This window comes from Biomphalaria glabrata, chromosome 1, assembly GCF_947242115.1.
Source record: "Biomphalaria glabrata chromosome 1, xgBioGlab47.1, whole genome shotgun sequence".
NCBI lineage: Eukaryota > Metazoa > Mollusca > Gastropoda > Planorbidae > Biomphalaria > Biomphalaria glabrata.
The window spans coordinates 3000507-3072595 of record NC_074711.1 but is presented as its reverse complement, the minus strand read 5'-3'; the positions used below and the strand labels follow the sequence as shown (position 1 = coordinate 3072595).

The window sequence follows — 72089 nt, the reverse complement described above, 5'->3', positions numbered from 1 at the left end:
CCTATTATATATTTTATTGCAAGTTTGTAGTTCTATTTGAACTCTGCAATTGTACATTTCATAGACCCCAAGAATTCCAATTGATCCTACTTAGGATAATTATGTCTTCAAGCTGAAAAAAATTTCTTCAAAATTTTTTTTCAAAAGGGGGGTGATAGGTAATGTCACCACCTCAAAGTTGGTGCCATAGAGTAGAAACCCTAATTCTGTATTGTGTATGTTAATTCCATATTGTGAATCTTATTCACAACCCATGTAGCACTAAGGTGAACACTTTTGACCTTAGGTGAACCAGAGAGTTAAAGGCAGTCAGTCCACATAGAGATCTTGTAGCAAGCACTTGTATTGAGTCACTTAAGATATAAGCAGTAGAGTTAGATGTTTAAAGTAGTTGGTTATAGAATAAGTACTAAGTTGTGATATTCGTATATTACTGTTGGATTAATACTGACCATTCCTGGGTCGAACTGTATGGTGTATTCACTATGTGGTGTTATATTAAACTTATTGTGTCTGCTACACCCAGCGTCATTTCATTATTCAGTGATTTGTAACAAGAACCCAATGTCACCACCACGCCTACATTGATAACCACAGCCACATTCATAATATCTAAAACAACACGGTGACATTTTGTATCTGTAGTATGTTGTTTTGTATCTGTAGTATGTTGTTTTGTATCCTGTAGTATGTTGTTTTGTATCCTGTAGTATGTTGTTTTGTATCCTGTAGTATGTTGTTTTGTATCTGTAGTATGTTGTTTTGTATCTGTAGTATGTTGTTTTGTATCTGTAGTATGCTGTTTTGTATCCTGTAGTATGTTGTTTTGTATCCTGTAGTATGTTGTTTTGTATCCTGTAGTATGTTGTTTTGTATCCTGTAGTATGTTGTTTTGTATCCTGTAGTATGTTGTTTTGTATCTGTAGTATGTTGTTTTGTATCTGTAGTATGCTGTTTTGTATCTGTAGTATGTTGTTTTGTATCTGTAGTATGTTGTTTTGTATCTGTAGTATGTTGTTTTGTATCTGTAGTATGTTGTTTTGTATCTGTAGTATGTTGTTTTGTATCTGTAGTATGTTGTTTTGTATCCTGTAGTATGTTGTTTTGTATCTGTAGTATGTTGTTTTGTATCCTGTAGTATGTTGTTTTGTATCCTGTAGTATGTTGTTTTGTATCTGTAGTATGTTGTTTTGTATCCTGTAGTATGTTGTTTTGTATCCTGTAGTATGTTGTTTTGTATCCTGTAGTATGTTGTTTTGTATCCTGTAGTATGTTGTTTTGTATCTGTAGTATGTTGTTTTGTATCTGTAGTATGTTGTTTTGTATCTGTAGTATGTTGTTTTGTATCTGTAGTATTTTGTTCTGTATCTGTAGTATGCTGTTTTGTATCTGTAGTATGTTGTATCGGTATGACGATAGTTCCAGTTATGTTTATAAGTCAAATAAATTTTGCGAACCCCCGCATCGTTGTATACCCCACACAGCTGCCGTCCAGTGGGTAAAACTTGTATAACCCGCGGGATATATGTGCGCAAATACGGTAATTATAAACTGTTTTATTTAACCAGAATAGTATGCGTCACTCAAGCTAGTCTACTATTCATATGATTTATTTAAGTGATTTATGTCTTTTACGACATTCTCACTTACCCTATAAGATTTTTTCTATTCGGTTGGGCTATGTGATATTAAGCTCTAAGGCAGCGGTTCTCAACCTTTTATGCTCGGCGACCCCTTTTTACAATCCCCCATTCTGCCGTAACCCCCCCCCCCACACACACACACACATACAGCAATAGAAGAGTAGACAATAACAATCCATATTTTCGATGGTCTTAGGCGACCCCTGGCTAATCGTCAATCGACCCCCAAGGGGGTCGCGAACCACAGGTTGAGAACCCCTGCTCTAAGGGGATTGTATCCAAGCGTGTATTTATGCCGTGTGTTTCTATAGAGGCACCTCCAACCTGCAAAATGATACACTGAGAGACCAAAAGTCTGAGCATCACACCTCTGATAAAACATAGTGACATGTTGCACGAGGCAAAGTCGTCAACCCTGGACTAATTGTTTCATTAACTTCTATACTGGGATTTCACATATCCAGTTGTCTATCCTTCAAATTTTTACATGGTAATGCCCCTTTAATAGCACATAGCCAAAAATAGAATATTTCTCTTAATGAATTCAAAGTGTTTTCTCTCTTGCTCCAAGAATACTCGACAAGTCGGAAGAAACTGAAACAAGGGACGTTATCCAACTTAACTTAGCAAGTCTATACAACCATCAAACCAAACAAGCCACATGAACATTATAACAAAATACAACTAAAACAAATCAAAATAAAACAACAAGCAACAGCCAAACAAACATAGTAACAAACGAACCGATAGAACGAACCAGACAAAAAAAAAACAAAACAAAAAAAACAGAAACAAGCCGAACCGATCGAATCAACCAACGAAGAAATCATATAAACTACCAGATCAAACAATTCAAAAGAATGCACCAGACCATTGACGTAATAGACTAGTAGACCAAAATAATGAAACAATCCTAAAAAACCAAATAAACTATTCGAAAAATAATCTTACAAACCATAAACCCGAACAAAAAAAAAAAACAACTTTCAATCAATCTGCTCTAGAGAGCTTGGCCTTCCATAACCTATCAGGTCTGTGCGTATGTGTACAAAGAAGTTAGAATGCGTGTATATGTCTGTGGTGTTTGTGTGTGTGTGTGTTATTTGCTAAATGCGTTTGTGTACTGTCTATCAGTGTGTCAATGTATGTAATAGTACTTCGCCATCTGACGCCATCACATTTCTATTCATTGTAGTATATTAGTATAGACACAGCACATCAGTTCTAAGCTAATGTCGAATTGTTTAGTTCTCTCTGGGTCTGATTCTCTCTCGTTCTGTAGGCACGCTGTTATTTAGACACTCACATGTCTGGACCAGTCGTGAAAGGGAGAAAAGGGAAGGGGGGGTATATTCGTGAATGTTGACATGATCGTTTTTTAAATGCATACAAAAAAAAATTTCACTTAAGGCTCAAGAGTCCTCAAGAGGACTAATTCAACTCATACCGCCACATCTGTGAAGTACGATTTCTTTCCCTTCTTTACCAAGCAAAATAATTAATTATCAATAGTAAATTACCTAATTGGTTTTTATTTTTTTGTGTTTTCATTTAAAAATAGTAATTGTGCAAAATTTTAACTTAAATCCGAGATTTGGACGTGGGAGAAATAACGTGTATAAACTTTTTACCATACAGACAGAGTGAGTTGATATAAGATTTGTAAATACTTAGAATCACTCAGACTTAATATTGAACTTTTAACGCCTGCATATATATTTACAATGGAGCCCACCAAAGTATTCACAAGTAGGACAGGACTGATAGTAATGGTACACCGTAGCATTCACTGATAGAATCTTACCAATTCAAATGAGCTGTTAAAATTGGGCCGCGTTCAGAAAGTTCTATTTAACTCATCAATAACTCTTGACAAATTTCACAGCCTTCCTGTCTTCATTATAATTCCCACAAGAAGGTGTCTTTTTTTTTTTTATTCCGCCTTTTTTTAAAATGATAAATTGTCCGATGATTACGCATTGTATGCTCACGTGCAACCCTACCCCCCCCCCTTTTTCCATCTCAAGACATGATGTCAAACGCAGTGGTTCCCAAACCTTTTCCTTAACGGAACACTTCGCACATTCCGAGTATTCAGCGGAACACTTTGCTTGTTTATTTTGGTAAGATTGATTCACGTGGTGGCCTACTAGTTAATTATTCCAGTAGTTCGTGGAACACCAATTCAGGACTCGCGGATAACACTAGGGCCCCGCGGAACATAGTTTGGGAAACACTGGTCTAACTTATCGCTAGATAATTCTGTCGTTTGGACATCCAGGAATTAAATTTATGTCTGAGTGTGTCCGCATAGAAATGAATTAAGACACTTCATACGTCAAAAGTAGAACGGCCACATGGGGATAATGATACCTCAACTGGTTTGGAGGCAGGGGCGGACTGGCTAATAGGGCCGGTACAAAATGGGCCCGGGGGTCTTGTCGCGACCAAAGAAATTTTTTTTCAGTGCAGACAACTTTATTGTCTCCCACCCTGCGACTCGGTCTTCTTGATGGTCCCGGGTTCAAACCCTGCCCGCTGCCAACCCCCGTCATCCTGCGGGAGGCTTGGACTAGGAAGTAGATAATCTTCAACTCCGAAAAAAACATCAGAAACATGTCAAATATTTTACAAACAAACAACTTTTTCACCCCCCCCCCACACACACAAATTATCAGAACCTCTGAAATCCCAGCTTAAGTAGGTCACACTGACATCTGGTCTGACCATCACGTAAGTCCCTCCCTGCCCCTGCTCTTCTCCACCCTCATTTGAAAGATGGTATCAAAAACATTCTCGGCTATCCCTGATTCTCCCCCAAGCGTTGGTCAAACCTGACTGACCAGTACATTGCAAAAGTACTTCCCCCCCCCCCCCCCGCTCTTCCAGCTGGCCTTGTTGTGAGTTTATAAGCCTGCTAGCTTTCCTTTATCTACGCAGTCTGCTACTTTCTACTCCAGCCACAGGGTCTCCTCAAGAGTTTTAAGAGCATTCTGTTCTTCACAGGTCTTTAAAAGCTCGCATAATAAAATAAAAAGGGTGGGGGTGGGGGTGCCACACAGTTTCATTGTGACGCGAGAATCTTCCAAGACTGGCTTATTAAGGAAAACCTTAGTGTTGGAGCTTTCCCCATTTCCCGTATTAGCCGAGTTATCTTTTCCTTCTGGGGCTTCGTTCTTTCTTCTTATAGACTTAGTTATGTCCCCTAGAGGATTTCTGGATGTCCGGGTTATTCACTTAGTATTTTTTTTTTTTAGATACAGACTCGTTGTTGTTTATGTTTGTCCGCCTCTCTTGCTGAAAGTGGAGGTGGTCGTCTAGGAATCCCCATTTCAAAAAACTACTTAGACAAACATAATGTCCATGCTGTATACCAACGTGGCTTTAGGAAATATAGCTCATGTGAAACACAACTAATAGGACTAATTGATGACTTTTCAAAAGGTTTAGATAATAGTGAGCAAATAGATGCTATCTTATTAGACTTTAGTCTTAGGTCCACTACTATTTTTAATTTACATAAACGATTTACCACATTGCATTAGTTCAGGAACAAAAGTCAGATCATTTGCAGACGATTTGATAATATATAGAACAACAAAAAAAAAAAAAAAAAAAAAAACACAAGATACAGAAATTTTACAAAGAGAATTAGATGAATTACAGAAATGGGAATCAAATTGGAAGCATGTCTTTCCACCCAGAAAAATGTCAGTTGTTAAGAGTAACAAAAAAACTAAAACAAATTCCACTTATCTTATTCATGGTAAACAGATAATACAGACTAAAAACTAAAGTAGCAATTATATAAAACACTAATCTTCAAAACCAAAACCTAATAAAATACTCGGAAAGACACAAAGATAAAGCCACATTCCTCGTTCCATATGCTAGGACAAAATTGTACAAATGTTCGTCTTCCTTAGTGCTTTTCTATATAAAAACTTATCACCACTGATTAATTAATATAGCAATAGCAATTATACATAAAACACTGAACCATAACCTTCAAATACAAAAACAAAATTTAATAAAATACTCTGAAAGACACAAAGATAAAGGCACATTCCTCGTCCCATATGCTAGGACAAATTTGTACAAATGCTCCTTCTTCCCTAGTGCTATTAGAGCATGGAATGGGTTGCCTGAGCTAGCCAGGAAAACCAGTGACTTGGCAGAATTTAAGTCATTGGTTAATATGCATGACTAAATGCATGACGCGTAGGACGTAATCATCTTCTTTTTTGAAGTAACGTCTGTATTATATAAGATAAGGTAGATTAATTTGTACACTTTTATATTGGTTTATGTACTGTCTTCGTCAATACCCATTCAGAAGCAGTTTCATGTAAGACAAAATGACCATATTAGACACAATGGTAACCAGTCTGATCACTTGCCAGTAGAAAACGGCGTGAAGCAGGGATGTGTACTTGCTCCTACTCTATTAGCTATCTTCTTTGTCGTAATGCTGGGTCATCTAAGAAAGCGATTGCACGAAGGCATCTACGCCAGGTTTCGTTCAGACGGAATGTGTTCAATCTTCAACGTCTACTGTCCCATACAAAAATTAAAGAAATGGTCATAACAGAGATTTAATTGTATAGCATCCATCATCGCTCTCACTATCTCACGTTCTCTCTCTCTCTCTTTAGTCTCTCTCTCTCTCTCTCTCTCTCTCTCTCTCAATCTTACCCTTTCTCTCTTTCTGTAACTCGTTTTTCCTTTCAATCAACACTCTCTCCATCTCTCTATAACAAATCACAAACACTGCCCCCCCTTTATCAATCATTGCAGAGTAAAAAAAAAATGCTTTGATGTTCTTTTGTTGACAATCCCTGACGACAATCACACGATCTGTCACGTCAATCATAAGTAATGACCCCCTCCACCCTCCCCACCCCACACTTCCCTCCTCCCCACTGTGAGCTCTGATGTGTTGGATTTCCTCTGTCCCCCCCCCCCCCGTCACTTCCCAAACCACGCAACTTCCCACCGATGACAAGAGGCCGGGCTTGTAGCAATAAATGACCCAATATATTGACACATTTTTTTCCCCTTTCCAACAATGTTACGTAACAAACAAGGGGAGATAAATGTAATATAATGTGCATCTATTTCTTGTTTGCCCCTACTTGTAGGTCATGTCACTGTGACATTCATTTCAAGTGCCGCCAATTTAGTTCTTTTCAATTAAGCAACAATTCCGGCCTAGTTCATTAGCACAAAATTTAAAAAGAAAAAAAAAAAGCTTCATTTTAACTAATTGGAATCAATGAATGAAACAATAAAATTGTATAAGAGTTTGATTTATTTAGCTACACTCTTAATTGTAACCTCTCCTTCGTCTTCATTATCTAGACACGTGGAGCTAAACTTTTATTCCAATCCATATTTTTTGTTGTCAGTCGTGACATTTGATTGGTTGTTTTATGATGGTTTTTTTTTTTTGGTTTTAAATTAAAATTTGTTTAAGCCGCGCCAAGCCGATATTGACCATCTAGCTCAGGGGTTCTCAACCTGTGGGTCGCGACCCCCTTGGGGGGGGGTCGATTGACGTCTTGCCAGGGGTCGCCGAAGACCGTCAAAAATAAGGATTGTTATTGTATATTCTTCTATTGCTGTGTGTGTGTGGGGGGGTCGCGGCAGAGTGGTATATTGTAAAACGGGGTCTCCGAGCTTAAAAGGTTGAGAACCGCTGATTATTTATTCTAGCTGAAGTACTCAGTTGATATTTATTTGGCTTCCGTCTTGAAGTCGAATAGACGTGAGTTTAGGCGTCTGCTTCTTTTTTTTTTCAGTCTAGTCGCTAATAATAATAATAACAATCATCATAATAATAAAAATCTATCTGTTTGTGTCTATCTATCTATCTATCTATCTATCTATCTATCTATCTATCTATCTATCTATCTATCTATCTATCTATCTATCTATCTAATATCTATCTATCGATCTAATATCTATCTATCTATCTATCTATCGATCTAATATCTATCTATCTATCTATCTATCTATCTATCTATCTATCGATCTAATATCATTCTATCTATCTATCTATCTATCTATCGATCGATCTAATATCTATCTATCTATCTAATATCTATCTATCGATCTAATATCTATCTATCTATCTATCGATCTAATATCTATCTATCTATTTATCTATCTATCTATCTATCTATCTAATATCTATCTATTTATCTAATATCCATCCATCTATCTATCTATCTATCTATCTATCTATCTATCTATCTATCTATCTATCTATCTATCTATCTATCTATCTATCTATCTATCTATCTATCGATCTATCTATCGATCTAATATCTTTATCTATCTATCTATCTATCTATCTATCTATCTATCTATCTATCTATCTATCTATCTATCTATCTATCTATCTATCTATCTATATATCTATCTATCTTTTATTATCATTACATTCATTTGTCTGTGTATGTATGGACTTTTCAGGTCAGGACTGCAGGCACCACAATACCATAGTGTATTTGAACAGAAGATTCTTGTTAATCACTAGGTTTTGAAGAAAGATTTTACAATAAAGTAGCATTGTTTTGTTCCCACTAATGGCCATTACTGACCAACTATTGGAGTGTCTCAGATCTCTATAATCCGCTGACCAGCGGTCAGCCGTCAACGGGGTGTAAGCATGGGAAAATTGAATCACACTACCGTGCTCAAATAAATGACCGAGCCAATAGATGACCTCATGAGATAGGACCTCCTTGGCCGGAGTGCCCCAAAAATAGCCTCCCAAATAGTTGGGCCGATAAGTGAATGGCTCTCACCCGAAGTCCAGCAAATGGCCATTACCGTGTTCTCTCCCTTAACTGCCCCATCTGCTTCAAGTATTGATTATAGATCCATTTATTGTTGGAGCCGGGAAAAGAATAAGCTAGGTGGAGTAGGGACTCGAGGATAGAGAACAAAAATATGGCCGACTTTCATGCTCTTCGACACGGAATGACGTCATCGAAAAGCGCGTTCGTGTCTTATGTAAGAAACTCACGATAAAGTGTGTCTGTGTTTTAGTGCGTGTGGAACAATGAAGTCATACGGAATGTGTAAATGGGTATGCATCCGGTTCAACTAGCAGCCAATCAGGGGATTGGAAAAAGAACATAGCAGGAGAGCTCTAGTTTTTTTTTGCTTACGGTCTTTGAAATGACTTTTTCTTGAAGCAATAAAATCTAGTACAACATCGTGTGACACATAAAATGAGTCCATTTCTTATTACTTAACTTACTTAATCCTGTGTACTCCCAGGGGGAGCATAGGGCCGCAACCACACCTCTCCACCGAACTCAAGTTCTGAGCAGCTTTCTTCATCTGCTCCCATGTCATTCCAGTACCCTCAGCTTCACGGATGACTGACCTCTTCCAGGTTTGCTTGGGTCTGCCCACTTTCCTCTTTCCTTGTGGGTTCCAGTCAAGTGCCTGCCTTGCAACATTGGTAGCTGGTTTTCGCAGGATGTGTCCTATCCAGCTCCATTTTCGTTTTGTGATGTCTTGGGCTATGGGCTTTTGTCTAGTTCTCTCCCACAAATCGATAGTAGTTATCTTTCTGGACACCAAAGATGCCTATGCCGGATATTAGGAATTAGGTGGCCATTTCTTATACAAACTGTTTTATTATTAGATGCTAGATCTACAACACAATGACAGATAACTCTTTTATTATATTGGGTTCACGGTTTTGTTTAAATGTATACATAATTTCAAGTGTATCAATGATAGTTTCAGAATCCAAGGCTTCTTTACATACATTTTTGACTTGATCCTTCTTCTTATCTTTTAAGTTGACGTCCCTTATTAAGATAATTACGCCCTGCGCATAAAGTGTATTTTAATTACAGACTTAAACTTAACTATGCCATTGGATTTTCTGACTGATTCAGGCAACCCGCTCCATATCTAATGGAAAGAAGGAGCATCTCTACAAATTTTACCTAGCATACAGAATAAGGAATGTGACTTTAACCTTATATTATGGTTTTTGTTTTGTTTTAGCTCCTTGTTTATTCTTCTTGATGTAGTTTGTTTAATTTGCATTTTTTTGGTTGTTAAAAATTATTTTGTTAATACAAATTTTAAGCTATTACCCTCCCCAAGTTCCCATGGCAAGATCAAATTTAATTAACTCATTTTTTTTATAGTTTTTGAAAAATTACGCTGTGAAATTGTGTTGAACAACCGCCTTTCAAACTTCCTATGGCATAAACAAATGTTATTAACCTATTTTGTTTTCATGCCGCACTTATCAACACAATCAAATTTTGATCCATATTTTCCTAAAACTTTCCCATCCACAATTCATCCATCTCTCAGTCTAGACTTCCGGTCTAGATAGACGGCAGACGTAAGAAGGATCCATCTTTAATTGCAATAATGTTGGTGCTTTTTTTGAAACAGTTTTTCTTGTTTTGTTTTTTTCTGAACTAGGTTTTAAAACTGCCTTAATTCTGTTATTTTCAAAATATTATCCCCCTCCCCCCCCCACCGACTTATTGAATTACTATCTCTATGTATTTAATGTATACTAGTGTACGCTATGAATAGTCTTCATCTCCTTCTAGATCTTCACTAAGTATTTATTTTATTCACTGAAGGTAAACAATAAAGCTTTTCTTGGAATTGAGTTAATGGTCTAGTGGGTGAACTGGGTTCCACACCCTTCTGAGACTACTGACTGAACCACTCTGGTTGACATTTGACCTAAAGAGAGGTTTTGGTCTGCTGAATTCCACTTTCCACTATAAAAATTCATAGTGCAGGCTGGTTACCTTACAGTGCTTCACAAACGCACGAAAGTCCATTCCCCCCTCCCCCGAGCAAAATGGTGAAAATGGGCCCCCGTAGGACAACGGCTTTGTCTGCATGACTACTAGAAAAATATGCAGGTCACAACTGGGTTTACGTATTATGTGAAACACTGCACTCATTCTGAATCGAAGACTTTGCTGTTATTATTATGAATGTTCGTTATAAAATGTTCTCTTACTATTTTTTATATTGTGAAATATCAATTGCCAAGCAGTGTGCGCGCCTGTGTTTGTGGCAAAGAACGATTCTGTTGTAATCTTTGAGAACATTTGGAGAACATGAGAGGACTAAAAGGGGTGAACGGCTGATTGCATAATCTTTCTGTAGTGTGTACAATTGTACATGGCACTGTACCACGTGTCATTATATGACAAAAACAGGTTTTAAAATGAGTTGAACTCATTTGTTTAAATAGTTTGACATCTTATTATTTCCACTTGTTTCTACATACATCTACAGTGAAATTGAAAAATGTTTATCCCTGTCTATAAAGGTCAACTTTGTTTGTCAACGAATTTTTTTTTTCTGAGCTTTTTTCCAGATTTGTCTAAAGATCATATTATTCACCAACAAGGGTTAATTAGCTCTCTTGAGTTGCTATTCAACGAAACTCCCATCAACAAAAATATCAACTATCAGATTCACAGACTAGCTTTTCAATGTTAACTTGGAAGAAGAAGTATATCCACATTAAAATTCACATTCGGGCATGACCTTTAGAGAGAAATGTCAAATGTATCTATGTTGGATTTTAAAGTATAGTATATAGTTTCTTTTATAGAGATATCATGAATCTTAAAACAATAATACCAAAACAGTTACATTTTCTCGGTCGGAAATTCAATCAGTTTCAAAAGAAAGGGAAACTATAAATTCGTTTGAGTTAAAGTAGGGAGCAGACTTTGGAATTATTTTAGTAGCCTCCCTTGTTTTAGTATTCTGCAGTATTGATGTATTATTGTGTAGTTATTCAAATAAAAGAGATAGAAAGCGCCCCCCCCCCCACACACACAGACCTCTTCAGGAACAATACATCTTGAAGTTTACAAAAATAATTAGAACAATAAATATGCAGATTGTTTTGCTAGGTTGCTAATGCAGTATAAGTATGATTATTGTTGTTAATGTTGTTATTTGGTGAAGGATTAATATTTTAGTTTTGCTGAATGAGTAATATTTCAGTCATTGAATAATTAATATTTCAGTTGCTGAAAGATTAATATTTCAGTTGCGAAATGAATAATATTTCAGTCATTGAATGATTAATATTTCAGTTGTTGAATGATTCATATTTCAGTTGCTGAATGATTATTACAATAGTAATAAGCTATTGATCTCCACTGCCCACAGGTTGCGACGTCCTAGGTCAGTGTTGAGGACTTCTATCTCGAATGGTCTCGGTGAGGCCACCATTGACTCTGGTTAATGAGAGATTCATACACTATTTTAAAATATCTATTCAACAAACCAAAATATTTGCGGTCGAAAAAAACAACAACAACCCTAAATGTTATTTCACACAAACTCAAGAGAAAAAGAAACATTGTAAAAAGAAAAGCCATTACATGTTTTTATCTAGAACACAAAGATAAAGACACATTCCTCGTCCCATATGCTAGGACAAATTTGTACAAATTCTCCTTCTTCCCTAGTGCTATTAGAGCATGGAATGGGTTGCCTGAGCTAGCCAGGAAAACCAGTGACTTGGCAGAATTTAAGTCATTGGTTAATATGCATGACTAAATGCATGACGCGTAGGACGTAATCATCTTCTTTTTTGAAGTAACGTCTGTATTATATAAGATAAGATAGAACTACATTTTTTTGCAAGTTTTCAGACTGTCGGCGGGAGGTCTCGAACCCGGGACCGTGGTGAAGACAGTCCAGAGTGTCTACCACATAACAAGACATCCATCCATCATCGATGGCTAGTTGATCTAAAAAAATCTAATACAATCTAATATTTATTTTTTTTACTTTTAACTGAATGTCTTAGCTATCCGCGACCAGCCTTTAATAACTCAATTCAGTGGCTGAATGAATTCTTTCATCAATTTATTGTGTCGAGGAAAATAAAAAAAAGGCGGGAAATTTCATTGAATTCTTGACGTACGTTCTCGGTCACGATTCCCGCCTCTTCAAGTTCTTGAACAAAAGACGTAATCAAGCTTGCGGCTGACACCACGTGACCACCCAGTGACGTCAGTGACCTGTAACAAAGACGTATTGCTCCCCAGCAGTTCAATTTGAAGTCATTACACTCCACGGGCAAGTCAACGTATCGATGTGGAAATATGCAGAGACTACTAAACTAAAAAAAAAATAAAAAAAAAAAATAATAGGGCCTATTATTCGATGTGCAGGCAATATACTAGTATGCAATACTCCGGCAGAGTGGAAAAGTGATAGACTTCCGAACCGAGAACTCTCGGGTTCAAATCTCGGTGAAGATTAGGATTTTTTAAATTTTGTGATGTTTCTGACGCCAATGTATCTACCAAACTTCACAAGGTACCTAACATTAGTTAGAAAAGGAAAATTACAAGCGCTTGGTCGTTGTGCTGGCCACAAGACCCCCCCCCCCACTAAACAGACGGCCATTGAAACAGATGACCTCACCATTATCTGCCCTATAGATCGCTTCTTTACTTTATTTTTTACAAAATATATCAACTCACTCTCTCTGCCTGGTAAAAGTTTTAATTCTCCCACACCCATTCTCGGATCAAGTTGAAACTTTGCACAATTATTCATTTACGTAGATAATACATGAATTCAAAAAAAAAACGACAACAACAACTAATTAGTCAATTAATTAATGGTTATAATTTTTTAAAGTACAAATGCTTCCCTAGTGCTATTAGAGCATGGAATGGGTTGCCTGAGCTAGCCAGGAAAACCAGTGACTTGGCAGAATTTAAGTCATTGGTTAATATGCATGACTGAATGCATGACGCGTAGGACGTAATCATCTTCTTTTTTGAAGTAACGTCTGTATTATATAAGATAAGAAGATAAGAGTGGTTGCTTCATGGCTGCTACAACGTATTCATTGAAGGGCGTCACTAAAATTGGAAATGAAACTAAAGAACTTGATATATTTTTTATGATCATAAGCATAGAACTATTTGTCACAATGTCTGTATAAGACATATTCAGTAAGTCCTACCCACGTGACCATCGATTACGCTATCATTGGCTAGACTGTTTTCAATAAGTGTGATATATTCCCTCCCGAGTTAAGCAAGAGAAAAAAAACAAAAGATTTTCTCCATGCCATATTCTCTTCTCGTTGGGATCTGGGGAAATGGGTAATTCAAAGAAACATTAACAATCTTGATGGGGAAACTATAGAATTGAGGCGTCTGGATCAGCGAGAAAAAAATAAGAAATAATCTGATCTAAAACTCTCGGAACAGTGACATCTTATTCCATTAGATCTGGAGCAACTTTTTGTTTGCCTCGGTAAGTGGAAATAAAATCTGAGCACGATGATTATTAGAGTTACGGATAAAGGTGAAACGTAAATTCGAAGGGACTTAACTCCAAGGTAGTTTCGCCGGAAGTTAGATCTAGAACTTTATTATTAAATCGGAGGAAAAGTCTTAGTCGTTTTGGTTTAGAACCGCTCCCGCAGGACGTATATTGATAATGACGGGGGTTTCAACGGTTCAAACCCTGGACCACCATGACGTCAGCCTGTATGGCTGCCTGGTCGTGTTGTATACGCTCTAGTTTGTCGCTCTGTGGTCCCAGGCTCCACGTCCTACGGGAGGCTTTGGGATGGGATGTAAATATCTTGAAATCTAAAGGCACATTCGAAACATGTACAAACATTTAACAAACATACGCATACCGAACAAGCAGACAACAACAAGACTTTCTGAACTTTGAACTCTCAGATTTTTTAATTTTTAATCAGTAACCGTACCCCACCCCACCCTCTTTCCACCCCATACACTCAACTTAACCTTGAGCGCTATCGAGTGTAGCCATTGAAAAAATAAAGTTCTTATCTTATCTTATAAATTACAGACGTTACTTCAAAAAAAGAATATGATTACGTCCTACGCGTGTTCTTAGGTCAATGTAGTCATGCATTTTAACCAATGACTTAAATTCTGCCAAGTCACTGGTTTTCCTGGCTGGCTCAAGCAACCCATTCCATGCTCTAATAGCACTAGGGAAGAAGGAGCATTTGTACAAATGCTTTTTTTTCTTTTTCTTTTTGTTCCCAAATATCGCCACCACATTGCTTCATATCGTTTTCACTTTTTCTATTTCGCTGCATTTTTTCGCTTCCGGAACATAAACGGGACCTTAAAAAGCAAAGCGTAGACAAAGGGCAGAGTACTGTGATGACTTATTTTGTGTGTCGAAATCACCATCATGTTGACTTTAGTGGGGTACACACTTCCGGTTGTAACAGTAAGGGCTGCATCTAGGATCACATAACTTATAGTAAAAGAAATGTATAGATGATTTTTTTTCGAAGATGGCTTAGTATTAATTTAAAACAAAAAAGGTTTTGTATTGCGATATTACTGATGACAACTTGCATGATAGTGCTGATGATTATAGGATAGTGTTGGTAATAGTATTGATACTAATATTAATGATAGTGTCGATGATAGTCTTGATAAAAATAGGATGAAGAATTTAATGACGGATTTAATGACAGTGCTGATGATAGTGTTAATGTTGGTGTTGATGATACTATTGATGATAATGTTGATCCGTCATATCTATGGTTGTGTTGATGTCAATGTTTATCATGGTGTTGATAATAATGTCGATGATGGTGTTGATGACAGTCTTGTTGATTATGTCGATGATAACGTTGATAATAGTATTGATGATAATATTAATGATGGTGTTGATGCTAAAGTTGATGATAACGTTGATCGTCATATCGATGGTAGTGTTGATGTCAATGCTTATCATGGTGTTGATAATAGTGTCGATGATGGTGTTGATGATACTGTCGATGATGGTGTTGATAACAGTGTCGATGATGATGTTGATGATAGTCTTGTTGATTATGTCGATGATAACGTTGATAATAGTATTGATGATAATATTAACGATGGTGTTGATGCTAAAGTTGATGATAATGTTGATCATAGTTTCTGAAAGAAAACGTATCTATTGTACCCTTGAAATCTTACAAAACACAATCCAAGACCAGATCTAGACAGACTTTCGAAAACATCGCGCTATTCAACACGTGGGCCAGAGAGACGCCAACATTGTGCTCTTCACAGTGGCCACGCGCAGGGATACATCTTATTTACTTGCTGGGCTAATGCGCTTATCACAATCAATAGCGTTTGCCTGTTTACCGCCTCCACCTCCGCACTTCTATACAGAAGCATGGGGCCAGGCTGGGGGGGGGGGCTATGTTAACTTTTTTTTTTTTTTTTGCTTTTAAATAAACTTTCCGAGATAAGAAATAAATTGATTTCTTTCCCCAAACAGATCAAACAAAGCAGAGGGAGGTCAGGGGTCAAAGGGTTAGGGGTAGATCAGTAAGGTCGAACGTGTTTACTTACTGGTTTATGGCGTGCGTCTGACGTCACGTTGCTGTTTTCACATTGCTGTGCCCGTGACGCAGTATACCACGTGACCTTACATTGAAGAGTTTCCTACTTGGAGGCTAATCTATAAATAGCAAGCCTTTTGGTGTTTCCGCTGTACAGAAGACGGAAGTATGGATTCGTTTTTTAAATAAAACACAATTTTTTTTTTTTTGCACTTTTTAGACCTGTAGAATCAAACTTCTAAGAATTTCTATGCGTAGCACAAAAGTATTTTTACAAAGCTTATATCAACTCACTCTGTCTGTCTGTCTGGTTAAAAATGTGTACACGTTATTTCTCCCACACCCATTCTCAGTTGAAACTTCGCACAATTAATTCTGACATTCTTAGGCGATTGCTGGATAAAGCCCTCAGTGATCTGCTGGATAGAGTCCCTGCGCCACGCGATTTTTTTTTTAGCATTTGCCATTCTTGCACTACCTCGAATATCTTATTATCAGCCCTTCTTTGGAAAAATACTGTGCATTGTAGACACCAGGAGAATGAATTTCAGAGGTTCGGAAAAAAAACACCCCCAGCGCCCCAAAGACTTTTTAAAATTTAAGAAACACTGCTCTAAAACTATGACAAATATGTAGATCTAGTGTAATGTCTAGAAAATAAATAAATACACAGACTAAGAAGAGAAAAGACATTTAAACACTAAAAAATGGTGCTTGCCAAACTGAATGCCACATGCTACTGGCCTTGCTCTATGCCAGGTAGTAGCAGGCAAGTCAAGTCAATTCTGTTTACAGCAGATGTCAACTATGGCCACCGTTATTGTGTGTGCGCGGATTTTTTCACTTAGCCACCTGCATAACACAGCCATGGACATGTAAATATTTGAAAGTGTCGCAGAGGGTCTCAAATTCATATCCTCGTTCCAATGAGAGTGTCTCACTTTTAGAGTGCTCTTTTGAAGTAATTTGATGTCTGGAAGCAAGTCTTACTGGGGGTTTAGGCCAGGACGTAATGGTCTTCAGTTTTAAAGGAAATCCTATACATATATATATATGGCTCCTTTTTGTCTCGAAAGGCAATGGATGCGTCCAGATGAGTCACTGGTTTTGGTTTAGTCTTGAGACGGGGCAGAATTTGGTGTGGCTAATCAAGCCAATTCTAGAGCGGCAGACTTTGCCACAATTCATACATGTGTATGCCTCTGATTCAGGGCTAGCGGACAGGGCAGTTTTTTTCCCCCTCTTCATTGAGGCCGCTTGAATTTTTTGTTCTCAGCGAGGGTTGTCCCAGCACGCACAGTCTGTCTCCATGCACTCCGGTCTTTGGCTATGTTTTCCCACATACTTTCGTTGATGCCTTGTGGCTCTCATGCCTCGCTAGCAGACATCTCTGTAGGTTAGTCTTGGGCGGCCCTTGGGTCTGACTCCCTCCACATGCTCAGTATATAAGATATCTTTCGGGATTCTACCATCTGGCATGCGGGTGACAAGTCCGAGCCAGCGTAGTCTTTTTTTTTTGTCAGAATTCCTGCTACGTTTAAAACAAACAATAAAAATGCAAAAATTAATAAAAAAAAAAAGGGAACCAACCTGAATTCGAACTTGTGAGCTAAAGCCTTCTTAGGCTCCTCAAGCCAATGCGGTAACCACTCTGCAAGCGAAGAGTCTATGAACATGGAAGATTGCAGAGTTATCTCTTGTTTCAATTCTATGTTTGTGTTTACTAAGTCTGAGATGGCAGCCCTGTATAAAGGGGACTAATTCAGCGTATACCACCACTTCAGTCAAGTATTATTTCTTTCCCTTGTTTGATTTTATATGGCTCCTTTTGTCTCGAAAGGCAATGGATGCGCCCAAGTGAGTCACTGGTTTTGGCTTAATCTTGAGACGTGGCAGAATCTGGTGTGGCTAATCAAGCCAATTCTAGAACGGCAGACTTTGCCACAATTCGTACATGTGTATGCCTCTGATTTAGGGCTAGCAGACAGGGCAGCTTTCTTTTTTTCCCTCTTGATTAAAGCCGCTTCAATTCTTTTGTTCTCAGCAAGGGTTGTCCCAGCACGCACAGTCTGTCTCCATGCACTCCGGTCTTTCGCTATGTTTTCCCACATACTTTCACTGATGCCTGAGGCTCTCATGTCTCGCTTGCAGACATCTCTATATGTTAGTCTTGGGCGGCCCTTGGGTCTGACTCCTTCCACAAGCTCAGCATATAAGATATCTTTCGGGATTCTACCATCTGGCATGCGGGTGACATGTCCGAGCCAGCGTAATCTTCTTTGTGTCAGGAGAGCATACATGCTGTTCATATTGGCCAATCTCAAAACTTCCTGATTGGAGACATGGTCCCTCCAAGAGATGCCCATTAAGCGTCTCAGGCAGCGCAAGTGGAAACTATTCAATCTGTGCTCTTGGTACATGTATGTTGACCAGCTTGATTTTAGCTTTGTTTTAAAAAAACAACTACAAAGCTTATCTAAGGGAAAGAACTCCACATTTACATCTATTTATCTCAATAATGCAAAAGTTATTTCCATTATTCTTCATCAAACAACATAAGTAATTATCAATAATTAATTGACTAATTGGTTAATTTTGCGATTGATTCCTGCTTTGATAGGCAGTTTACAGCACTCACTGCTACAATCTGGCAGAGCCTGCTACGCCTCTGATCACAAATTGTATTGGCAGTTCCCTGGGATACATCAGCTGTTGGAGAGGGGGGGAACTGCTGATGCCCAGGCATTCCTCTTATTTCATAGCACTTCGAGACTGAAGGAGATCGTATGTACAGTTTTGTATATATCTTATTGTCTTGTCGGTCATCGTTTGACCATCGAATGATCATCCCTTAGCCATCCTAATATAATAGTCTGGTCTTCTGATAATACATTTTTTAATCTGGAAAATATGGAATCTTGTGGAAACACACGAGCTCTAAACGCCCCATCTCCCCTCATCATAAAGCTAAGCGCCTTCAGAATCCCCCAGAATTTTCTCGCACCATTTCTCCCAAGCAAAGATCGATCTGCTTGTAATAATAAATCGATACCCTTCTTTTAAAGCCTCTTTCGGCTATCTAAGGGCTAACAGCGTCATGAGATTAAAGTTTAAGTCAAATGAAACGAAACGATGGACCATTAAGAATAAACAATAGCCCTTATGTAGAATGATAGTTACCTTTTCAGATCTTGCGATCTGTTGGGCTGATGATGGTAAAGGTCATCTTGGTTACGAGGGTGTCATGTGGCCAGCACAACAGCCAAGCGCCTTTACTTTCCCCTTGACTAATGTCAAGTACTCGTTAGAATTGGGTGGGCTCTGGGGCGTACTAAGAATCCCGAAATTCAAACTACCTCTAGGTTAAAAAGTTAAGCTCTTTATCACTCAGCCACCAGGGCCCTTGTTAAAAAATAACACATTATATATATATATATATATATATATATAGTAAGCAGATTCGAGCCCTAGACCATTTGGCTCGGAAGCCAAGCAGATTAGCACTCAGCCACCAGGCCCCTTGTTAAAAAATAACACATTATATATATATATATATATAGTAAGCAGATTCGAGCCCTACATCTTTTGGCTCGGAAGCCAAGCAGTTTAGCACTCAGCCGCCAGGCCCCAAGTTAAAAAATAACACATTATATATATACATAGTACTGAGATTCGAGCCCTAGACCTTTTGGTTCGGAAGCCAAGCAGTTTAGCACTCAGCCACCAGGGTCCCTGTTAAACAAATAGTACATTCCATATAAAGTCGTATTTCTCTCTTTGTCTCTCACTTATCTCTTCTCTCTTTTTTAGTTTAATCTCTCACTCATCTTAATTCTTTCCTTTTGGAATCACTTCTGTTTCTTCTCTCGACTCATTATCTTATTCTTATCATCTCTGAAATGGAAATACAAACAAAACAAAACAAAAAAAAAACAACTAACAAAAAAAAACTGAAAATATTTTTTGTTCAAATCGAAAACGAAGTCACTCTTGCTGATATTACATTTTATTTTCTAATTTTTTTTTTTTTGGAGTTTTTTTTTTTTTTTTTAGCATTACACATCGTTTTAATTTCCGTTAACTTAATTCAGTTTCCCTTAACGACAGCTACAGTCTTTAAAGCAAATTAACATGACTGTAACTTAAAACTTTAAAATAAGTCAAAATTTGTTTGCATGATAGGCCTACCTTTTTGCTTAGAAACGCGTAGTAATTTTGGTGGGCGTAGATCTAGTTCTGTCACGTGGTATTGGCGACAGAAGTGCGTCGCACTAAAAAAAAATACGTCAGAATCCTAGCAGTCCCCATTGCCCTGGGGCTAAGAGTCCATAAATCAGCAGCTACCAGAACCATGGAGAGGACCCTCCTAGAATCAGAGCTTCTCTATGAATGATGCTTCCTTTGGGATCGAGGCTAGATTGAGTTATCTTTTTTTCCCCACTGTCCGGTGATACAATGATTGATATAAAATGAAATAAGGACGTTGCGTTCGGTCAGTCTACTGGGATCTGCAGTGTCCGGCAATCTTTATGGCCACTCCCCCTCCCTTTTTTTTTTTTTTACTTTGGCTGGACTATATTTCTATATTGCAGTTGATACCAGACACCATGCCTAAACTGATGACCAAAAGTCGGGTGAAAAATGTATTTTTCCTAAAGCTTAAATCAACTCACTCAATTATTTCTACCATTTCCAGATCTCGAGCTGAGTTGAAACTTTGCATATTTATTCATTGTTGTAGAGTTTTGTTTCTAATATACGTATGTGTACTCTCCTGAGCAATGCCAATTCACGGACAACACATGATTATTTCTTCTCATTTAACATAATACAGGCTCAGTTCTGACAAATGAAATATCCAGTATCAATTAAAATATAACAGCTCAATATCCTTTAGACTGAATAATGACTACACAGAAAATAATAAAAAAGTTCAACTCTATCTATAACCACAAGTCCAACTGTCCTGGACTAGGAACAAAATTACATTGCTTTATTTTGAGTTACATTTCGTTTAAAAAAAAAAAACATCTCATGAAATAAAACAATTAAAAACAAAAACAGTTTTGAAGTCAACAACCTGAATTGTCCCCCTTCTCCTCTGCAGTTAACAGGAGGCCCAGGCTGGCCAGAACTCAGTCCTGACAATTGTCGATGACAACACAAGAAGCAATTAAAGACAAGACGATATCGTTTGCTAAAGTTTTAAATACAAACAATACACTATAAAAAGTTTGTACTTTTATAAGGACTTGTAAAGCTCAGTAACACAAGTAGTCCCCAAATGTCTTCATGCTATGTTATCCCATGATATTATCCCATGAAATACAGAAGTTACTTCAAAAAGAGAAGATACTTACGTAATACGCATTTCACTGTGTCGATTTAATCATGCATGTTAATCGATGTTAATCGGTGACTTCAAATCTGCCGTGAAGACTTTGGTTTTCCTGGCTTAAAAAGCTTATATCAACTCATTCTGTCTGTCTCTATGGTAAAATATGTACATGTTATTTCTCCCACATCAAATCTCGGATCAAGCTGAAATTTTGTACAAATATCACATTTACTGAACAACACAAGAATCAATTTAAAACAACAACAATTAGTTAACTAACTATTGGTAATTAATTATTCTGTTTGGTATTTCGAACAAGGAAAAGAAATTGTTCTAAACTGAAGTGGTGGAATAAGCTGAATTAATCCCCTTTATAGGTCGCCGCCTAAAGTAAGTTTGAAACAAACAATAGATAACCATAAAATCTTCCTTTTTTTTTATAAGCATCTCTCTAGCAGAGTGGTTAGTATTTCGGCTCGAGGAGGCTTGAGTCATAAGTTCGAATTCAGGTCGTTCCCACCCCCTTTTTTTTTTCATAAATTCTTTCAAAAAGCGATTACGGTTAAAATTCCTCAGACATCCCTTTCTACCCCCTGCCCCTCCCCCTTTTTTCCCAACTGACCCAGATAAGAGGTAGGCTCATCTGGCATTGAGATAGCTAAAAGCATGAAATATCGCTAAACGAAAACAATTAGTAAAAATAGTTCTAATCACACAGATACATTTCTCTTGTTCAAGACATATTATAAATTTAATTACATGACTAATTGAAATTAATTGAAACAATTACACTTCGTATAAGCTTTTATTTTACAAAATTAACGTTTTTCTTGTTTTTTGTTTGAGACCAAGTTATCGAGTAAGTCTTGACCTCAAATTCAAATTAAAACAACATCAAAGTGTTGATCAATTGGTTAACTCATAGACCACATCAACCTTCGTCCTTTAAAGATCAGACTAAGTCTGGGTCAACACTATTTTAAAACTAGGCCTCACAGCAAAAATGGATGACGTCATTACAAAAAAAAAATTTGGCGTCGAGAGTAATGCTTAAATTAAAGATGGCGATGTCCTCTCACGCCCTTATAGAAATGAAATAATTTTGTATAGTTTTATACAATGCCTAGTTGATTTCTGTATAACATTTAAATCTCAGAGACCTACGTGAAGGTTGTGAGAACCATTGTTTAGATTTTGCTTGGCGAATGAAGAGATTTCTACCATTACTCTCTCGGCTGAACGCGGCCTAAATCCCGGCTAGATCTAGCCATGCGGTTATCTATTTCTCTTGACATTGATGGCCGTTGATACAGTGCTGACCAGATGTGACCAATCTCTAATTAACCCATGGCAGCAGGTTTCGTTAAAAAACACCCAGCCTTAAAAAAAGAGGGGGGGGGCAGCAAGGTGTTCAGGGTAATCTGAACAACATATTGTGTAATCCAACAAAACTTATTTACATGACCGAATTTAGACTTGATAAAACCCTAACCCTAACACTAAGGTATATGGGGACCCTTTTAAAATCTAGACATTATATGTCATTTTGTAGAAAACATGGAGCTTTTTTAGGACTAGCTCCCAAGCGACTGGGGCCTTAAGCTGTAGCCTGTCCAACATATACGTAAATCCAGGTTAAGCGCTTGGCTTCCAAACCTGGGGTCCTGGGTTCAAATCTCGGTGAGGAATGGAATTTTGAATTTCGGGATTTTTAGGGCGCCCCTAAGTCCACCCTAGCTCTAATGGGTACCTGACTTTAGTTGGGGGAAAAGTAAAGTCGGTTGGTGGTTGTTCTGGCCACATGACACCCTGCTCGTTAACCGTTGGCCATAGAAAGAGATGACCTTAACATCATCTGCCCCGTAGATCGCAAGGTCTGAAAGGTAAACTTTACTTACCTACTAACATCTTGATTTAGATCAGATGAATTACTTAAATCCTGCACCAGTTAAATCAAATGATTGATCCATTTTTTTTTCTCGCGTCCCTACGTGATAACTATAAATAGCTTTAAAAAAATTGAGCATATGTGTGTTTATTAACTCTTTCTCTCCGTAATTATTTTTCCACGTTTTGAAGGAATTCTTCATTTGGCTCATTATTATTTCACTTCCCTGTTATGATTGGGCTTCAATAGCCTTGTTGTTTGTTATCAGAAAATGTTGTATTTGGTGTATAATTAAATGCATGCTCTTTTTATATAATTCAAAGTCAGGTTAAAAAAAAAAATCATTAATTTAATTTAATGAGGTCAAAATCAACGATGGTATCGTCGATTAGGAGTTAAGTGTGAGAGAACGGGGGTTGGGTAGGGGTTAAAGTCTAAAACTAAGACCATTAGAATCTGAAAGATGTCTCAACAATAGGGCGCAATGATCTTCTCAAAATGAGCCTGTATGAACTTAACGAGCCCCGAGGTCTGAGGGGAAATATGTTTGCAGAATAAAATCGGCCAGTGGGCAACAATGAGGCACTACCCCAAACAGCAACGGCACAGCTTACGACTGGAGCAGTCTTTCCTCGCCCTGATGTTCCTTCAGAGAGGACAAGGGGGGGGGGGTGAAGAGATCTTGGTCCACGCATGTCCACTAAGAGAAATGCTTCTCAGTGGTCAACTCGTGGGTCGCGACACTCGATACTCTAACTAGACTTTTAGAAAGGTCTTGTAGTTCATGCCACATCACCTATCCCTTAGTCTGTTGAACCGTTGGGGCACCATGCAAGATTTGTCGACCGTCTTTCTCCGTTCCTCTCTGTCTTTTGCCTTAGATAGAACCTCTTGCAATGGCAGGCCCGTCCATTCTTTTATGTTGTCTTCCCATCGCTTTCTTTGTCTGCCTCTTCTTCTTTTTCCTGGTACTGTTCCCTGAAAGAAAGTTCTTTGCGAGCCCCGAAGACGTTGTGATATGGTCATAGATTCTTAGCCTGTGTTTTTTTTACGATAGTTAGCAGGCCATCTCACAAACTGGAAATCTGAAATTCAGAATATTTGTTTCATTAAAATCTTTTTAGAATCTTTTTAAAATCCACATTTTAAATTTGACCTTTATTATTATTATTTTTTTTTTTACTTTCCGCAGGTTCAAAAGTTCAAGCCGTCTGATCAGTTCATGGAATTTCCGAAGCTGACTCGTGACAGGACGCCTCAACATCTGGACGTGGACATGGAGAGTCAGTACCTTAGCGTGGACGAGACGAAGCGACCTCGTGCGAACTCTGACCCCGTCGGCCTTCACCTTCACATCGTTCCAGAGATTACCGTAACAGGTGAGGATGACCAGGACCTACTCTCCTTGGAGGAAACGGACAACTACCTCATTCCTCCCTCACCCAGGCGCCGAGCTAACACCTGCCCAGAGGACATGTTCTTAGCACGCAAAGGGAGGCCCCCGACTCCTCCCCCCGTGGACACCCACACGATGAGAGCCCGAACGGGGAAAAGATTTTCTTTCAATTTCACTGCCAGGGATTTGAACGGCGTGTCTTTCGCTCACCACAAACTTAGCAAAGTGGCCGAGGACGTTGTAGATTCTGGTTTGGACAAAAAAGGCGCCAAAGAATCTTCGAAACTTCAGAACCATTCCGCTCCAGTTCAGTAGCCCCTTTTAAATTTAGGACTACTGTCAGACGTTAAGTCAAAGAAACAATTTTAGAAATGTTCTGCATTCAGTAAAACTCGGATAATAACATCAGCGATAAAACCAAAGCCGTCAACTTGCTTGAATAGACGCGGCATTCACTATTGCGATAACAATCAAAGACGGTGCTCTTTATGTGAAGCAAAAGACAAGATCCGATATAAGCATTAAACAATATTTGTTTCTGAGATATATTTGTATGGACTGAAAATAACATATTGGGAATGACAAATATGCAATTTGAGCCCTGAGTAAATGCAAGCTTGTGGACGTGTTGAGTCACTAAGCGTGTTTAAATAAATCCATTTGTCTGTGAGGAATTAAGACGCAGGTGGCTCCTCGGATGACTCGGCCTTTATCTCTGGCTGTAACTTCAACAAAAAATGTATATAGAGGTACATACCTGACCAGAAATTGTGTACATTATTGCATGTGACAGAAAGTCTTAATGCGTTATGCCCAAAATACGGCGCGCGGGCCAAATCCGGCCCGCGACGTGGTTTTATCCGGCCCGCCGAAAAGTCGGCACAAAGTATATAAAATCCGCTACCCCCCCCCCTCCTTAAAGAAAAGGTTTAAAAATGTCTCTTTACCTACGTTAGGGCCCTCCCTCAATTTTTCTCAGATGATTGGTACCATGACTAACATTTGTTGTACCTTTCCTTTATGTGGGCCGCGACACCAATGTCGGAAATTAAAATGGCCCGCAGGTCGATTTATGTTGGGTACCACTGCGTTATGCTTTGACTCTTGGCAAACTTGCTAAATTGTTCAGTTGTATTACTCTCTAAGCAAATGTTTTAGAATATTTAAATGCAGAACTCTCTAAATAAGCATGCTAGAACTTCAGAACGTATTACTCTCTAAGCCAATTTGCTAGGATGACGTCATGTTTCTTCGTAAATTATTCACATTATTTGTGACAATACAGAGACTAAGGACGACATCTGTTGAGTATCTACTCTTAATTTATATCATTTTTTTTAAATAGCCCCCCCCCCCAAAATACAACTTACAAAATCTTAGCTATTAATACATATTACTAAAATAATCAATCGTATAGTTTAAAACATCTCAAAATGACCATTCCGAATGCATGCTGTACCCTGTAAAATGTTCGTATGAAATCCAATCAGGATGTTGAGAAATGGAATCGAAATATAGTTAGTTTTCATACTAACGTATTTAGGGTTAGGGTCTTCATCTTGATGTGCGATTGTAACATTGTGCTGTATGACCGTATTATCGTGAAGTGTGATCGTTTTTTGTGTGTGAGTGTGTTTCTATCATCTTGATGTTTGATTGTATCATCTTGATTAACGATTGTATAAGCTTGATGTTGGATTCTATAAACTTGATGTTTGATTGTATCATATTGACGTTTGAGATTATAAAGTTGATTTGTGTTTGTAATATCTTACTTTATTATCTTATCTGTTAGAACGGTGTGATTGTATCATGTGATTGTATCATGTGATTGTATCATGTGATTGTATCATGTGATTGTATCATGTGATAGTATTCTCAGTAAAAGACTGAATAATAGAATATGTTTACTTAAAAATGATTATAAATTATTGGATAATGTTTACGAAATAGATAGCTTTGTTTGTGCAGGGGCGGACTGGATGTCCAAATCGGCCCAGGCATTTCTATACAGTACAGCCCATAAACTGTAAATCATATGATGGGCCTCCAATTATAGGCCTATCTGTTCTCAAAATCATTATGTTATTATTTTATAATGTATCGATAACTGTATGCATGCTCTATATTTTTATAAGAAATATAGGCCTAATGTTGCTTTTTAATCGCTATGTTTGTAGGCCCTAACAGGATGAAGCCTACTAATAGCACTGTCTACGGATGTAGGCTATTACATTATTTTTGATAATGTGTTAGATTAAATTAGTATTACACTGTAGTCTGTAAAAAACATTTTGAACATGACGCTTATATAGCCCCTTGTATATGAAAATATTATAAAACCTTTAACAATTTAATGCGTGCAATAGTGGCATTCATGAGGCTCTTTAGGCCCATTTAAGTACCGGCCCAAATGCCCATATAGCCAGTTCGCCCCTGGTCGTGTGGTATGCGCTTCAGACTACCATCAGGCTAGTCGCGAGTTCGAACCCTGCCTGCGGCCACTCCCCTGCCGTCCTGCAAGAAGTATGGGCTTAGACCTAATCAGTTCCACTTCTGAAGAAAAACTGAAACATAAAAGTCAAATCAATCTAAGGACAATAAGTTTGAGCTGAAAAATTTTGTAAACACCGTAATCATTGAATAGACAGGACAACAAGTTTGAGCTGAAAAATTTTGTAAACACCGTAATCCTTGAATAGACAGGACAACAAGTTTGAGCTGAAAAATTTTGTAAACACCGTAATCCTTGAATAGACAGGACAAGAACGTGGGGTAGATGTAACAACTTAATCATTAATAATCAATTTCATACCCAACGATGGCTGCCTGGTCGTGCGGTTTTCAAACCCAGCCCGCTCCCATCCCCCGTCGTCCTGCTGGAGGTTTGGACTAGGAAGTAAACTATCTTCAACTCTGAAGGAACATACGAATTATGTATAACAATTTTACAAACAAACCTATATAAATTAACTTTTTGTATTAAATACACAATATCCATATGTTACAGTAACTTGCAGTAGAAAAACAAATACCTTTTTTTTTTATCAAAGCGATTGCTCGCAAACTAAAATTAACTTCTTTATTCTTTCGTTAAAAAATGTCTGTTATTCCTTGCTTCCTACTTTTTTATTTAGTGAGTGAAAAGTCGCGGAGGAATACCTTTGAATTTTTTGTTGTAATTTTTTTTTTTTTGAATTTAATTTTCCCCATTGAAGTTAGACATCGCTTCTTGTGTTTGAAAGCTTGAAATAAAAGAGGCTTGTCACCACTGTTCATGGATTAGACAAAAAAATCAATTAAAACTATCGACTGATTGAACTTTGGTTCCGATTGAACTCCCCTTGTTTTCACATTGCATCACATGGAAGGGAAAGAACCGCGCTGCATGCGAGAGCAAACACAAACCAAAAGTAGACTGTCAAATACGAGACTTTTCAAACAATAATCGGTCATGGGCTTCATGAATAAAACTGCAAAGTGTGTGTGTGTGTGTGCGCGCGTGTGTGTGTGTAAATGACGGGGTGAGCGTTTGTGTGTCTTCGTGATCTGTGAAAGTGTGAACGTGATTTCTAGTGGGAATGATTTTTTAAACGTCTCTTGCACAGCTCCAACCAATCTCCAAAACAAATGCTGATCAGAACTCTTTTATCTCTATGAAAACAGTGCGGTATTTAGACAAACACGATCAGAGCTGAATGATCTCCCCTGACACTATTGCTGGCGTGACGATTCACGGTAGGGGGCGCACTGTCGAGTAATCTTCGTGCACGTTGAGCGTGTGATTAGGGCATCGTGTAAGAAATAAAGGGCACGAAGTGTATACTAAGCTGAGACTACTCTGGAAAACAATATTCAAGCATTGGGCTGGACAAGGGCTTACTGATTAACACCTACAACACAAAATATTTGATGTTTTTCTAGAGAATGAGTCCAAGTCATGGCCACACTTTAATTTAGAACATCAACATGAGAACAAAAAGTCGGACATTACGTAGCTGCTTGGAGGCGGGGTTTTGCTTCTGAACCGAGGGTTCCCGGGTTCGAATCCTGGGGAAGACTGTGATTTTAAATTTCGGGATCTTTAGGGCGCCTCAGAGTGTAGCCAGATCTATTGGGTACCTGACATTAGTTGGGGAAAAGTGAAGGCGGTTGGTCTTTGTGCTGGCCACATGACACCCTCGTTAATGGTGGGCCTCAGAAACAGATTGCCTTTACATCCTCGCAAGGTCTGAAAGGGAACTTTACTTTTTTACGTACGTAGCTTCTTAGCTATTTAGGTTGTTGAGGTCCATGTGTTTAGGTCACGTGTGAAGGTTATGTTTATATTTACGGCGTCAAAGACTAAGTGACCAATAAGGCGTTAATCTAAGCCTGCAGACTAAATACACGTGTATTCACCTTTACTTTCACCTATTCTTTAGTCTGTTGGACCGTACGGTCACCACACAAGATTTGTCGACCGTCTTTCTTCATTCCTCTCTGTCTTTTACCTTGTTACTCTTTCAAGGCAGGCCCGTCCATTCTTTTATGTTGTCTTCCCATCGCGTTTTCTGCCTGCCTCTTCTTTTTCCTGGTACTGTTCCCTGAAGGAAGGTCTTTGCGAGCCTCGAAGATCTTGTAATATGGTCATAGAGGTTTAATTTGTGTTTATTTTTACAATAGCTAGTAGGTCATAGTGTACGTATTTGTAATGAAGGTCTTTAAATTTAAAGGCTGATACTTTTCTTAGTCCGGCCCTGTAGATGGTTTGTTGTTGGAGAGAAAAAGTCATCCACAGAGAAGCTCTCCCTCGAAAACAAAGTGGTCGACCTTTATTATTATTTTCTGTTGAATTCTTTTCTTCAATAATTTCCTTTTAAAAACAACTCTATTAATCGCTAATTTTTTGTCTCGTATTGCTTCCCTTTATTTATGTCCAGTAGGTGTAATGAAAATCAGAAAAAACGCGAAGCTTAATCACGTGATCTCTTTGCAGCGTGACTTCTTAGCAGACGATGTTTTTGTCTGCAGGACATCACTTGACTGACGAGAGACCAACCCTAGACAAAAAAAACAAGGTCACACTTGCATGCCTCTAATGCGGACTTCCTGTAAACAATTTTTTCTTAATTCCTGTCAAGGCATGGCTTATTAAATAGAAACTTCTAGATTTGAATCTTAGTGTAGTCTCTCCATTCTACACTGGAACTGATGACGCAATTAAATCACCTTACTCCATTGGATGCTGGTGAAAGCTATGCCTCTTTGTTGTTGAGCTTATTGTGATGGACATATAATACCCTCGTCAACCATAAGCAATATAAACAGGAAGAAATACTCCTTCCACTTACTACATTAGTACCCAATTAGTTTGATTTGGGGCGAATTTACTTTTTTTCGACTAATTCTGACACGCATTACTTTTTTTCGACTACTTCTGACAGTTATCCTACATCCAGACGACACAACTACATAATAGACTAAAATAGAACAGCACTCTTCCACTTCTGAGGGCAAGAGCTTAAGACATTGAGAATGCTTGTTATGTAATGAAATGACCTCTTTTTAGACATCTGTCCGTCATCAAGGGAGATGACACAGAGTACACTGAGTTACCAAGGGTAGACAACCAGTGCAGCTGCATTATCTCCCCTGTCGAATATGGCGCTGTGAAATTCATGAATTGGATAATAACTTGCATTCTTTCTTAGAACTTTCCATCACCTCGAAGCTAGAAAAATGTAAGATTCCAACCCGATAATCCAAAAATAAAAAATTGACGTTTTTATTTTTAAAATGTCCATATTAGCTTATTGATATCTGTAGGCGCGATGGCAGAGTGGTAAAGCCTTACATTTCCGAGACAAGGAGTCCCGGGTTGGAATCCTGTTAAAAAACTGGGATTTTTAATTTCGAAAACTTTATGGCGCTTCTGGGTTCACCCAGCTCTAAAGGGTACCTGACATTAGTTGGGGAAAAATAAACGCGTTTGTCGTTGTGCTGGCCACATGACACTCTCGTTAGGGCACAGAAACAGATGACCTTTATATCATCTGATCTACAAATCACAAGGTCTGAAAGGGGAGGCTACTTATCGATATCTACATGTGGGAAAGAGAATATCTTGATATTTATACAGAGAGATAATGTGAAATTTGAGACACTTAATAATTCCGTGCCTTTTTTTTTTTTAATTATGTAAAAAAAAACTGAAACAAATCCATATCTTTTTACGATTAATAAACCACATCAGGGGCGACGACTCCGACGGACGCAAGGAAATGCAAATTAAGAACGAATCTTCACAAGTGTGCATAAAAAATGATCATCGACTAGAAATTTTACAGGGGGACATTTGCTTTTAATAATTGCGTCATTGTTGTTGACAGGCAGATGAGAGTTTTGGCTCTGAATCTGAATAGCCAACGAGCATGGACATATAGCAAATGGGATTACTGTAAAGCAGGGGTTCTCAACCTGTGGGTCGCGACCCCCTTGGGGGTCGATTGACGATTTGCGAGGGGTCGCCTAAGACCATCGAAAATATGGATTGTTATTGTCTATTCTTCTATTGCTGTATGTGTGTTGGGGGGTGGGGTCTCGGTAGAGTGGGGGATTGTAAAAGGGGTCGCCGAGCATAAAAGGTTGAGAAACGCTGCTTTAGAGCGATAATTGCTGTAGATAACATGCGACATCTAATCTATGTACTTCACGACTTGTTTTCTTTTAGAATGAATGTTTTAATGCCATTTCTTTCTGACTTTTTTATGTTGTTGTTGAATCTTTAACAACATTCTTCTTATGGTTATTGTTACTTCTTCATTATTGCAGTTCTTTTTGTTGTTTTTTTTCTTATTGTTATATTTTTCATTCTTATATTTCCTATAATAATTTTTCATTGTTATATTTATCATTGTTATATTTCCCATTGTACATTTTTCAGTGTTATACTTTTCATTGATATATTTTTCTTTGTTATATTTCTCATTGTTACATTTCTTGATATAATTATCAGCTTTAAACAAAATAAAATAACAAGATTAAAGTTATATTATCTTCATTTGGAGTGTTGTTACGTCAATGCATATTCTTAATATTGAGTGACGTGAGACGTTATTTGATGTTTCACGATATTTGGTGATGTTTGATGACAGTTGATGATGTATAATGATATTTAGTGATGTGTTATGACAATTGGTGATTTATGATAATATTTGGTAATGCATGTTGATTTTCGTTGGTCAAGGTTTTAGAAAGCCTTCTGGACAGAAGACTCAAAAGTAAGGTAGCAATTATACATAAAACACTAAACCATATTCTTGAAATATAAAAACAAAATTTAATAAAATACTCAGAAAGACACAAAGATAAAGGCCCATCCCTCGTTCCATATGCTAGGACAAATTTGTACAAATACTCCTTCTTCCCTAGCGCTATTATAGCATGGAATGCGTTGCCTGAACTAGCCAGGAAAACCAGTGACTTGGCAGAATTTAGGTGATTGGTTAACATGCATGACTGAATGCATGACGCGTAGGACGTATTCATCTTCTTTTGCGTTTGTATTATATAAGATAATTTTAGACCTTTGTTGTTTATAAAATGTTTGACATGTTTCGGATGTTCCTTCAGAGTTGAAGATAATTACTTCCTAGTCCAAACCTCCCGCAGGACGACGGAGGATGGGAGCAGGCAGTGTTTGAACCCGGGACCATCGATAAATCCAAACAACAGTCCAGCGCGCAAACCACACGACCAGGCAGCTTTTAATTGCTAATATAATTACTAGTCCAATATGTAGGACTGTGAAAATAAAATTTTCCTTCGATATTTTTTACAGATAGATTAGATATATAGAACAGCAGATTGACCGTACAACAGAGCATACATATCGATAATACAACAGAACAGACATGTCGATTTTACAACAGAACAGACATGTCGATAATATGATTGAACAGACGGATAGATAATGAAATATTCATTTCATAAAGTCCATATTGAAAAATTAATCTTGTATTCCGGAAGACAGGGTGGGGGAGGGGGGGGAGATTGATAATCCTGCCAGTGTCTGTGTCGACATCGCTGGTGGTTTCAATTCTTGACACTTTTGCCGTTTGCTAAGGAGCGGTAACTCTATGAATATTTTTGTTCAGAGGGTGTTAGAGCTTATGGTTAGACTCACGAACGACCATTCCTCACCAGGTAAAAGTCTGCACATAAAAATTTCAAGATTATGCACTGTGGCGTTTGTGTCTCCCATGTGGTCTAGTGGTTAGGATTTCTGGCTTTCACCCAGGCGGCCCGGGTTCGATTCCCGGCATGGGAACTTTTCTTTTTTAAATTAATTTTTTTATTTTTATTTCAGATTATTTTATGGCCGGTGCTGAACTTCTACCCCCCCCCCTTTCCCCGAGTCTCCCTAGTACACACGAATTTTAACATTCTTATTTTGTGTGTGTGTGTGTGTGTCTATAAATTTTCAAAGCATTAGGAACAAAACAGCAGACTTAGAAATTTTATTAGAATGTGAGAAACCAGACATAATTGCAGGCACAGAAACTTGGCTACATCCTGAAATTTATAATGCAGAAATTTTCAATAGTAATTATGAATTTTTTAGAAAAGATAGGGCTGATAATCATGGAGGAGTTCTTTTAGCAATAAAAACACTCTTATAGCAGAAGAAATTACCTTACCTAACTAAAAAAATATAGAATCAACATTTTGTAAAATTAATACCACCTCAACATCCCTAATAATAGGCAGCATTTACAGACCACCAAATTCTAGTTTAGAATACATGCAGGAACTATGTAATCAGATTACTACACTTAAAGAGACAAATAAAAATGCAGTTTTTTGGATTATGGGTGATTTCAACCTACCCGATATAAATTGGAAAACACTAACCATAGATAAACACCAAAACCTTAAGGACATAAATGAGCTTTTCATAGAAACTTTACACAACCTAAGTTTAGATCAAATCATTAAAAAGCCAACTAGATTAAACAACACATTAGATCTCTTCTTAACCAACAGACCTGGATTAGTAGTTGATTATGATATTATCCCTGGTCTATCAGACCATGAGATCATAAAAATACACAGTCAGATAAAAGCAGTAGCCAATACAAAACCCAAAAGAAAAATCTTACTCTGGAATAAATGTAACCTAACACAACTACACCAAGCTGCATTAAACAAACATTCTTATTAGAAAAAGACATTAACCAACCAGTTGATGACCTCTGGAATTTCATTAAAAACCATCTTAAAAGCATTATAGAAAATCATATACCAACTAAATACACATCAAACAAAATAAATAAATGCTGGTTTAATAATAGACTAAAGAAGCTTTGTAAACAAAAGGAAAACCTATATAGAAAATTTAAAGAAACTAATGCAGAAAGAGTTTACAAAAAGTATATAAAAATTAAACACTTAACCCAAAAAGTAAGCAGACAGCTGCAGAGTGAATACATAAACAATGTAATATCTAAAGATAACAACAAAAACCTATGGTCATACATTAAGTCTAAGAAAATGGAAACAACAGGCGTAGCTCCATTAAAAGATGAACATAACATAATACATAATGATAATGAAACTAAAGCAAACATTCTAAACAAATACTTTGCATCAGCATTCTCAGCCCCAGGAGACAAAGACATATTACTGAATTTGAACCAAGTAGACAACATAGAAGATATAGTAGTACAAGAAAATGGAATTCAAAAACTATTAGCCAACACCAAACCAAATAAAGCTTCTGGACCTGATGGTATTCCAGCTAGATTACTCAAAGAACTAAGTAATGAGCTAGCCCCAGTGTTCAAAATACTCTTTCAGGCTTCACTTAACCAGGGCAGAGTACCAAAGGACTGGAAAGAAGCTAATGTCACCCCCCTATTTAAAAAAGGAGAAAAATCTGACCCAGGAAACTACAGACCAGTATCACTTACCAGCATCACATGTAAAATCCTAGAACACATAATATGTAGCAACATCATAAACCACTTAGACAAACATAATGTCCTCACACCATACCAACATGGCTTTAGGAAATATAGATCATGTGAAACACAACTAATAGGACTAATTGATGATTTTTCAAAAGGTTTAGATAATAGTGAACAAATAGATGCTATCTTACTAGATTTTTCTAAGGCTTTTGACCACCATAGTTTGCTTAAAAAATTAAAATATTTCGGCATTAATGGTCCACTGCATCAGTGGATTAAAGACTTTCTGATAGGGAGAGAACAAACTGTAATAATAAATGGTTCTAAATCAACACCGATAACAGTAAACTCAGGTGTACCTCAAGGAACAGTCTTGGGTCCACTACTATTTTTAATTTACATAAATGATTTACCAAATTGCATTACTTCAGGAACAAAAGTCAGATTATTTGCAGACAATTGCATAATATATAGAACAATAAAAACAACACAAGACACAGATATTTTACAAAGAGAATTAGATGAATTACAGAAATGGGAATCAAATTGGAGCATGTCTTTCCACCCAGAAAAATGTCAGTTGTTAAGAGTAACAAAAAAACTAAAACAAATTAATTCCACTTATCTTATTCATGGCAAACCAGTAACACAGACTAAAAACGCAAAATACCTAGGTGTTATAATAAATGAAAAACTGTCATGGAATCCACATATTGATGAAACTACAAAAAAATCAAACAAAGCATTAGGATTTATTAAAAGAAATTTCTATAAATCAAATAAGAACATAAAACTAAAATGTTATTTAACCTTGGTTAGGCCAATAATAGAATATGCATCCTCTGTTTGGGACCCCTCAACTCAAGAAAACATTAAGAAACTAGAACAGACACAAAATAGAGCAGTGCGATTCATAACAAACGAATATTCACATTTGACTAGAGTAACACCTTTAGTAAAATCACTAAATTTAGAAAGCCTTCAGGACAGAAGGCTCAAAAGTAAAGCAGCAATAATACATAAAACACTGAACCATAATCTTCAAATACAAAAACAAAATTTAATACAATACTCTGAAAGACACAAAGATAAAGGCACATTCCTCGTCCCATATGCTAGGACAAATTTGTACAAATACTCCTTCTTCCCTAGTGCTATTAGAGCATGGAATGGGTTGCCTGAGCTAGCCAGGAAAACCAGTGACTTGGCAGAATTTAAGTCATTGGTTAATATGCATGACTAAATGCATGACGCGTAGGACGTAATCATCTTCTTTTTTGAAGTAACGTCTGTATTATATAAGATAAGGTATGATGTTCAATTTATAATAATTAAAAATGATCACATCTATTAAACAAAATATTTTTAAAAATATTTTTAAAAAATCAAAGCTTATATAAGCGGAAGAACCGCAAAATTACTGCATTATATCTAATTACTTTAGGAATAAGCTCCCTTTTTAAACAAAACAAAATAAATTAATTACCACTAATTGATTAACTTATTGGTCACTTAATATGAAACAAGTAACGTGACTCATTCTATGAGTAAGGCAATCGATTATATTAGGTTGCACACTTGTATGTAAGTAAATTATGGTTGTATTAAAAAAGGTGGAGTTGATTCGGAATGTCGTATATTTAAAGATAAGCAAAGGTAAAAGTATCTTGATACAAATATCTGTACGACGAATCATTATTAGAACTATAATATTTGCCCTCACTTTGGCGGACTGATGTGTTAATGTGTGTGCGGCCTACTAACACACGCGACTCAGGCCAATCACACAGGTCAACGGATGTCGATAGACAAGGGACAGTACTGCTAGTACATGCAAATATGACCCGTGTTATGTTCATGTGATTGAAACCCTTCACGGACGACTGACAATGTATAAGAAAGGACAGTTGAGTCCAGGACATCAGGGCAGTAAGGACGGCGTGGTACAAAGTGAGTCCTCGAGAATGTAGCTGTACGAGTTTTAGAAGTAGACTGAGGAAGACTTGCAGTGTTTAGTAGGCAGTTCTATTGTTTTAAAGCATTTGAAGTTAGTGAAGCCAAAAGTGTTTTATTGGCGGTTGATGTATTTGTCATTAAACCGCCACATTGTTTATTGAAACTCTTGTTGTCAAGTTCTCGTGTTAGAGGTGCTGTGTTTAGCAGTTTTTACAGAAGGCCTGGTAGAGCAAAACGTAACAATATTATAAGCCCTCAAGGGCCTGTTGAAATCTTTATGGACAAACATTGCTATGATAGAGGCACATTTCTTATTCCATTTGCTAGGACAAATGTGTACAAGTGCTCAATTTTCTCTTGTGACATTAGAAAATAGAATGGGTTGGCTGAAACAGCCAGGAAAACCAACGGCTTAGCAGAGTTTAAGTCACTGATTAACTAGCATGCACGACTATGTCTATATATGCTTCAAGAAACATATTTAATAAAATAATAAAGTAAACAGTAGAAAAACAATCACATGCTGAAATATCTCAACCAACTAGAAAACTGCATTATAAATTCTAAAACTCTCAGACCTCTAGCAAAACAACACCAGCATTGTAAGGGCGGTAACTCCACTTTTACAAATAGACCAATGAAATCATAACAAAGAAACATAGATTTCGTCCTCTCTTACAACCAAGATCACCTTATCTTATCTTATCTTATCTTATCTTATCTTATCTTATCTTATCTTATCTTATCTTATCTTATCTTATCTTATCTTATCTTATCTTATCTTATCTTATCTTATCTTATCTTATCTTATGAAATATAGACGTTACTTTAAAAAGAATTTAAGAAGATAATTACGTCCTAAGCGTGTTCCTAGGTCAGTCTAGTCATGCATGTTCAGTACTTACATTCTGCGAAGTCATTGTTTTTCCTGGCTGACTCAGGCAACCCATTCCATGTTTTTTGTAACTCTAGGAAAGAATGAGCATTTGTGCAAATTTGTCGTATCAAATGAAAAAAAAACTATCAATTAACTAATTAAAATATTATTTACTAATACAATCATCACGTCCATTATATCCTATTTAATATCATGCTTTAAGAAATTTTGAAATGTGTGCATCTTCATATAGTCTGGATCTTCAATATAGTCAGGATCTTCATATAGCCTGCATCTTCATATAGTCTGGATCTTCAATATAGTCTGGATCTTCATATAGCCTGCATCTTCATATAGTCTGTACCTTCATATAGTCTGCATCTTCATATAGTCTGCACCTTCATATAGTCTGCATCTTCATATAGTCTGCACCTTCATATAGTCTGCACCTTCATATAGTCTGCATCTTCATATAGTCTGTACCTTCATATAGCCTGCACCTTCATATAGTCTGCACCTTCATATAGTCTGCACCTTCATATAGTCTGCATCTTCATATAGTCTGCACCTTCATATAGCCTGCATCTTCATAAGTCTGCATCTTCATATAGTCTGCACCTTCATATAGTCTGCACCGTCATATAGTCTGCACCTTCATATAGTCTGCATCTTCATATAGTCTGCACCTTCATATAGTCTGTATCTTCATATAGTCTGCACCTTCATATAGTCTGCATCTTCATATAGTCTGCACCTTCATATAGTCTGTATCTTCATATAGTCTGCATCTTCATATAGTCTGCACCTTCATATAGTCTGTATCTTCATATAGTCTGCACCTTCATATAGTCTGCATCTTCATATAGTCTGCACCTTCATATAGTCTGTATCTTCATATAGTCTGTACCTTTATATAGTCTGTACCTTCATATAGTCTGCACCTTCATATAGTCTGCATCTTCATATAGTCTGCATCTTCATATAGTCTGCATCTTCATATAGTCTGCATCTTCATATAGAAATAGTCTGCATCTTCATATAGTCTGCATCTTCATATAGAAATAGTCTGCATCTTCATATAGTCTGCATCTTCATATAGAAATAGTCTGCATCTTCATATAGTCTGCATCTTCATATAGTCTGCATCTTCATATAGAAATAGTCTGCATCTTCATATAGTCTGCATCTTCATATAGTCTGCATCTTCATATAGTCTGCATCTTCATATAGTCTGCATCTTCATATAGTCTGCATCTTTTCAATGACACTTATCATTAAAAAGTAGGAAAAAATGATTGGCGGATGAGCTAATCATCTACATCTCAAACACTTAATGTCCCAATTAGAACCAAATTATGATGAACTATTATCAAAACCATCTTGGTTTGACACTTTGACAGCATAAACAGGTCTTACTGTATTAAACACAAATATTAAGACACGTCAAAAATGTTCCTTTCAGTTTTTTTTTGGCGCGCTTTTTACATAGCTTACCATTCTGAGACATATTGACATTCGGTTGTTAGTACTAGCTAATAAGTCGCTACAGCATAACGAAGAACACGCTCTGGAGGGCCCACAGGAAACAGTTAAACACTCCCACAAATCCTGGCCTCGACTTTAATCACGTGATCAATGGAATGCGCGCGCGAATGTGCAGGAGCTAATAATCTAGCGCCATCGTCTTGCACGCGATGGGCTGAACGGTTCGTTGGTTTCCTAGGACATTTCCAAACGTGTGACATTTTATAGGCAAGTGACATGTAAAAAAACTTTTGTATTCTGACATAATAATGCCCTGATTGGCTAGTATCTTGCTTTATAGCAGGACGATCAATTCGTTAGGCCTATATGTTTTTTTCCCCTTCTCTTTCAACTTGCTCCGAGAATGCGTGTGGGAGATATAACGTGTACAATTATATAAGGGGACAAAACCCCCACATATTTAGCCATATCTTTGAACACTGAATAATTAGTTAAAATAAAATAAATGAGAAATGGACGAGCTCCCATCCAAATCACAAAAAGGATGACGCTTACTATAAGCTATCCCGACAAGACCAACGTCTAATCTTTCGACTCAGGACCGGACACAACAGAATGCGACAACACATGTACCGGAAGCTCAAAATTGGAACCGGTGAAATCTGCCCATGTAGAGTATCACAAGAGAATGCCGACCACGTCCTCCAAAACTGCTCTCTTTACCAAGAGGCCCGTATAAGACACTGGCCCCAAAACACCCCAATAGAAAGAAAACTATATGGAGAGCTCCCTGATTTGGAAACCACTGCGCAGTTCATCTCATGTATTGGTCTAGTCGTCTGAACACTCCAACATAACAATGAGAACGAAGAAGAAGAAGAATTTTCCCTTGGTCGTATCAAACAAAATAATTTATTAACAATAATTAATTGACTATCTTTTTTTAAAAAAAAAATTGAAGTAGGCCTATTGTCTTCGCCGATTCTCAACTTTCAACTTGATTGAGATTAAGTGTCAGAGAAATAACGTGTCCAAACTTTTTACCAGACATACAGACAGAGTAGATAAAAGCTTTGTAAAATATCAATAGATCTATTCTCCAATCATTGTACAACTTTATGCAAGTATTAAAATATCTTTTTATTAACTATACATAGAAGTAACACAGAACAAGTATTATCAAAATCATGAATATTGTTTTAGAAAAATTTGGATTAAAAAAAATGTAAAGTTCAAATCGAATTTTATTTCCATTTATATAAACTGGCAGAAAAAAAAAATATTTTCAATAAAAAGAGATTCTGGAAAAAAAAAATCTGGCCACTTCTGAACTTTAATGAATTTGATTTTTTTATTCTCTTCTGTCACGTGCCACCAAGTGTAACTAATTGGACATCAGACGTTGGAAGATGACGTCATGGGCAAGGGGGAGACAATGCTAAACAAAATGTCGCAGATTTGATTTGCGCGAGTTATATATAATAGATATTTATTTTTCCGAATATTTTAGAATAGGAAACCTAGATCTAAATGTCTATGAGTTAGTGTGGGCTGTACTTTATTATTGTTAGTTTTACTGTATTACAGCCTACACATTTTCATCAATTCTCTCTCTACTTGTGCGTCGATTCTTAAAATTTGTCATTACGTTTGGTTTACTTGTTTAATGTTGTAAAGAAGTAAGTCTTGCATTATAAATTCACCCTTGTTGTTTCTTTAAGCAGTTTATATTTAGTTTGAACTAAAGAAGGGGAGACAAAAGTATTTTTATACACCAGAAAAATAACTATAATAATAACATATTTAAATAAGTCAGCGAATGTCATTGATGATCCATACAAATCAAAGGCGTTAGCACCCGAATTTGGGGGGCGAAGGAAGCCAAAAGGGCGGTATGGCGCGCTGTGGACTTGTGGGGGGGTGGGGGGGGGAAGGGGCGGGGCCGCCTGGCATAAAAGGTTGACGTAGAGATGAAATAGAAACCAGAAGTGCACTGAAACAAAACAAACAAAATTCTCCAAAATTAATGCTGGTTACTTACATATAGACAAATTATAGTTAGCTTGTTCCTAATTTAAGAACAGAAACGAATTGAGTTTGGAAATCCCCGTTTTCTATCTTTAATTTCCTACCTTGTTGCTGTAATCAGAGGGCATCAATTGTGCTTTTTCCTACGAGATATTTGAAAGTTTGGACGTTTTCAAATTCGTGGTCTTTGATTTTGATATGTTGTCCCTCTGATTGTCTCTTGTCATCGCGATGTACTTGGTTTGGCTGTCATTGACCTCAAGTCCTGCTGGTCGAGATGCTTCCTCTAGCTGTGTGAAGGCTCTAGCGATGTCAGAGGTTTCTTTACCCAAGAAGGCAATGTCATCGGCATAAGCAAAGTATTGAAGAGGTTGGCTGTATATTGTCCCTGTTAGTTGTGGACCCGTGTTTTCTCTCCTGAAGTAGTTAGTGATAGTTCCCCTCGTGTGTATGTGTATATTTCTTATAACTCTCTCCAGTGTCAAATTGAAAAGCATGCAAGAAAGTGAGTTACCTTGTCTTAATCCTCGTTTAATTCTAAATTCCCATGAGCGTTCTCCTTGTATTATGACTTTGCTTTTTGTTTAATGTCATATGTATAAGTCTTGTCAGCTTGTTATAGGTAAAAATCATGTATAGTGTCATATAGATATTTCCTTCTGATACTGTCATAAGCCATTTTATAGTCTATAAAGAGTTGGTGGATTGGTATGTTATATTCATGGCATTTTTCTAGTATACATCTTAGTGTGAAGATGTGATCGGTTGTGGATATATTGGGTCTGAAACCACATTGGTAAACACCTAAGATCGCTTCTGAATATTTTCCAAGCCTCTTAGTTATAAGCCTAGACAGGATCTTATAAGTCACATTTAGTAGAGAGATTCCTCTGTAATTACATCACTTTAGCTTGGATCCTTTTTTATGTATTGGGGTTATAAGAGCCGTTTCCCATTCTGTTGGTATTACTTCTTCTTCCCAAATTCTTGATATTAATTTGTGTATTTGGGAATGTAAGTCTTTCCCTCCATATTTAATTAGTTCTGCTGTAATTTGGTCCTCTCCTGGTGCTTTGTGATTCTTCATGGTCCTAATTATTTCTGATGTATCAATGAATACCCGAAATAGTAATGATCAATGAAGAATACAATGCTGTAAGTAAGCCGTAGGTCCGTGACCCATCATACTATAATTGTCAATTTTAAACCCTTTTGAAGCTCAGAGAATCTCCCGGCGTTGGATATACCTACAGAAGTCTTTCTATTACTGTCATTGATCAAGACGTGACGATCTCTCTGGACACCAAGAATTAAGACTCAGGTGTCAAAGGAGCCATGTCATTTGTTGGTTCTTTGGCCCATGTTTTAATCTGATTGTTGTTTTTTTTCCAACTTTGATCAGGACTGAGCTGTGTAGGAGAGTTAGTTATCTCCCCTTTCTAAGCGCTGGAGGAAATAATGGCTATATTTTATATTCATAAAACTATTTTTTTTTTTCGTTCTTCTTGACGGTGTCAACAAAGTGTTTTTCTCTAGTCCACAGATTCTGTCGTCTGGCTGCGTGGTCTACTCCAGTCTGACCTATTTAGTGGCCGGACAAAAAAAAAAAAAAAGCGTGATCTGATATAGGGAGATAGGGTTAGGGTTAAATCACGTGACTTTGTAAGAACCGGATGTAACTATTAAGCTGTGAATATAAAGAAGATGTATTTCAATTCGTCTATTTAGTTCAATGTTTCTCAAACCTTTTGTAAATGTTTGCAAAATGTTTGCCATGTTTCGGATGTTCCTTCAGTTGAAGATAATCTACTTTCGAGTCCAACCCCCCCCCCCCCCGCAGTACAACGGGTGATGGCAGCAGGCAGGGTTTGAACCCGGGACCATCGACTAAGACTATAACTGCTTTATTGATCCTTATGGAAATTTGTTTTGATTACAAGGACTCTTTTTCTCATATCAAGACAACACAATAGAAACATTCACATAAATAGAACAGACACAAGATAAAGAGTTCATTCAGCGATTACCGAGACTTCCGAACAACATTCAGCGCGCATACCACTCCACCATGCAGCCCTTTGTCTACATCAGCCTCTGCCAATGGACCTCATTCACCAATCATAAACAAACAACATTTAGTCACGTGATCTTATTGATAAAACAATGAAAAAAAAACTTGTCACGTGACAACCATCATGAATTAAACATAAGATCGTAAATTATATAGAAGATATAGAGCACCACGTGCTAAATGTTGTTTGTTTACGATTGGTGAATGAGGTCCATTGTATCAACTTCCTAACCAATCCATAACAACAGCAAAAAACAAGAACTAAAATTTAGATAATGATGAAATTCTTATTTCAGAGAACTGATCACTTCAAATGTCCCCCAGAGGGCTCTGTGTTCTGTCTACTCATTTTTTTCTCAGTGGTGTATCTAGGGTGGGGGCAGGAGGGGTCTAAATTCGAAAGTCCCCCCCCCCCCTCTCGGGCCTCCACTTGAGAGATGCCCAAATGAATGTCCTAATTTTTTTTTCTACATCAAATATTAAATATTTCCCCACTGCCATGCAGTCTTGCTTCTCAAAGTGGAGTCTTAGACATCACTGATTTAGATTTGCTGTACAGAAAGCACGACGTGATGCGATATGAATTGAGATCTGTCACTTGTGCATTATCTCGGCAATAGACAACGGTATTATTCATTAAAAGAGACTTGGTAATTTTTTTTTTTCAAAGTATACATATATATACTGTACCAATTAGAATTCGGACATTTATTTATTAAGTACATTACCTCAAGTCATGAGGTTGAATGTCAAAATACAGGGGCCCCTAAAAAAGTCAAGCCTCCCCGGGCCCACAAATCCTTAGGAACACCACTGACACTTCTAGATCAAATGGAAGACTTAGGACGTAATAATCTTTACTTAAAAAAAAAACAACAAACTCTGCGCTTGAAAAGATAAAAGCTGAGAGACACTTCAGAACAGAAGACTAAATGTAAATAAGAATGCTCATGCAAGGACATATATAACTCCTCCTTCGTGGTCGAAGATGAGCACATTTCTCATTTCCTATGGACACGAAGATGGCTGCAGATGAGAATGTGGCTAGTGCGATGAAAATTTATTAAAAGTGAGGGAGATTTGCGCTGCATCAGCCTCACTCTCTCGCCCCTTGCCAGCCGGATCCAGTGGCAGAACAGAGTCCAGACAACTGGAGCTGGTTTGGGGTGCAGTGGATGACCAGTGTGCTCTACGTGTCCCCCAGTGCTCGAAAGCGACATCAAGAAGTAAACAAAGATACCTTCTCTTATAAAATACAAACGTTACTTCAAAAAAAGATGATTACGTCCAACTCGTCATGCATGTTCTTAGCTAGCTCAGGCAACCCATTCCATGCTGTAATAGCACTTGGGAAGAAGGAGCACTTGTACAAATTTGTCCTAGCATATGGGACGAGAAATGCGCCTTTATCTTTGTGTCTTTCTGAGAATTTTATTAAATTTTGTTTTTGTATTTGTAGATTATGGTTAGGGTTAGGTTTTGTTTGTAAAATGTTTTACATGTTTCGGATGTTCCTTCAGAGTTTAAGATAGTTTACTTCCTAGTCCGAACCTCCCGCAGGACGACGGAGGATGGGAGCGGGCTGGGTTTGAACCCTCGACCGTCGATAAATCCGAACGACAGTCCAACGCGCAAACCGCACGACCAGGCAGCCATTTGAGTCTTCTCTCCTTAAAGTTTGTTAAAATTTAATGATTTTTACAATAGGTGCTACTCCAGTCAAATGTGAATATTCGTTAGTTATGAATCTCACTGCTCTATTTTGTGTCTGTTCCAGTTTCTTAATGTTTTCTTGACAAGGAACCATAACATCCAGTGGGCTGGCGACGTACCAAGTACATTATACATTGTGAGGAAGAAAGGCTCGCTAACCTTTCCCAAGCCACCACGCCCTAACGGTAGTCCCACAAGGTGGTGGCGGAACAGTGTAAGAATAGCCAAACAGATGAATCAACTGCTAAAACTGTTTCTTCTCTTATCTAATACAGACATTACTTCAAAAAAAAAAAGGTTATTTCGACCAACGCGTAATGCATCTAGTCATACATATTAACCAATGAACTGAATTCTGCCAAGTCACTGGTTTTACTGGCTAGTTAAGACAACTCATTCCATGCTCTAATAGCACAAGGGATGTAGAAGGAGCTTTGTACAAATTCGTCCTAGCATATGGAACGAGGAATGTGCCTTTATCTTTGTGTCTTTCTGAGTATTTTATTAGGTTTTGTTATTTTGTATTTGAAGATTATGGTTCACTGTTTTATGTATAATTGCTACTCTACTTTTGAGTCTTCTCTCCTGAAGGCTTTCTAAATTTAATGATTTTACTATTGCTTAGGAGTATATCTATCTATATATATTTACATAAAACATTCCTTGAATCAACCCGAAGCCAAAAAAATAAAACAAAAGTTCACATTAAGACATTATTATTCAAATTTATAATAATAACAATAAAAATTGCATCCGAAAAACTATGTACATGTATGCTCACAGATGCAGTAATTACAATGAAAGTTGATATCTAACCAAAGCAGAAATTGTTTAGGTCAGTGATTGTCAATAGGGATTTGTTTTTAAATGCAACTTAAACTTTCAAATAATTTATCCATTAGAAATGTGAAGTCTAGTGGCTTGCTAAAAAAATCCTGGAACTTTTTTTCACAGAAAACAAATATTACAACATGGCCTTAATAATATATAATAGAAACCCCCAAACATAAGGAAATATTTGTAACAAGAAAAACATTTTAAATACTTTAAAAAAGCTTCAATTAATGTAATTGTATCAATTAGTTTGGATCAGTTATGAATTAAATTTGTAATAGATCTAGACTAACAACAATAATTCTGTGCGCTTGGAAATATTTTTACCCATTGTATTAGTTTAGCGCAATTTCATGCTTTTAGCTTTCTCAATGTGCTATGATCTGATCACTATCATCACTAGTCTGGAACAGTTGGGAAAGTTGGCAGGGGTAAAGAAGGGGGGTATCTTGATTGCTTTAAAAAAAAATATAACTTGAATTTGAAAAGGGGGGGGGGGCGGGTCAAGCCTCCTCAAGGGGACTAATTCAATAAAATAATTGGTTAACAATTAACAAGAGTTAATTAAATAAGAAGTTAATTTTTTTTTTATTGATTCATACTTTGTCAGATAACAAGAAATAATTGTGCGAAATTTCAATGTGATCAGAGATTGGATGTAGGAGAAAAAACTTGTAAAACTTTTACTAGACATACAGAGTGAGTTAATACAAGCTTTGTAAAAAAAATATTTAATAATTACATTAATATTCATTAGAATGTACATAAAATTGTAAAATATGCAAAGACCCTAAAAGGATAGTCGAGGTCAATGATATTTTCAAGATAAGTTAAAAAGGTTAAAACATACTTTTCAATAATTTAGTTTTTTAGTCATTCTTTTGCAGAGTTTTAAACCAAATGTCTGTTGTATTAACCCTTAATAAACAAACAGAAAAAGAGAGACATGAATCTAATGCTCGTAGAGCTATAAGTGTTTGAGAAGCATGGAGACCAAAACTACTAACAGACTAGCTACAAAACTTGGCCGAAGAAATCCTGCACTGTCTGGATTAACACAGGTGTAGCGGTGGAGGTTCTCAACCTGAGCAAGAAAGGTCTCGCCCAGCCAGTCCTTGTAGTTTTGACGATCGGGTGAGATTTTCATCAAGCGTACAGCAGCGTCATTAAAAATGAGATTACTGTACCAGAAGCCCGAGTCAAACATATGGAAGTCTCCATCACTTGAAAATAAAAAAGAAACAAGAAAAACTTAAAAATACTTATTCAAAAAGACAAAAACCCCTTATACCTCTTATAGAACTAACATTTTGCTCTTAATAGCTCATGAATGTCAGAATTGAAGTCATCGGTTAACATGCATGACTAGATTGACCTAGAAACACGCGTAGGACATAATCATCTTCTTTTTTGAAGTAACACCTGTAATTTATAAGATAAGAAGGTTTGCCCAGCCATTTGGATCGTGTGACTTAAATAGAGGTATTGTAAATTGAGATTAAAATTAAAGTAGTATGAGACTAAACTATATGTTGAATTCAGTGGCATAACTAAGGTGGGAAAAGGGGGCAGAGAATTAAAAACCCAAATGAGTGTTCAAAATATTTTTACATTAAATATTAAATATTACGCAAAAGGCAGAGGCCACCAAAAGAGTTCAAGCCTCCTGGGACCACGAATGATGGCAACGTCCTAGCTATGCCATTGGTTGATTTGTACATATTAACAATGCACTTGTAAACAAAAAAAACAATGTATTAAATAATTATTTACATGTCTGTCCTACTGAATGCAAATGGAAAGATATATAGAAATATTGAAAACTACTAGAATATTACATAACCTGTCCCATACACTGCTAAGTCAAAGTTTACATTATCTTATATAATACAGACGTTACTTCAAAAAAAGAAGATGATTACGTCCTAGGCATTACATTATCTGCCCCTTGGTACAGAGGACATCTTATACTTACATGTCTGATGAAAAATACTGTTGTCCATAATTTAGAACATTCCAGATGATATCTATCTGCTTTGAGGTCTTTGCAGCTGTAAAATAAATTTCAGAAGCTCGGAGTCAGTGCCAGGTTTACCATAGTGCTACACTGTGCAGTACACAGGGCGTCCTCACCCTCCACAAATATAACATTTTTAACAAAAATATACGTATTAAATATAAAAGTTTCCCATTTCAGACCTTGCAATCTATAGGGCAGATGATGTAGAGGTCATCTGTTTCTGTGTCCCAAGGTTTAGGAGGGTGTCATGTGGCCAGCACAATGACCAACCACCTTTACTTTCCCCAACTTAAGTCAGGTACCCATTAGAGCCGGGTGGACTCAAAGATCAAAGATCCCAAAAATAAAAATCCCAGTCTTCACCATGATTCGAACCCAGGACCTTGGTTCGGTAGCCAAGCACTTAACCTCTCAGCCACCGCGCCTCCTATTAAATATAAGAAAATGAGATTAAATTTACAAGAACTCTATTTCCTAGGGGGCGCGGTGGTTGAGTGGATAAGCCCTTGGCTTCCAAATCTGGGGTCTTGGGTTCAATTCTCAGTGAAGACTGGAATTTCAAACTTTGAGATTTCTAGGGTGCCCCTGAGTCCACCCAACTATAAAGGGTACCTGACTTAAGTTGGGGAGAGCAAACACAAATGGTCTTTATTCTGGCCACATGACACCCTGCTCGTTAACCATTGGTCAAAGAAACAGATGACCTTAACGTCATCTGCCCTATAGATCGCAAGGTCTGAAAGCGGAACTTTTACTTTATTCCTTTCCTCACAAATATAACATGCTTTTAGATTTTATATGTTATTAAGTGCAAATTATATTTAAGCTTGAAGTGCGTGAAGTTACTATGGTCTGACAATGGTTGGAATGTAAAATTAGAGTCGACTAAACCATGCACTGGATAAGAACTAACCTGAAGTAACTATTGCATCAGCTGGAACTTCCCCCAAGTGACATTCATTAAATCTGTCCACATTGAGGCGACGCCCATCCTTGCACAACAGTTCATAGTCATCAGACCTCCGATTCCTAGCCCATGTGGCATGATTGCGCCCATCTGTGTTGTCTCGGACAGTCAAGTGGCGAACAAAGGCAATGTCACCACCGTCTGACGAGAAACATGTCATGATTTAGTGAAGTAATTTATAGACTTAAACTATAATCTAATACAACCACAATATACAAACAAAACAGAGTTTAAATCTACAACCACAATATACAAACAAAACAGAGTTAAAATCTACAACCACAATATACAAACAAACAGAGTTTAAATCTACAACCACAATATACAAACAAAACAGTTTAAATCTACAACCACAATATACAAACAAACAGAGTTTAAATCTACAACCACAATATACAAACAAAACAGTTTAAATCTACAACCACAATATACAAACAAAACAGAGTTAAATCTACAACCACAATATACAAACAAAACAGAGTTTAAATCTGACTATTATTTGAAAGACTATGTGCTACAAAGTCCAACTATTAAATGAATGATACAATGTTTGTGAATGTAAATCAATATACTAGTACAGAGTTCAATGGTTACAGTTGAATGTGATTCAGTCTTTTTTTTTTTATAGCAGTAGTATTACTATTTTACTTTACTGGCCTTTAACAATTACAGATTTTTATGTTTATTATATTTCTGAATTACTCTTCCAAATTGCTGCTAATATGTGAAATAATCTTCTAAGTCAAATTAACTTTATTTAGCCAGTTACTTTAATTTAATTGTAAATTTGGAGAGATATATATTGTCTCCGCAATCATATGACCTCTTTCTGGTTGTGTCTATATATCTATTGCAAATCACTATTTGAATAAACTGAGGAAACACACCACTGATTTTTTTTGAGTTTAATACTCTTTCAACTCAACTTAATAAAAAAAGCAATTATAAAAAAAAATCCCTTGTACAATGTTACAAGGTAACTTCCCTGACATAAAATATAGTTGAAAAAATACACTGTGAAAATATATGCCATCGGTAATAGTCCAACACTGAATAAGAATACAAAAAAAATCACTCAGAATAATGAATACATGAACAATGACTAACGACTGTGGTGACCGTGCACAATGACAAATGACTAACAACCTCAATAGTTAGACTCTATGTCTTATATATTACTGTAAAAAATTTTTTTTTTCGATGATTCTACAAGCTTACCAAATTTGAACCTTGACCCTTCATCTTAGCTTATTCATATTAAGATCATCAAGAAGGATCTCATGCACACACTATGTGACCTAATAATATGGACAGTTAACATACTACTGGTCAGCTGTTATTGGTTGCTGTCGTCAACCATGACAAGCACACACACTTGACACATATAAAAAAGAAAAGGGAACTTACTCTGCACCAAACATCTGAATGCACCGCTGGTCCCATAATACATTTCATTATTGTTACGCTGACATTTCCCATAACCGTTAGTTTTACACGCTTCACACAAGTTGATTGGACGGCCACCAGGATTGTACTCCGTGTCCAGAGATCCAGGTATACAGCTCCGAGAAAAGAGCTCTCCTAAATACAAAAGTTGAATCTTTTCATTCTTAACATTTTTATCTCATTTAAAAAGAAGCTATAAAAATGTAAAGTAGCCAACCTCCAACTTACCAATGTTTCTAAAAATAGTACAATCTTTAGGTGAAAACTGCTTAGTTTCAATGAAGATATTGAGTGGAATCACCCAGCCATCTCCTCGACCAATCCCCGGATGGCATGATCTTCTACCTGCTTATCATTGTTTTCATCACAAATATGAAAAAAAAATTCTTTTTTTTTTAAAACTGAAGCTTATATTAAGCATTTTTATATTAATTAGTTTAGTTCAGTCATTTAATTACATTTGTAATAAAACTAGACTGACAATAAAAAAGTAATTATACAAATAAATAAAAAAAAAAAAAGGGAACGACCTGAATTCGAACTTGTGGGCTAAAGCCTTCTCAGGCTTCTCAAGCCAACGCGGTAACCACTCTGCAAGTGAAGAGTCTATGAACATGGAAGATTGTATAGTTATCTATTGTTTCAATTCTATGTTTGTGTTCACTAAGCCTGAGCCGGCAGCCTAATATAAAGGGGATTAATTCAGTTTATACCACCATTTCAGTCACATACTATTTTTTTCCCTTGTTTGAGATCCCAAACATAGTAATTTATTACCAACAGTTAATTAAGTAATTGTTTAAGTTTTTGTATTGATTGTTGTCAGGTGTTACGAGCAGATGAGATTCTCAGTCATACACCAACTCATATATAGTAGATTAGGAAGATTTTAATCTTAACAATTAATAATATATCAATAATAACTTGGATTACATTGCTCCATTTTCTGATCCTTGTCTAACTGACCCTTTCAACATGCCTTCCCACCATTCCACATTCACACTAGGCTGCGCACGTAACATCAGGTCAAAGAAATAATTGTGCGAAATTTCCGCTTGATCCGAAATTAGGTGTCAAGAGAAATAACGTGTACAAACTTTAGGCCAGACAGACCCACAGACAGACAAACAGCATGAGTTGATATAAGCTTTCTAAAAAATGTTTATACAAGAAGGCAAATCCACAAATAGCAAGCTTTTTGGTGCATCAGGTGTACAGAATATGAAAGAATTGATAAGCCAAGCATTTTAATAATCCGTAAAATATTTTAAATTCTATCTCAATCTTTCTTCTTTTCATTAAAGTTTTTTTTCTTTCCATTATAACTCCACTACCTTTCCTCATATACTTTTCTCTTCTTTTCCTATTTTAAGGAATTTTATTAGTAAAGATTGCAAATGGGATCTTAAAAAATAAATACCAGATTACTGTGATTAACTTTTTTTTTTTTAAATCCCTGACTATGTAACAGAATACCAAGAAAAATTAAATTTCATAAAAATTATAAATCATATCAACTGTAAAACTTTTGTTTTACCTTTCAAGTTGAATAAAGTTGTTTGTTGGTCTGTTTTCTTGATGGCAGCAACAGCTTTGAACTTCATTGACATATCACCATAATCTTCTGATGCAATGGGGATCAGGCCATAGCGACTGTGAGATAAAAATCATAAGATAGTTATTTGTAAAGATCACAAACTAATTAGATGGGCGTTAGTGAGGACTAAATGAATAAACCAAATAATATTCTGCAGAGTAGAGGCACTATATACCTTATGACCGCATACTGCTGAGATTTGAATAGGATAAAATAACAAAAGCACTTTGAAAATCAACTTAGGCACCATTTTACCTTCACTGACATAGAGGAAATTTTTAAGCAGCTATTAGCAGATGGTCTGAAAGTGACAGATGGAGACTTCTCATGAAATTTATAAGACACACATTTAAGATGTAAGGAAAAGCTCTTGTTGAAGGCAGGAGCAATTGACAAAAAGAAAAAAATAGACCCTCAGTAGACAATGGTTTGGTCTGTATCAAATGTAGTAAAATTTGCAGGTTTTTTGCTTATCATGTGAAATACTATACCTATACTTAATCATTGAAATTAAATACAAAGACATTACTCTACAAAAGCTCAAAGTCTGAATAGAACTTATTGTTATTCAGAACATTACGATCTTCTCTATAAGGCTTTCTGTAAACACTACTTAACAATACCGCACATCTAATACAAGAACTTGACAACAAGTGCTTCAATAAACAAGGTGGAGATTTAATTACAAATACATCAACAACAGCCAATAAACACAATTGGCTACACTAACTTCAAATGCTTTGCTACACAACAGAACTGCCTAACTAATCACTATAAGTCTCTCTAGCTCATACAGCTACATTTTCGAGGACTCACAAGGTACCACACAGGCCTTACGGCCTTGCTGCCCGGGACTCAACTGTCCTTTCTTACACACTGTCTCTCGACCGTGAAGGCTTTTGGTCACATGACCATAATACTCGTCATATTTGCGTGTACCAGCAGTAATGTCCCTTGTTCAACAGCCGTTGACCCGTGTGATTGGCCTGAGTAGGCCGCACACACATTAACCCTTTCGGTCCACCACTGGAATTACTACAATATTAACATTTACTTCAGTGTAACAGATTTAAACTAACCGTCCAGCTATGTACACATCTCCAGCATCCAAACTTATTAGGTCAGCATCCCCTCTCCAAATCATTTCCAAACACGCGGTTGTATTCCCTCCATACAGACAGTCCATCTCAGGTTGGAGCTCTTTAGCCTTGAAAGCCATAATCATGTCCTCACACTTCAGCTTCTCGGCCATGGAGATCAAACACCAACGGATGACATCAGAAGGGCAGTTGTTCATCTCAGTCAGCATGTCATTGAAATCATCACCTTCAGAGAAACACATTTCACAGTCATAAACTTGGAGTAGAAGTGAATTAACTCTTTCTCTCCGTAAATATTTTCCTCATTCCGATAGAATTATTCACTTTGCTCATTTGTATTTTACTATCCTGTTATGATTACACTTCAATAACTTTTTTGTTTGTAATCAGAAAATGTTATATTTTTTATTAAATAATAGAAGAATGCTTGCTCTTTTTATACAACACAAATTAAGGTTTATAAATCCAAAAATCAATTTAGTTTAATGGGGTCAAATCAACGTTGGCATTGTCAATTAGGAGAGAAAGAGTTAACTTGTAACAAACAAATAGTGATGGTGGTCTAGGATAGTAACTGATCAAATCTCTTTTGTAGACAAATGGAAGAATCTGGGAGAAAGTTTCGACCCTGTCTTGAGGCACTCAGCCAACACAACACAGCTCAAGTCATATTAGGAATCAAGCTTGTTAGATAGTCAAGCAGTATATATGCCACTACTTCACACATCCTACAAGAGTAGATTAATAAAAAAAAATATGCAAATGAGGTAATAATGTATTCCGGGCAGGCATTCAGGCAAAAAAGGCAGCCACCTAGGGCCTCCAATCAGCGAGGACCTCAAACAGGAAAAATATTTTTAGAGTATCATGGTTAAAGATATCACAGTTAAAGAGCCTGACGTCACTGCTAGTAAGTTTCTCTCTTGTTAGTTGAACTGGTTGTTGATCTTTGCAGAATTGACAGAGCTACTAACAGGGTGTAATATTTAATTTTTTATGTAAAAAACACTCATTTGCGGCCCGCTCAAGTGGGGTCCTGGGGGGATTTTCAAATTCTTTCCCCTCTTACCCCCAACTTTTGTTACGCCACTGTGTACATACCACAAGACCAAGCAGCCATCCTGTTTGTAGAAATGTCTTGTCATTTAAAAGATAAGAAAAACCTGTAAACACTTACCAACCCATGAATAATAAGTTTCGGTTTCAGTGATATCAATCAAGCTCTGTGTTGTGTCCGAAAACATTAAGTTCTTCCTAGTAAACACTCGCTTGAACACATCCACAGGGTAGGAACTCTCAGAATTGAAGATTTGAAAAGAGCTGCTTAACCTGCCTCCTCTACCAAAGAGCTGCTGAGCAGCAAATAGAAAGTTTTTATAACCTTTGACAATGTATGGCTCTCGGACTGCTGATGTCAAAATGACATTTGATGTCACCTGTCCCCAGTTACAAGTTGCGTAATCAGTCACAGCTGCAGTTTTACCATCTGGACACAGAAGTTGATAACTCTGGGAATAAAGAGAAACTTTATAATAGCAATGGCTGAGTGGTAAAGCACTTGGCTTCTGAACCGGAGGTCATGGGTTCCAAATCCTGGTGTAGACTGGTATTTTAATTTCGGGATCTTCGGGTACCAGCTCTAATGGGTACCTGACATTACTTGGGGAAAAGTAAAGGCAGTTAGTCTTTGTGCTGGCCATATGACACCCTCTTTAACCATGGGCCACAGAAACAGATGACCTTTACATCATCCGCCCTACAGATTGGAAGGTCTGAAAAGGAACTTTACTTTGTAATAGTGACAGTTATTATAAACATTTTACAAATAACTTAATGCAAAGAAAGAAAACCAGTTTGTATAGAGCCAGTAATGTGTAGGTCTGTGTTGGCGATGTAGCTCCTGATATAACTACTCAAATCATCTATTATAGCTATATAAATTGATTTTTATACTTAAATGTTAATAAAAGCTTGAAATAGCATGATCAAAATATATTCCATTGTATAAACTTACATACTAATTATCTAGACGTTTTTGGTGTAACAATAATTAAAATAACAGATGACCTTTACATGGCTGCCTGGTCGTGCGATTTGCGCGCTGGACTGTTGTTCGGATTTAGCGACGGTCAAGGGTTCAAACCCTGCACGCTCACATCCCCCGTCGTCCTGCGGGAGGTTTGGACTAGGAAGTAAACTATCTTCAACTCTGAAGGAATATCCGAAACATGTAAAACATTTACAAACAAACAACCTGAAGATATGAAAGAGGAACTTTCCTTTAATATTTAAAATACAAATTCAACTCAACTCATATCTACAATGTTTTTACTTCAGTATTCACACACATGCACCCTCTTCCCCAAACACACACCTATTTCATTTGCCATCCCATCCTGCATCCTCAGTCAATCCTTTAAATACATGCATTTTATTGGCCAATTTACACACACATAGACACACACTCCATAACATATAGACACACACTCCATAGAAGAAATACACAGATACATAACAGATACACACACACACTACATTACAGACATACGCACACTACATAACAGACATACACAAACTCCATAATAGACATACGCACACTACATAACTGATATACACACACTCCATAATAGACAGACAGACACACACTTCATAACAGACATACACACTATATAACAGACATACACACACACTCCATAACAGACAAGACACACTCTCCATAACAGACAGTAATAACAATGTTCCAAAGAAACATGAATCAATGAATCATGCATTGGATTGACATCCAGTAAAAATAAACATAATTTAAACTGTGATAAAGTCCAGCCACTAAAAACCAGCTAATGTGTTCCTGGTCCTGACCACATCCTTATGTAGTTTTAAAAAGGCAAAAAAAAACAGAAAAATAGGAATGTTGTAGATGGTTGTTGACTTACAGCCCCAATCTGCAGGTAGACAACTAAACCGCTGTAGGCTTATTACATTTTAACTGATAAAACTGAAAACTTGTATTACAGTATAGACAAAGTCAACTTGAGAGGAAATAAACTAAACTGATATTTAAACAAATCTAACAAATTACATTTTTTTCATTATCCCCTTGGACACACACACTTCATTACAATGAAAAGCTAAAGAGACAAGACAAGAGAAATCTTAATGAGATCTTAGATGCAAACAGCCAACCACACTTCCTTGGCTAAGTACGCTTGAACTTGGCTTGGCTACCTATGATGGGGGCTCGAGGTTTGACACCCGACTTGAGCAGAGTTGTGTTTACTGAGCGCCTAAGGACAGCATGGAAAAACCATCTCCCAGATACCCCCTCCCCCACCGGTCCACAAATAAGATATGAATATAGCACTCTGAGCATGTTAGTAGAATATATATAAAAGCTATAATTTAATTTAATTTTACCTACCCTACCCTACTAAAAGCTCTGCCTACACTGGTTTCCAAAATAAAATGTCCCTGTGTTTTTTTACAACACTCTACAAAATAATAGTGATGGAGTGGCTACAAACACAATAAAACAACCTTTAAGAAATAGGCTACTATAAACTCACCCTTATGAAGAAGTTATTTTCAGCACAAAGAATCATGATGACAACACAAAAATTAAAATGTGACATTAGCAAATCTCCAGCAAAGAACACTAAAATAAAATGTGACATTAGCACATCTCCAGCAAAGAACACTAAAATAAAATGTGACATTAACAAATCTCCAGCAAAGAACACAAAGTAAAATGTGACATTAACACATCTTCAGCGAAGAACGCAAAGTAAAATGTGACATTAGCACATCTCCAACAGAGAAGAAAGTAAAATGTGACATTAGCACATCCCCGGTGAAAATTATACTATAAATAGATCTAATAATAGTTTGACATCAAGTCAGCTCGTGATCTACTTAATAAAGCGTATACTTACTGCAGGATCCACACTGATACCAGATGTTTCAGAATTGTTAACCAGGCTCTGCATGATGTCAAAGATGTCATGTCTGACGTATGCCAGCTGCCCTTTGCCCTCTGCCACACATCTGAAGGCACCATCATAGCCAGCAAAAGTGTCACTGGTGCTACAGAACTCTTCATTCTGTCCAGTACACAACTCACAAACTGATGTCGGGTTGTTTCCTGTAAAGTATTTATAGTTCAGTGCTTCAGTTGAATTATGAAATGTATAAAAAAATAATTAATAACATAATGCAAATTGAGAGGTTAGTCAGAAATTCTATCAGCCAATCAAATTTAACAAAAAGTTTTACCAGAGTATCTACATTGTTTCATTTGAATTTATTAGATTTGCTCTTGTAATGGGAGGGTAGTGGCTGTGGGTATGGTGCTTGGTTTTTTAACCGGGAATCCAGGATTCAAATCCAGGTGAACACTGGGATTTTAAATTTTGGAATTTTTAGGGCCCCACAAAGTCCACCCTGTTCTAATGGGTACCTGACCTGACATTAGTTGGGGAAAGTAAAGTCAGTTGGTCACTGTATTGGTCACATGGCACCCTTGATAACCAGGGGCAACAGAAACTGATGACCTTTATTATTACATCATATGCCTTGTAAGTATATATTAGTCTTACATTTTCAAATCTTAATATCCTTCATGAGGATCCTCAGGAACCTTTACTTTATGTTGAAATTCAAAATCTTATTTTATAAAATACAGACATTACTTCAAAAAAACTTCATCCTATTATCATGCATCTAGTGAGACTACAGATCATATCTCCCTGTCTATGCATACTTACCATACTGATTATAGAGTGATGTCAAAGATCCTGGTAGACACATGTGACCAAAAGCAGAGGCTACCGCCTTGACCAAGGCATTACACTCAGTGATCTCTATATAGTTGTTCTTTAGAAGTGTTCCAATCGGGTAAACCCAGCCAGCAGCCATACCAATACCTAATGAAACAAATTATATCAACATTTATTCAGTGTCAGGTTTTTCTTAACATTGTAAATGGTTGCTTCATAAATGCACTCAACACTTTAGTAATTATTTACTACCATTAAGGTAAGCCTAATATTCTGTAGTAGCCGTCTTAAGATATGTGCTTCAGACTGTCATTTAAGATGATCCCAGTTTTCTAGTGTGAACTTGCGAAACAAACTTAATGTGTTGTTAAAAATAAGAAATATCAATCCATATGATCTAGAATTAGATTCATAGGCTTTATCAAAATTTATCAATTTTTTAACAAAACAAAACTAGGAAAAGAAATGATTTACTATATATATAGTTCTACAGCCAGTCTTGACTTTGTTTACTTTTATAAGAGTATCAGGTGACCGCAAGCCTCGCTCGTTTAAATAATTAGTTGAAGAAATATATTTAGCCCATTTATTTGGATAGGGTAAAGACTCCCAATTCGAAAAGCTGCTTTCGTGTTCTTTTAGTTTTAAATGTTTATGTACATGGCGATTAGAAAATACAGAACACGCGTAGGAAGTAATATCTTCTTTTTTGAAGTAACGTCTGTATCTCATAAGAAAAGAGACAGTCTAGAAAACCGCAGCACACGTCGATTCTTTAACATTGCCTAAAAGTATTGGGCTATTATTGGTTTGGAAGAAAGTCTTTGCAGAGTAACGTTTCAAATGGTCATGTTCAGTCAGACATTAATATTGCAATTAGTATATACATTAAGTCTTTAGTACGAAACAAGTGACGCAAAATCTTTACGTTATATAGTAAAACAAGCACTTTGTAACAAAGTAAAATGGCACACTTTTTCCTAAGAGACTTGAAAACATACGATAAGAAACTATTTAAAATACAGTATCATTTATCTATTACAATGAAAAAAAAAACTTACCTGAAAAACATACTGAATTTTGAGTTAATGTGTTCAGATTTATTTTGGTACCAGCAGCCATCACAGCAACCGAATACAAAGAAGGTTTCTCGGTTGTTGTAGCTTTAACAAGATTAAAAGGATAATCTCAGATCAATATACAGACACAAAATAGAGCAGTGAGATTCATAACAAACGAATATTCACATTTGACTAGAGTAACACCTTTAGTAAAATAACTAAATTTAGAAAGTCTTCAGGACAGAAGACTCAAAAGTAAAGTAGCAATTATACATAAAATACTGAACCATAATCTTCAAATACAAAAACAAAATTTAATAAAATACTCCGAAAGACACAAAGATAAAGGCACATTCCTCGTCTCATATGCTAGGACAAATTTTTACAAATACTCCTTCTTCCCTAGTGCTAATAGAGCATGGAATGGGTTGCCTGAGCTAGCCAGGAAAACCAGTGACTTGGCAGAATTTAAGTCATTGGTTAATGTGCATGACTAAATGCATGACGCGTAGGACTTCTTTTTTGAAGTAACGTCTGTATTATATAAGATAAGATAAGATAGTGTGAAATAGTCAACAAAATTGTATATAATAAAAAATTATCAGATAGGCCTAATAATTCAGGCAATGTTGGTAAGTAGGCCTATATGGCTGCATGGTCGTGCGGTATGCACGCTGGATTGTCGTACGGTCTTCACCACGGTCTTGTTTCTTACCCTGCCCGCTGCCATCCCCCGACGTCCTTCAACTCTAAATGAATATTCGAACCTTATACAACATTTTACAAACATCTCTAATTCCCCTCAATTATTTCTCCCATTTTATTTATTTTACTTAACGTAGTCAGAATGGCAGCCGACGAGAGTCACCTGTCGCGTAAAATGATCGAAGGGACACAACCCTTCAATAAAGTACACCATTTCCCTACATTCAATTACGTGGTTATGGTTCATGTAAATACCTATACTGCTTCCAATGTAACTAGGCGTCAGTCTGTCTTATACATGGCACACTATTCTTTCACTCTTGAATATTTTACATTATCGAGTAGTTGCACTACAGCACAAGTACTATTTGAAGTATTGATTTACTGCTCTATTACTAATGCTTAGATGTATTAAGTTTAATATTTAGTGAACCATACAATCTTATCTTATTGTTATAAACCTGGTGGTGGCACAAAGAGGGGTAGTGGTGTGTGTGTAGTCAGCCGACGCAAATCGCCCCAGGCCAGCGCTAGACGAGCGGTCAACCGTTACGAGCTACGACGGTCAGCCAAGTCGAGTATCAACAGGACGGTTCGGGAAGGATCGCCGTCGTGAACAGAGCTCAGGAGCGTCACGAGAGTTGTAGTCATCTGACCACCTAGAAACGTCGAGCGGCGTTCTGTCCGGTTCGAGAAGGCCAGTAGGGACCCTATATAAAGAGCGGAGGTGTCGCAGTCAAGACGGTTCACGAGAGACGGTTCACGGTAGTGGTTCAGAGCCCGGTTCACTACAGTCCGGTCGACTACAGCACAGTTCAGCGGTGTGGTTCTGTACGGAGCATTACGACGGTTCAGTGCGGAGTACTGTCAAGTACAGTTGAGACGACTGGCGTCTTGATCTTGGTCTGTGATCGAGTCCGACACAACGAGCCTAGTGTGTGAAGTCAGTCCTGAACTGTTGAACCCAGTGCAAGCCCGGAACGAGACGGTGAGGCCAGTGCAAGAGTTGATACGGCGGTACGGTGTTATCGGAGAAATATTTGTACAGTCTTGTGTTACGTGCTGCCAATTGTACAGTATTGGCTGTTATTTATTCAACTATTAAAGTGTTACGTTACTTTGGAGCCCTGAGTTGTCAAGTTCTTTAAGTTGGTGGTGTATGGTGCAGTTTGCAGAGAGCCTGGATAGTGAGATTCGTAACAATATTTTATAAAATACAGACATTACATCGCAGCACTTGCAAAAACTCACAACGATCTGGAAATACAAAGGCACTAATATCAGAATATGTGCACCCCACGGTCACGTCCACATTCTTGTAAGCTTGTAAATCTTAGAAGCTGACTGCAGAACTCTAGAGGAGGATCCTTGCAATGGAATTGAGATGCAGTAGAAAGATATAAGATTTATCACTTACAAAAATCGCATCACAAACAAGGAGATTAGAAACAGGATCACAATGGCGATTGGCCCCCATGATGACCTGCTGACTATTGCCAAAAAAAAAAAAAAAAGAAAGAAAACTAAAACTTTATGTCCATGTTACAAAAATCTTCAAAGCTCGCAAATAATTTCTTTCAGGGAACAGTACCAGAAAAAAGAAGAAGAGGCAGACAGGGAACGCGATGTAAAGACAACATAATAGAATGGACCGGCCTGCCTTTGAAAGAGATTCTATCCAAGGCAAACCACAGAGAAGAATGGAGAAAGATTGTTGACAGTTCATGTGTGGTGCTCCCAACGGTTTAACAGACTAACCACTAAGGGGTAGGCCATAGGCGAAGGTGAAGGTGTAGGTCAGCATTACTAAGCTAGCCTAACAGCACCGTCACGTCTTCTATCTCATAGGCCGAGTTTGTTATCTCAAAATCTGTTCACAACATATTTTCCATACTTCACTGAATCAAGCATGGCTACCGTGATCTAGTATTAGGATAGGTCATAAGACCAGTGACCTCTGCTGTACTGTCAAGTTAGTCCAGTGGTACTTTGTGATCCCAAATTATATTATCTAGGCTATTAACTGACGTAGCTAGGGGGTCCAAATTTGGGTCCCCAATTGAGTGTCCAAAATGTTTACATGAAATATTAAGCCAATACCACGTTATCTTGCTAAATTAGTGACCATGCTGCAAATATTCCATACATTAGAATTATATATTTATTAAGTACATTATATCATGTCATGATCTCAAATGTCATTTTGCAGGGCCAAGCTCCCGGACCCCCAAATCCCTTGCTACGCCATTGCGAACACTTAAAAAATTGGAATACCTATCAAACATAATTCGGGAAACTGACTAAACGGGCTAGCATAAATGATCATTCATTACGTGTATTCGGGAAAAAAAAAACAGTAAAGTACCCTTTCAAGACCTTGCGATCCATAGGGCAGATGATGGAAAGGCCATCTGTGACCCATGATTAACTAGGTTATCAAGTGGCTAGCAAACGACCAACCGCTTTTACTTTGCAACAAAATAATGTTAGGTGCCCATTAGAGCTGGGTGGACTCAAGAGGCACAATAATGATCCCAAAATTAAAATTCTCAGTCTTCACCAGGATTCGAACCCAGAATCCAAACGGTTCCCGGTCATTTCATCTCCGGTCACTTCATCCCCAGTCATTTCATCCCCTGGTCACTTCATCTCCTGGTCACTTCATCCCCCGGTCACTTCATCCCCGGTCATTTCATCCCCTGGTCACTTCATCCCCGGTTATTTCATCCCCTGATATTTTCATCTTACTTAGACTTAGACTTAGGTCCTCCCGCGCCGTTCGGCGCATTGGGCGGCAAGCTGTCTCCATAATGATCTGTCACTGGCAATGTCTGAAGCCTCTTCCCATCTGGTGTCCACTGTTCTGAGGTCCTCCATGAAGGTGTGTCGCCAGGTAATACGAGGACGTCCCTGTTTGCGCTTTCCTCGTTTTGGCTTCCATGTTATCGCAACTCTTGGTGTGCGTAATTCATTTTGACGTAGAACATGTCCCGCAAACCTCATGCGACGCTCAGTCACAACCTCACTAAGTGTTCGACTCCCAGTTCGGCAAAGGATTTCCTTGTTTGAGATCCGGTCTGTGTAACTGACTCCTAAAATCCGTCTCAGCCATCTCTGTTGAGCCACATTTAGTCTTTTCTCAATTTTGACAGATGACTTCCACGTCTCACATGCATATGTAGCAGTTGGAATGACGATTGTGTTGAGAAGGTGTATTTTTTTGTCTCGAGTCCAATGGCTTGGCTAGTCCAAATAGGCTGCAGCCTTTGGAAAATGCTCCCTGCCTTTCCTATTCGGCACGCTACATCATGGTAAGCATCTCCATCATTTGTTATGATGCTGCCAAGGTACGTGAACTTGTCCAGCTCTTCAAGCTTTGACTCGCCAAGTCTGACGGGGACACCCTTTGCCTTATATCCCACTCGCATAATTTTAGTCTTATCCAAGTTTATGCGGAGGCCAATTTTGGGTGCCTCTCTGTCTAGGCTCTCCGTCATTTCTTGAATGCATTTATTTGTAGCCCCGAGTAGTGCAACATCATCAGCAAAGTCCAAGTCCGTCAATCGGAGTTGTTCATGCCATATTTTCATCACCTGATCATTTTTATCTAACAAACTGTAATTTAAAAAAATCATGAAATGAGCAATATTTAATGTAATCATTTTTTATTTAAATGACAAAAATGTAACACATTAATGTTTAAAAGGAATTAAAGCAAAACTTATACAGGCGACATGATATCCCGAGGATGGGTGAACTCCGCCTTTATTAGAAAAGAATAAAACCTTATTTCAAGGCTAAAAATGACGTGCCCATTTTCAAGAAAGAGCGATTGAAAAATAAAATAAAAAGTGAAACATGGTCGTACTTTCACCACACCTTGGCCTTTAATGATAATTTATCAGCGCACGGTCATAATTTTTGTAATAGCACTTCTAACTCTCAAAAGATTTCCTCTACTTGCACCACGCCTTGGCCTTTAATGATAATTTATCAGCGGCATGATCATAATTATTCTAATCGCACTTCTATCTCTCAAATGATTTTTTACTACTTCCACCAAACCTTGGCCTTCGATCCGGATAATATTATGATATTACAACCCCCACATCCAATAGAAGCGCTATAGCTAAGTACACACCCAGATTTACAATATAAGGTTTCTCATTAAGAAAACAAAGTGGAAGAGGAAACACTATAAACGCATTAGTAACAAGTCATAAAATGTCAAAAAGCATTCTACAGAATCATATTTATATATAAAATGTTTAATTGGGGATGACATGACCGGGGATGAAGTGACCGGGGGATGAAGTGACCAGGGGATGAAGTGACCAGGGGATGAAATGACCGGGGATGAAGTGACCGGGGATGAAATGACCGGTCACCATCCAAACACTACCGCTCTGCCACCGCGCCTCCTAATCCAAAATAGTGTAGATATATTTGCTAAGAAAACCCGAAAAAAAAACAACTGTTATATCTATATTTGTTTAAGTTTCCTTCATTTGTCACTATAATTGTAAAACACTCTTCGAAAAAAAATAGATACGCCAATGGATAAATATTTCGAAAAATGTTTAACAGCGAAATTGGCTTCTTAGATAATGACAACAGCAATCACTACAGGTAGATGATATTTCTTTTAATTTACCTGTGTCATACTTCTCTGCCATGATTGGCATCATGTTGTGCTGCCGACCTGCGAAGTAGCCCAGACCTGAGTCCAAGTTGACCAGGTCAGCCTGATCTGATTCAATCAATTCCATGCAAGAAAAGCTAAAGAGGGAATAAAAGAAAACTTTAAGTCAAATAACCAACACAGAAAGTCTCATTATAAAACATTACTTTAAAAAGAAACAAAGATTATATTGAGTGAAATTACATCAATAATTGTGAATCTATCAGGTAAATAATTTTAATACCTCTAGACCAGCGGTCGTTGACCTTTTTGGTCTGTTGGCCCCTATTCGTATTTTTTCTTTCAAAAAATACGCCAGCGACCCTCTGTAAGAAAAACACCAAGAAGAGTGAAAAGGCGAATCCTATTGAAGCCACAAAAACACCTGTTATGAGCTTCTTTGAAATCCTTTGAATAGTCCATTTACAAGTTATTGAATATTACGGCCTACTATTTTTAGGTTTAATAGTAAATTTTTAGTTTTTATTTTGGCTCCCAGCGCCCCCACCCCCTAATTTCACAAAATCGCCCCCCCCGGGGGGGGGGGAGGCCGCCCCGTTGAAAACTACTGGTCTAGACTAACAATTATAAATTTGAGCGATTTGTTATTAATTGTTTTTATTTAGCTCGTTTGGATCTTCCATCGAGCGCCAGGCCAATAATTGTGCAAAATTTTCAACTAGGTCCGAAGTGTGGGAGAAATAACGTGTACAAATGTTTTAGTACACTGACAGACGGGAACAGAGTGAGCTGACATAAGCTTTGTGCGATAGGGTTCTATACAAGAGGCAAACTAAACGGGGCCTCAGTTTCACTTGATTGATTAGCTGATTGTGTAATTATTTGTTGGATTCCCGTGTCGTCATCGACAATGAATATTTGTACGAAGGTGTCAACCTGATCCAAGAATGGGAAGTGGGAGAAGTAACGATGAAGAGACAGACAGGCTGAGTTGTTATTGTTATTATTATTATATTAATATTAGGTTTGTAATAAATATCAATTTAAAATACTCTGTTAGGCCTACACTTTTTGTTTTTTTTAGATCGAAACAAACATGAAGAGCAGTGGCTTCAATAGGGTGGGTCTCACCTGGTCCGGTCAGTTAAGGGTTTCACCCCCCCAACATCAGCTTTCCCCTCAAATCTTCCCAATAAAAACTTAGTGTTTAGTTCTTTTTGTCGCCTCATAATACAGTGAGCTAATTACCTACATTTGTTAATAGTTGCTATTAAAAGTAAAAAATTCTATTTTAAAATTGTGTTGTTTCTGACATTTTATCATTAGTTATTGCATAGATTAAAATTTAAGATTTTAAATTAGAAAACTATTTAACATCAACTGAACATGCTTTCCTTAGTTGACTTTATAGAGCTCCTAGCGGAAACATGAACATTATGACGTTAGCTTTGTATTGGTGTCAGAAGTGGTATTTCGCAAGTGGCTAAATCTGTTATGATCTCACAGTGTCATTGGTTAATTTGCATGACTGTATGCATGACGCGTAGGACGTAATCAGCTTCATTTTTAAGTAACGTCTGTATTTTACAAGATAAGATAATATATACTTTTGTAGAAGTAGGATTTCACCAATTATTTCATTGTTAATCGCAATTAATTCTTGATCAACTTAAGTCTGAATAAAACTTCGCTCGTATATAGCCATTATCTCAGTGCGAATTATTTTGATAGAAAAAATGAAGCTTTTCGGGATTCACTTGCTGAGAGTAACGCCACACTGTAAGAGTTAATACAGAATTTGTTAGCATTTCATCCTTTTCTAGTGGCCTTTACGTCTGCGTCTTTGAGGTCCTGCTTATCAAAAGGTCTATGAGTCCAACTTTAGTCAATTAAGTACTTTAGAAGGGAAAACCAATAAGGAATTTTAGGGGAAACTTAAAAGAATGAGCGCCTCATGTGGCGAGAGAGAAACTGGAGACAGATGTGAGTCAGAAACAACATCGGCATTTTTCTTACAAAAGATGAGACTAAATATAGATGTTAACTACTTAACATACACATCGTCTGCATCAATGCACTGGAAATCTGCTGGTAGGACTGTTGCTAATGTTGTGTTGGCTTCTACTGCCTTCTGGAGCTCTGCTTTCAATTGGTTGCATTTCATCTCTTCGGCATTGCTGCTGACACACCACCTGGTGGCTAGATACAGACAAGGGGCATTAACTCTTTATAATAAGAAACACAATGGAATTTCAGATGTCTACCTTATATAAATCAAATTTCGAGCGAACGAATATATAAACATAGAGTTGAAGCTAGGTGCTGAAACAAATGATACATACATATATTAAACATAAATGAATATGTAGCTTTAAATCACTTTTTCACTTATTAACTCACCACAGATAGAAATTAGTTTTTTTTTAAATGTTGATGAATTTGCAAAAATTTGAAATTAAGCAGGGGGTCTACCGAAAACCAGAAAACATGGCAAGGGGTCTACGAAACAAAAAAGTTTGGGAACCACTGCTCTAGACCATCGGAATGTCCAAAAAAACAAATTACCACCCCAGCATACGGGCGAAATGACTCTGGATCAGAAGAATGTTTTTTTTTGGACATTTCGATGGTCTAGAGGTTAAGTTCGCTTAGTGCGTTATCGCTAGGCGGTGGTGTCGAATTCAGAGTCACAGCTTCGAGCCTCGGTCGGCGCACGCCCTTATTTTCGTAGCATTTTAATTCACTTCTTTCTATCTTCAAAACTTGGTCCCTGGTGCTGTTATTCATTTATGTTTAATATATGAGCGAATATATAGTATGTTACATTCTGTGAGCATGGTTGATGACATGAGGCCAGTCGTCACAGAAGGCCTGAACACTGGCCTGCAACGTCACAACCTGTGGGCAGTTTAGATCAACGTCACAGGTCTGTACCAATGACACCCCCCCCTAAAGTTATCTCTCTCTCTCACACTCACACACAAACACACAACCCACAGTCTTTTATACACCTGACAATATTTACTATATTGCAATAGTAATCACTTGCTATTTCGATATTTTGGTCCTAAGCAAAATAATATCGTCAGTTTCTTATAACTTCAATTCCTTAAACAAAAAATACAAATCTTTTACAAAACTAAAACAAAAATTAAGTAAAAAGCAATAAATATCTAACATTCCATAGGAACTACCCCCAACGTTATATGATTTTAGTTACCATAGAAGTAATTTCACAGAGAGTATCTTTTTTTTTTTTTTTGGCGCTGAGATGTAGATTAGGGTCTGTTAGTTAATTCCAGCCCAATGTTATGGAGTGTGTGTATGAGTTTCTATGGTGACGGTGGGAAGAGGTTTGCAACTGGTTGTGAGTGATGCAGCATAGGTGGCGTTGTTGTCACTTGGTCTTAGTTAGGGGAGACGACTCCAGAAAGTGAGCCCGAACGGTTGAGTTATTGTAGTGAGTAAGATTTTGTTTTGCTTTTTGATAAGATTTATTTCTTAAGTCTAGAACATTTATTTGATCTCGTATTAAGTTAATTTTGTCAATATTATAAATAAAGTGTTATTCAGTTTTCTTCACAAAAGGAAGTTATTCCTTTTAAGTTATTTGACGTTTTATAAGTTAAGATATATAACCGTCTAGTTGTCTATCTACAGCCTGATACTGTAAGTTAACAAACGGTAACCCACGATGACCTGCTAACTATCGTAAAAAAACGCAACCTAAAAATGTATGGCCATATTACAAGATATTTGAGGCTCCTAACGACCTTCCTTCAAGGAAAAGAACCAGAAAAATGATGAAGAGGCAGAGAGAGAAAGCAAAGGGAAGACAAAATAAAAGAATGAACAGGCCTGTCATTGAAAGAGGTTACACCTAAGGCAAAAGACAGAGAGGAATGATTGATCTGTCTGTCTGTCTGTCTGTCTGTCTGTCTGTCTGTCTGGTCTGTCTGTCTTGTCTGTCTGTCTGTCTGTCTTGTCTGTCTGTCTGTCTGTCTATCTATCTATCTATCTATCTATCTATCTATCTATCTATCTATCTATCTATCTATCTATCTATCTATCTATCTATCTATCTATCTAGTCCTTTTATTTTTATTGTCATTAGTTGTGAATAGTTTAGAAAATACCGTGAAGAACTCGCTAAGAAAATGGCCACTTAGGAGCTTTTGTTACTTGTCATTCAGATTTATAAAACAGAGATGTGGGTTTGAAAGAATGAGATAGAAACGAAGCAACTCATCAGACCACAAGTAGGCTACTATCAGATAGATGCCTGGAAAAAACTGAATTAGTTAAGATAGGCCTACATTTTACATGGTGTTTCAAACAAAAAATGAGCTAATGAGATTGGAATATGAGGTAGCTTTAAAGAATAGCAAAATTCTTGTCTTGAATCCTTAGCGTGATATTACTACAAATACCTTTATTAAAGCTTTCCCATTATATTTCAACGTATGACTCTCTAGAATCTACCTTAAGTCTCGATACGTCTAGGTGTCCCTGGGTCAGCTGTAGTTACAAATAAACAAGTAACACTCGCTCAAACACAGAAACTTTAATAAATATTACGGCATATCACACAATCTGGACTCTCTCTACCTTTTGTCGACAAACACACTTCCGGCCATTCGCGCAATTGTAAAAATAGATTATACATACATACACGCATTCATCCGTGACAACCTTGAATGTAGCTCCCATTGTTTTTTTTGACCTTTTTTACCTCCTGATTTATCAGACTTAATTTGATCAGCGACTTTTTTAAAACTTTGTTGAATGGTGCACTTTGATTGCAAGAAAATACTTGCACAAATAAAATGAATCTTTACAAACTTAGGTTTTACGGCCTAGAGTTTTGTTGCATAACTATTCTGTACTTTTAAAAATTACAGGTTTTATGCAAAATAACAATAGCGAAAAAGGACAAATGAAAGTGCTTTTAATTTGCTTATATTGAAAAAAAAATCTATGGCTTCTATTCATTAACCTTTATAGGTCTATTTTTTTTATTTCACTACCTTTGGTCCATATTGCAGTCCGATGTCGTCAATATTAACAAACCTGGTTTTCAAGATGGACCATTTTGAATTTTTGAATTTTATTTTTAAGCCCTTCATTTTTATTTATTAAACATATCTATGCATTATATACATGACTTTTTTTGTGACAGTACTCACCGGTACGGCGTACCGGCACCTTTTTGAATGTAGGTACAAAATTATTATTTTTCTTGTATTTTAATTTTAACGTGTATTATTAATTTATTAGTAGTTAAAAGTTAGGCAATCAATCACTGAGTACCGCCATCTATTTTTTTTTTACAATATATCGGCATTATGATAAGAAACGGTTGGTCGTTGTGCTGGCCACATGACACCCTTGTTAACCGTAGGCCACAGAAACAGATGACCTTTACATCATCTACCTTAGAGACCACAAGGTCTGAAAGGGGAACTTTACTTACTTTATGATAAGAATAGTAGCCTCTATATACACTGGAAAATTCCAGTTTGTAGGATCAGACATTTTTGTTACTTGTGAAGGGTAAAAAAAAAAGGGTCCATATTGCAAGCCTGTCCCCTACTACGAGAAACAGCCAACCTAACCCTTCTGATCAGCAGTGGCGTAGCTACCAATGTGCGGGTGGTGCGGGCCGCACAGGGCACCAAGTGGAGAGGGGCACCAAAATTCCCCCAGTGTGTATTAATTTTCTATTTCCGTGAGCGTTTCAGTAAAAAGGACAAATTGTATGGACACGAACAAACATAAACTACTGTATTTGAAACATGAACTAACGATTTATAAACTAGTCATGTCGCTATTTTGTTTCATCTCCATTTCTTCCATACAATGTAAGCTATATAACAGTTTGAATCTAATTTACTAGATTTATTTCGGACACACGGTACATGTTGTTACTACACTGATCAATGCTCTGTAATATAAAGAAGAAGAAGAAGATAGGCCAACCTTTATTTACTTCATTGTTTAGTCCACTGGTTTAATCTAGATATAGAGTTTACAAATATATTACTAAACTCTAGCTCTAAACAATTGTCTTAGTTTATTCATTTCTTTAGGATTCTTTATAGTTTAATTTTGGAAATAATTCTATTGTAATGTCAATATTACATTTTACGAAATGTTGTCATGGATAATGACGGGGTGCAGGTTCGTGAGTCTTTTATTAACTTCATCGAAACAAAGGACAAGTATGCTGCTGGAATCGCTGAGATGATTCTAGAGAAACTGCGTTCGAATGGCTTAGACGTAATGGACTGCAGGGGTCAAGGCTATGATAATGCTGCGGTCATGAACGGTCAAAACTACGGTGTCCAAAAACGTATTTTAGAAGTAAATCCCAAAGCACTATTCATTGCCTGCTTAAACCATTCTCTTAATTTAGCAGGAATTCGAGCTACTGAAGCTGAAGTCAATTCGATAACATTTTTTGGTACACTTTTCTCAACTTCAACACACCGCTGGGATATCCTCATCAAAATAACCGGAACTAGCCTTAAACGTTTAGTTGAGACCCGCTGGAGCGCCAGAGGAGAAGCCGTCAAGATGGTTAGGGATAAATTTTCTAAAATTATTGAAACTCTGGAGACATTAACTAGCAGAGATGAAAATTCATCGACTAGATCTGAACCAGATGGATTATTGGTTGCTGTTCAGTCTTTTAATTTTCTCACCTATCTTGGATTTTGGGCTCCTGTATTAATTGAAATTAATGATGCGCAAGTCTACCTTCAAAAACAAGGATTGTCTATTCGAGACTGCTCACTCAAACTAAAAACATTAGAGACATTTTTAAGTAGTAATCGATAGGACATCGCTGAAGCCAGCATTACCTTTACCGAAAGCGTGTGCTCAGATCTGAGAATCAGTACAGAACCTCAAAAACGTATTGGCTATAAGAAAAAGATGCCTGGTGAGAAAAGTGACGACTCTGTACTTACACTCAAAGAAGAGCTACGAAGGGAAATTTATTCTACCTTGGACAGGATTGTTCAAGAAATAATCACCCGATTCGAGCAACTTCATAATGTAGCAGATAGGTATGAATTTTTGTCGCCTTCCCAGCTATTAAATCCTCAGGTCGAAATCAATCTGGATTGAACTAGCAACATTGATAAAAACGAATTTCTGCTGGAGCGAAAGAGGCTTCAACGGTTTGTCACAGTTTCATCAGAAGCATCCGAACTTCCAAAACAAGGACCTGTTGAGCTCTTGAAATTTATAAAAAAAATATCAGCTAGATGATTCAGTCCCGAATATTGTCATCATGATTCGCATATTTTTGACTATTGCGGTAAGCGTCGCTACATGCGAGAGAAGTTTTTCCAAACTGAAACTGATCAAGAATTATTTGCTATCAACGATGACAAATTTACGACTCATTAATTTAACCATTTTGTTCATTGAACAAGAGCTGGTGGAAAAAATTGATTTCGATAAAATTATTGATACTTTTGCCAGCAAGAAAGAGCGTAAAATTCACTTGAAGTATGTTTATGTAAAAGTGATTTTTTGAATTAACAATATTTGATTAATGAATACATATTATTTTGAACAAAAAAGTAAGGTTTTACATTGTTACACTAAATAATCTTTTTTTTTGGGGGGGGGGGGGGGCATCAAGATGAGGTACCGCACCAGGCATCATATACTCTAGCTACGCCACTGCTGATCAGTACACATTATACAGACCCAGACCCCTCTACACAAGACTAGATTAATAAAAGCATACGCGTAGGCTGTAGCTATAGTTTGTTTTTTAAAGAGGGGGGTGGAGGGAAATGAGCATGTGTAATATATAAGATTAGAATATAAAAAAAGGACACTTACGCCGATCAGCAAAAGCAGCATAAAATAAGACAACGACAATCACTTTTAAGATCTTCATTCTTCTGGATGTTTGATCTCACCAGAGTTTTATTTTTGTTCTGTTGTCGTCAAGGGTCTTGCATGAATGCGCATTATGTTATTGGACGGAGTCTCCAATGACGAGAATAGATATAAACTAGACAGATATTGCCCGCGGGTCTTAATTTGCGTATTGCTGATATAGTCACTGATATAGTGCATTAGAAACAATTAAAGAAAATAATAATGTTATATGTAAAGCGAATGCATGAATTCATGAAAAAAAAAATATTATGAATGGAGCTAAAAAATAGCTAATTGACCTAAATT

The 72089-nt window shown here is 37.1% G+C and overlaps 1 protein-coding gene and 1 non-coding gene across 3 annotated transcripts; one reads left to right on the top strand and one right to left on the bottom strand.

The window, feature by feature from the left end:
• Positions 1-32893: 32893 nt before the first annotated feature.
• Trnae-uuc (transfer RNA glutamic acid (anticodon UUC)) lies at positions 32894-32965 on the top strand. Its single transcript has one exon. It is a non-coding gene; the product is annotated as a tRNA-Glu (tRNA).
• A 12471-nt stretch (positions 32966-45436) lies between these two features.
• On the bottom strand, positions 45437-71872 carry LOC106064624 (melanotransferrin-like). 2 transcript variants are annotated; one of them, XM_056007620.1, is made up of 14 exons: positions 71742-71872; positions 65939-66080; positions 63894-64018; positions 58535-58636; positions 57462-57620; positions 56631-56839; positions 53879-54209; positions 52681-52927; positions 51542-51657; positions 50233-50352; positions 49966-50139; positions 48505-48699; positions 47547-47622; positions 45437-46794 (listed from the first exon to the last, which is right to left on the bottom strand). In XM_056007620.1, exons 1-14 carry the CDS (start codon positions 71797-71799, stop codon positions 46539-46541), a joined length of 2310 nt encoding a protein of 769 aa, XP_055863595.1. In that variant the 5' UTR covers positions 71800-71872; the 3' UTR covers positions 45437-46538. The 2 variants fall into 2 exon arrangements, with proteins under 2 accessions (XP_055863595.1, XP_055863667.1); XM_056007692.1 differs by having other exon boundaries at positions 50233-50349; positions 71742-71837.
• Between the last annotated feature and the right edge of the window lie 217 nt (positions 71873-72089).

Excerpts from the sequence above, each read along its gene's own strand:
- LOC106064624 (XM_056007620.1), bottom strand. The coding sequence starts at position 71,799 with ATGAAGATCTTAAAAGTGATTGTCGTTGTCTTATTTTATGCTGCTTTT. Across the intron at positions 54,210-56,630 it reads GTATCAGTGTGGATCCTGCA|AGTTATCAACTTCTGTGTCC; the intron begins GTAAGTATACGC and ends CTTTATTCCCAG. Across the intron at positions 46,795-47,546 it reads CAGTATTTTTCATCAGACAT|TGATGGAGACTTCCATATGT; the intron begins GTAAGTATAAGA and ends TTTATTTTCAAG.